Below are 61,713 nucleotides of genomic sequence, written 5' to 3' on the forward strand. Positions count from 1 at the left end.
GGGGGGGGGGGGGGGGGGGGGGGGGGTGACGCTGGGGCGGATTTAAATGGCGTTCAAATTTTGGCCATTATGAGCGAAGATCCCTGAGAGAATCCGAAAGTACGACCCTCTTTTCAAGTATAAAAAAATAGCTTGCTGTTTCTTTACTTGGACAAAATGCCACATTAAAAGTCTTCTTTTATTTTGAAGGTCCCCATCAGTTAAAGAGCCTGAGGACCTGAGGCCTGCAGAGAATGCTAATGGGTTCAAAGAGCAAACTCAAAGACCTGAAATCTTATTAGTATTATTTATTGTCTTAGACATTCTAGTGTCTTTAGTACTTTGTACTTTCTATAATATCTGTATTGCATTTCCTCCAATATCCTAATACTGTGTGTAAGTGCTATATTTGTGGTGTTACCGTCTGTATGAAAAGTAGCATACAAATAAAGTTTGACCAATTGATTGGCCTACGTTTTTGTAATGTCCTTAAGGTAAACCATTCCTGTACGCTAAAACTCAGTGATATGTGCCCTGTCAGAAACACAAATACTGTATATTGATTACATTATTTCTGATAATCATTCCATAGTGCAGTAAAGGTTGCTCCCTACTGCATTTGGGTTACAAGGATATGGATTTGAGAATGTCTGTTATAAAAACTACATTATGGTGAAATTCACATTTCAGCCCAAATTAAGCTGTAGACATTTTTCCTTGAGGAGAAAACAGGAAATCTCCATCGTGGAGGCACTTATTTATCTACGTAAGCTCAAGGGAGCAGGGCACGGTTCATTTCATTTTCCATTTACACAATAATAAATGCAAAACAAACCGAGGTTGACTCCAAGGAATCAACATGTATAGATGCACTTATGCCTGACCCCTAAAAGGATCGCCGCTCTTCACTCTGCAGCGAGCTCAAACTGCCTCACAGGTGTAAAGAACATGCAAAACACAAAATCACCCTGGAAACATAAGAGCATCAGGAAGAGAATTCTATGGAGCGTCTCCTGCCCTGCTCTTGCGAGTACTGTTGTACCATTTCCTAAGAGTTACCCCAACAGAGCTTGCCACGATGCACAATGCCCCGGCGAGGCTCAGGTAGGTCGGCGCGTGGTTGAAGAAAATGAATTGGAAAAGGAACGCCAGCACCACCTCGCCGGTCCTTATCAGGGACACGGGTCCAGCCTTCTCAAGCTGCAGAGCCTTTGTGATGAACAGCTGCCCAACAATGCCCAGGACAGCAATCAGCATGAGCATCCAGCGATCGCGGCCACAGAAGGGGATCGTCCACGCCCCGAGGGCGGATACAGTGACGATGCTCTCGATGAAGCCGATGACGGCGTAGTACCACACGGAGAGGTATAGATTGGCGCCTTTGCCAATCTTTCGAAGGGTGACATAAGTACAACCACTGAAAACAGCTCCTATAAGTTAATAAACAAAAGAGTGAATGAATACAGCAATAAAAAAAAGACTTCCGCAGAGCATAATTTAATTTACAAAGTTATAGTTTCCTCTGGTGACAAATGCAACACTTTATGCTTATATGATTAGAACGACTTTGTCCTATTTGTGCACAGAATAAGAACAAATGTATACATTTATTTGGAATGTGTTGTGGAAGACGGTGTATCTGAGCGTCTTTACCACGCCTAACCGAGGATAATGGCCCTACTCTGTGCACTCCTGCACTTGTGCATATGGCAAGTCTGCAGAGTTATTCACAATGTGGGTGGACAGATTGTGAGATTGATCACATGTGTGGTGTGCAAAGGTGACATATTGGAATGGAGAAGTGAAAAGAAAGCTCAGCCACAGACCAAAGCTCCTGATTATGTGCCAGGGACAAAGCTGTATCGCATTGAATTCTCCTGGTTTTAGTGTTAATCCTGCCCTCGTTAAAATAAACGGTCTGCAATACAAGGACTGGAAAAGATTTCTCCAAAAAAAATAATAAATAAACTAAAATCTCCTCCTGAATGACTTTATCACGTTGTAAAACTCTACTGCCATATACGTTAAAAAAAAAGGGCGTATGAAACCGAATATATGTATTGACCTGCAAAGACGGCGATGGTCCCTTTGATGTGGTTAGCGTAGTCGCCCTCGACACCGTACGCATGCTGGCCGAAGATGAACGGCGGCCGCGCGATGAGCACGACGCCGGTGAGGGTGGAAACAGTGAAGACGCAGTCGAGGATGGTACATTTCTCCTTCAGGAAGATCCAGGCCAGGAGGGAGGTGAATACGGGATTACTGAGGGGTAAGGCATTGGACAATAAAAGAATGATCTGGGGAAATCATAAGTATGGGTACATTTGAATACATGAAATATCAAAGTAAGCACTAAGGTATCCAGGCATGGGTTGACTATGTGAGACCCCTAGTGCTAATTAAATATCCGCTGATCAACCACAATTAAGTTCCTCCTCTCACCTGAACATGATGACGACGGCATCAGCGAGCGACATCTGCTGAACGGCATAGAATAACAGGATCATGGTCGTGGAGCCAAATAGACCCCGAAGCACCAGATATATACGTATATCTCTGGGACCGAGGAAGCCTGTCCTGGAGGAACAGAGACATGAGGATGATGGATGAATGAATGAATGACTGGATGGATGGATGAATGATTACACGGCTGGGCAGAAATATGAGGAATAAACGAATGGAGGTAAAGTGATGGGCAAAATGAGTAGACAGGTGACATATGGGTGGATTCAGATCAGGAGGAATGACAGCGACAGATGTGCAGGTGTGTGTGTGTGGGTCTGAGATGACAACAAGTTATGTGCAAAGAGGAAAGCAGAGGTCGCCTGGACGGATGGATGAACGGATGGATGCATGCACAGGTAAATGAATGACGTTCACGGGAATCAAGTTACAATGTGATTCCAAAGTGAAAATGTTTTTATCCATACATGCAAAGACTATAAACTCTGTTTCCCAAAGGGAATGAAATAAATACAACTCTAACCCTAACCCATTACAATTAATGATTGTCAGAAGCGGAATTGTATTTCCCTTCATTTAGTTTAACCTTACTTAAATGGGTTATTTGGGGTTTTGTTTTTTTATTGCCTCTGATGGAGGGAGTATAACAGTTTCACATTACTTGTTCAAAAAGTATTTAAAAAATAAAATCATTCGTTGAGAAAATACGGTCGTGGAAAAAACATCCATCAATTGTCTTCCGCTTTTCCGCTTTGGGAGTTCCTGGAGCCTTTCCCAGCGTGCTATGGGCGAGAGGCAAGGTTACACCCTGAATGCGTCGCCAGCGCATCATGGGGCCACACAGAGACAAACAACCTCGCACGCACACACTACAGACAATTTGACCTAAATCTCATGTTTTTGGAGGTGAGAGGAAACCGGAGAACCCGGAGAAAACCCAGGAGAACATACAAACTCTGAAGCCGATATCTTCTTGCTGCGAGGCGACAAACGCTCACCACAAATGTAATTATTTATTTGATTGCATTTAAAAAGTACTAATATGACATTAAGTTAATATCATACTAAAATATTAAAGGCTGAAACAAAACTTTATTACTGAGCAATTCACTTGAAAATGGGAAACTCAGAACTTTATAATAAAGGGTATGTTTCCCAGCACATTCTGACGACTTTAACAGCAATTGTGAGTTAATTACAGAATTTCTTGGAATGTTCGCCTCAAGGAAGTGAAAAAACTAGGAAATCTACAGGAAGAAACAACAGACAGACGTTTATAGTGTTGCTGAACATGTAATTTAGGGATATTAAAGGAATTAAGGCATTCAATCTTAAATCCATAATCTAAAAAAAGCGTAGCAGTCTAAATATTTGAGTTTCTCTATTATGCTTACTTGTAGTAGATGAGGAACGGCATAATAAAGAGCATCTGGAAGAAGCAACGCAGAGTGCTGATCTCCAAGGCATGGACTCCCTGGATGGATTTTACCAAAAGGGACATGATGGAAAACATGAATCCGGACAGGAACGCGTAGAACAAACCAAGGGCCGGACATCTCTTTGGTTTCTCTGGGTCTGTAAAAGAGAGAGGCGAGGAGGAGTGAGTGAGTCAGGACAAGAGAGCGGCCCCTCGAGGGATTCCTGTTGAACATTTCATTTTGAAACAGGTCGCTCCTTCTCGTGCCCTTATGTTGAAACAACAGGATGACAGACTGGGTCCATTTGGACTGCGCTGCCGAACTCCATGATGTCTTGTTAAAAAATCTTTAAAAAATATGCTTTACACAAACAAGTGGTGGAATGTTTGCATTTCGACCCCAGGCCGCTCAGGTGACTTTATTTTCTTTCTGTATTTTTCCACAATGTGTGGTCTTGCATTCCAATCCAGTAATCACATGGGATATTTTGTCTTACCCGTGCACCGCGTTGAAGATCTAGATTACCTTCCCCTTTTAAGATGTAAACTGTTGTATTGGAAGACAGTGTCCATGTTTGGATTTTTTACTAGTTTCCTATTATACCTAGAAGTTGCTACATGAACCAAAGACTTGAATCTTTACTTCATTGAAGGGGACCGAGCTCAAACACCTGCCAAGGCCTGACAAGTTCCTTTTCATTCAATCAAAACCTGATTTAAATTCATTAATCTTAAAACAAATAATCCTGGATCCATATCTTTCTCCTGATGTATGCAAAAGTTCAACTGTTTCATTTTTTTCAAGAACACACCCCCATTTCTTCCAGCAAGTTTCAGGAAAGGAAAAGAAAAAGTCTCATCTTGCTAAAAGTAAAGGAAGTGAAAGAAATGCAGCGATCAAGTATTTGGTTTGGCTCCGCTTCAAAATCTGCTCCTTTCTTCAGAGGCACACATTTACTGGAACAAGTACCGGTAGTTTAATTGGAATACCGGTAAGTAAAACAATTGTGATAAAAACCTGTTACTGCAAAAAAGATTATGTTGACTTCATAAATTCATAAAGTATGTAGACCTATGAATTATAAAGAGATTATGTTTCTAATCTGTTGCTACTTAGATTGCCACTTTTCTCTAAGCACACTTTGTGTATTTTTCACTTCCTTGTAAAAATACTAATAAAGTTCCTCATGAAGAATGACGCAAATGGACCCCCCCCCCTTCCCAAACAGACACACACATACTGCAAACATGATTAGTGTAAATTTGCAGCAGTCTATAGGAAATGTTGTGGCAGATGATTCAAATGCAATACTGTAACTCTATTTCTGACTATAACAAAGAATTATGTCAATTCTAAAATTCATCTAATTTTAAAAGACATTTTCTGTCAGTAAATGTTGGTGTGTTGACATCAGGTTAAATGTGTTAAAATCTGTGGTATGTATCCTCTAATTAAAAGATAATTATTGACATTTACACCCAGATATCATATCGTGCAAGACAAGGGTACCCACACTTCTTCCCACGGTGTTCTGTTGTTTACACAGATTTTTTTTTTTATTATTATTATTATTTCACGCTGTAAACTATAATCAAACTGTGTATCCTCCACCTGACCCAGATTTCACTGTAAAAGTGACAACAGTTTTACATTTTACTGAACTGGGTTGTCAAGAAAAATAAAACAATGTTATATTTTATCGGAACAGTTTGCTGCGAAAATGTTTTTCTTTTCTTTTAACCGAATGGATTCCAGACCTACAAACATGGAGCGCCGCCCTGTCCCTGTAAAAGCGCAGCGTCATCCATCCTCCTTTAAGATGATGTAAAATGCTAAAGCGGGTTTGCAAGCGAGTGCGTCGCTTCACTCTTTGCGACCCACTTGTTGATGTACTAATATCATGGGATCCCAGCGCACTAATAGGCTGCATCCTGCAACGCGTCGCTAGATCATTGGGAATAAAGCGTAAATTGGATGCGCAGACATTTTTATAGAAATAAAAAAGTAGATTTTTTTATTTTTGTATCTTGCCTGTTCCATCGGAGCCCGCATCATCAGATCTCTGGCCTCATTCTGGCCTCATTCTGCGACGTAAATCAGATTCTACCGTTTTAATTGCGCAACTTTACGCTTCCGCCTGCCTCCGGGACAAAAGAGAGGCCAACGGCGTCGGCGCGTAAACGTCCTTTCGGCTACCGCCATGTGATACCAGGGTGGTCGCTGACACCCCCGAACGACGTTACGCAGTCCAAAAAACGCAGATAAGTGCAGGTTGAGCGCGTAAATTCTACCTTCTACAGTCAAACATCCATCTATCCACCACATCCATAAAGTCATTCGCAGGCGACGTGTCCGCGGGGATACTAATAAACGTGTGCGCTCCTCTGTACCTTTGCTCCCGGTTTCTTCCGGGGATGCGGGCGCTCCCCTGACGCACAGCGTCGGCGGGCAGAGCCTCTCCTTCTCGCCGCCTTCCGGCGAGTTGTCGCTCCCTCCCGCTCCCTCCGTCTCCCGAGCATCCCCGTCGTCGTCGTCGCACGACGCGCCGCGACAGTTGCTTCGCAGCGGAATCGTCTCCGCCGTGGCTTCTCCGTGATCGCCGAACTCGTCGTGGTCGCCGCCGTCGTTCGCTCCGTGGCTGCCAACTTTGGTAAACGCCACTAAGACGTCCTTCGGGAGCGCGCTGAGGTTCCGGTCGCCCATGGTAAGATGTGCCGGCTGGGGGGCAGCATGCCTCGGGACAGCGCAGGCCTGACGTCCGTCTTTGTTGTTGCCCTGAGTGACAGAGAAGACGAGGTTAATGACTAACCTTTGCTGGAAGGATTCAGAGTCTCCTGCTGTTGTTATCTTTACCCACAGGAGGGCAGACGTGAACCCGAACTACACTCTGCTGGGAAAACGCAATTCATAACTCCATTACGCCCCATGTGGAGATTTTGAACCAACCAAAATCCAACAGTTTTTCTTTTACGCAGGACTCATGGATCACGAGATGCATCAGAATCAGACATGAAAGAAACCTTTCCTCATTAGTAACCTGACTGACTCGAGTTACTGGTTGAGTTGTAAATGTTAAGTCAAGATTTACTGTGTGAGAAATTAAAATGTGTGTGTGTGTGTGTGTGTGACTCTGAGAGGTGATGTAACATGAAAAGGACAGAGGCTGTTTCTTATGTTCATGTTTTAATCAGGTTTGGCTTGTATTTTATCAAAGTAACAGAATCTTTTGTGTTTTTCTTCTCTTTTTTTCCACCACCAAAAAAAGCAACATTTAATGTCTGTATTTCAGTAGTTAACTATTGTGTTTTCTTCTTGAAAGTACCACTTTGTGTTCTTACAAAAGACCCTGTCTGAATGTAAAAGCAGCCAGCTACGTTCAAGAGATAAAGTTTATAAATCCAGGAGAGCATTTTTGATGAAATGATATCTTACTGTGTGAGAAATAAACCACATTTTTGTCAGAGGATACACAACAGCAATACAAGAAACAAAGAATTTAGCATTTTAGTATTTTATTACTACTGTACATAAAATATAAGCAACAACATAACAAAAAAGTAGCCCATACATTTACAACCACATCAGACTGACATACTTTTTTGAAGTCACATGTTACAGAGGAGGCTGCTTGTACTAAATTAATATCTAAAAAAAAAATAAAACCCTAACTGTGGTCCCTTCAATGTACAAAGGCAATGACAGATAAATTACTTCACACACTGTTGTAAAAAAAAAAGAAGGAAAAAGTAAACATTACATTTGGCAAGTTGTGGTTGAAAGATACTTGTTATCAGATCTCTGTTTCCTTTGTGTCAGAATAAGAGGACCGTGTGAACGCACAGGTACCAGGTGCTGCACAGTGGTTGGCTTTTGAGCTGCAGAGTAAAGACAACAATGGTTTTGTCAATGTGGGAGAAAAGGGGCAAGAGTGCAGCGAAAGAGGTAGGGCAGGTGAAACAGTGGGACGCTTCTAGCGAGTCATTCATCGGGGATCAACGCTGTGAACGTCTGTATCGCGCTTGCGGTCGGCCACGTGGACAGAGAAATTTGTCTGTTTCTCACAGTGTTTAATTGATTCTTCGTCGTCGGTGAGTACTAGATGAGATGAAGCGACACAGAATAACCAGAAGACAAAAACCTAATATCTAATAGTCGATTACATATATATCTACTGTTACATGATGGCACTACCACTCTAAACCTAAATCACGGTCATCAGGTTCCTATAAGGACATCAACATACGGAGCTAGATTACATAATGCAAACCTGCACGCTTCATAAACATACAATAAACAGTGGCATCATAGTTTGATTTTTCCTGAAAGATAGCCATTTGGAGTGAAACTGTTGCTTTCAAATGGAGAATAAGGCATCCCTAAACAGCAAGGAGTCACGGAGGGCGTTTATCAAAGGAAGATCATTGAATCAGGTTGTGTTGGTGACCTCTCAATATAGCCTTAATCATTACAAAGTAAGGATTTCCACCACATAATCTGTAAAGAATTATCTCTCGAGTCGCCGCTTAAAACTTTCTTTTGGTCAGACTTGGGTGGTAAACGCTTTGCATTCTAACGGGGCTTCCAAGTTCAGCAGAATCACAAAGGAATGCATTTGAATGGTCTTGTAACCCCCCCCCCCCCAGTCTGACCATGGGTTTAATTACTCAAATCGATCATGAGGTGCTCATATATCTGAGTTTTTCCTTTGAAGCTGGATGCGAGCAGGAACACCCTGCCATCAATGGAAAGCTGAGAAAATGAACGAGGCGCCTGGATATTCAGCTCCTGAGATGGGATAAACCGGCTGCTCTTGGTGTCCCACTGGTAGACCTGCGTCAGTGAATAGTCGCTGCCCAAGATGGCATACTGCCAGTTGGCGATGGAGACAGGCTGGAACACCATAGATCCGCGGGAAGGAAATGTCTGGACCTCTTTGAACATGGCGCCGTCCCAACGCATCACCTTGGAGTCCCCGATGAATCTTGTCAAGCATAAAAACAGCTCACCTTTCAAAAAGGACAAAGTATTCAAACGGTTGCTTAGTTTACACATTCGGCATCTAAATCAGGACCTAAAGTGGAAAAGCTCACAATAAAGCTCACCGTAAAACAACGGTTATGCTAAAAGTAACGAATACTACAGGAAAAAAATCACTAATTGGATAGAATAGAAATAATACAGACGACATTATGCATTAATGATTTATAGGGAAATATGCTGAGCAATAAATAATCAAAGCGCAGCTATATGAAACAGTATAAGTCCCGTGAAAACAGTCATTTTGCAGAAAAGCAGTCCTTGCTTTATTGTGTCACTGCTGCATTGAATACGAGATCATTTCAGGTTTTATAGTGTAAAACCGCCCTCACCTTTGACTTGGAAGTCTTTGACGGAGAAGACGTCCTCCATTTCCGGTATGTCGGTCCGGCGGGCGAACTGCTTCTGGCCCCTGTTCCACTGGTAGACAACGGGCCGCTGGGAGCTGCTGGACAAGATCAGGTGGGGCTTGTTGGAGATCTCCAGATATTCTACATCCGTGTCCCGGTACCACGGATGGAGCGACTGGTGGGAGTAGAAGCCATTGCCGTTCCATTTGTACACGGTTGTGGATCCAGCCTGTGAGAGAAAAGAAAATGCGACAGCATCAGGGAAGTCTACAGACCTAAACGGACACCTGTGGGACGATCTGGCTGATGATGTGTGAAAACGAGAGGCGCATCGGGTAAGCAGCCGCGATCCATTCAAGTACTTTTGAGTTCTGGAAAAGCAACAGAAACAAACCTTTGAGCTGTCAGCGATGACAAAGAAAGACTCCCGGTCGATCGTGAATGTCTCGACGTCATTAGGTTTGCGAATCTTCAGAATGTCAATATCCTGGATCTTGATGAACTTGTTGGCGGAGGTGTCACGTTTATAAATGTGCGAACCCCCGAACAGCTGAGCCACGATGACAAAGAGGTGGTTTTCGATCACCAAGGGCTTGCAGATCACAGTGGATGTGCCTGGTGCAAAAGAAAACGAGCCTCATTCAGTCTACGCTAGATCATTTCTAATCATAAAATCAGATGCAGTTCCCCATAACAGCGCCGTTTGGAGTCACCTTCGATGGTGTCATAGGTTCTGAAGGTCATCTCAACATGATCCCATTCCAGGAAGGTGCAAGTCCCGGCAAACGGTTGGGCGAAAACAACATACTGATCTGTGCCAAAGGTGAAGGCCTCCACTGAAATGGACTCAAACTTGAGGGACTGATAAGAAGCGAACTCTGAAAAGAGTTGTTGTGAAAATCAACAAAAGGGAAGCCAATACAAAAGCAGGGGCAGGAACAAAGTGTGAGATGGTTACGTTTGGACATATGAAGTATAACGCACTTTTGCGACGGGGACACGTACCTGTTGTGATGCAGTCAAAAGAGTGTGGCAGAAGGTCGTTGAACTTCTTCCCCTGGTGGATGGGTGGCCCGCTGCAGTAAATCTCATCCAGGGTGGCGTTGCTGAGGTGCATCCACTCCACCAGCCACTTGAGCTTACAGTCGCATATTAGGTTGTTGCCACGTAGATCCCTACACGCATCGATGGTTGTGTAACATTTACTTTTGTAAACTACTTTTCAAGCACGGTCCTTTCAGTGGCAGCAATCCGACACTGTTTCCATGTCTGATTACTGTTCTGCTATCTCTATCCCCAGTGCTTGGCTGAACTTTGGTTTTGAGCCAACGCTACAATAACAAGTGCCCTATCTCCTGAGTTGTTTGGGGTTGCCACACACTTTCAATCTGACTGTCTGACCGTGTCCACATAGAATAACAAATAATTAAAAAAAAAAGAAAAATCAGAATACAAAGACTAATGATATGGTAAAAAGTACATTTTAAAGACCATGGCACAGTTCAGATGACAAAATAGAGGCACAGGAAGCTCAATATATAATGGTTACAATTAATAGAAGAGATATTATTGTATTTTACCACCCCTTTAACCCACTATCGGGCATACCAAGTCGTTAAAGCCCTTTTATGATCAGTTAATGTATGTTCTAGGCTCCTGAATATGAAAACAAGTCATCTGCACCAACTTAAAAAGGCTTCCTCTATGCTGGGGTCAAAAGTGCAGGGTCCACCTGAAACAAATGCTGGTTTAGACGTTGAATTTATTCTTACTACATCTGACTTATTGGAAGGAAGGATTGAAGAATTATCTGAGTAACTATTCCAGAGGCAGAACAGTGGATGCTTCACGTAGAAATGCGTGCACGGCACATTCTGGTCTCTTGTCAGCATAACAACCGTTTCAGGATGTGTGTCTTTGTTGTGGTGACCTCCTCTTGTGCCAGATGTGACGTGAAGAGCAGGAAACTGTAGCTTTTTCCATTACAGCAGGAAATAGCTTTTTCTTTTTTCCACAAAGTTTTATTGTACTTCTTTCATAGTTTCTTATTTACCTCAGTTTGAAATTGGAATTTCTCTCTTTTTGCTTTTAACACTATAACTAACTTATTAGCATGAAGGCATTTAAGTGAGGAAGACCATCCTCTGTAGCTACCATACATACTTTCCTGAATCTCTCTGTGGATGAGCACATTTTAGGTCTGAACATTATCTATCTATTTTACTGCATCAGAATAAATACCAATAAAGCAAACAGTAGTCCTCCCCATAGAACCAAATGATCAATTGGAAAACTGATTAATTAACTATTAGCCTTAATCGTGTGAACAGGCTGGACTTACAGTTTGGTCAAAGCATCCATGCCCTTGAAGACATCTTTGGGAAGTGTCTCAAGGTTGTTGTAAGCCAGACTCCTGGGCAACAAAGAGAAAACAATCATTGAAATAAAAACTAAACTGTCATTACACAATGTTTGTCCTGTTAGCAACGATCAATTAAAGGTAGAACAAACGCTAAGTGCTGAAATCATTAGTGATCAATTAAGGGTACTGATTACAGGGTATAATATCATTTGTTAGAGGAGGGTGACCCGTTGGACTTTATGCACCACGTTTCATCAGTTAAGGTGGTAGCATAATAATGCTTAAAAGCCCTAACAATATGTCTGCAACAGCAGCAGAGAAATATATCTTTGCAAGGAAATTAAAACCAACCATCCAAAGCTGGCCGTATTGAAGCGTTTCATTTGCGACCAAGGGGATGGACTTCAAACTCGAAAGACGGGCATAAAATGAGATGTCAGAATAATTCATGGAGGTTGCATTATTTATCCGAGGATCCTTCTTCCTGGGAGATAGGCGCCCTTTCGCTTTGAATTTGTGCAAGAAATCACTTTTCAAATAGACGGTGGGAGAGCAGCGGTGTGGGAAGCATCCTGAAAGCGGCCCAGCATGAGCCGTTTGAGAGTGTCTTGGCGTTATGTGACACCTTGAAAATGCCCCCCCCCCCAAAATATATATTTATTGATGATTTATTTTCTTCATGACTTGCAGATTACTTTCTAAATCATGTTAGACTAGATCTTTTAATCAAAAACCGAACTTCAACTCCTTCTAAACATTTTCATATTATACCCTCCTTGCTGATCCAGTGTGACATTTTCTAAATTTGCAGATGCGGGAGGATAAAAAAAAATCACAAATTCATTAGGTCATACATGATAAAAAATGAAAATTGAACACATGGCACTCAGGAAGAGATTATAGTTCACAGTTTAGGGTTACTGTACAGTCATATTTAGCCATGACCTCCAGGTCACTCATCTTCCAGCCTATGTTTAGTTTGGGCAACAACACTCAACAGCAACCTGATACCGCTGACGCCTTCGGAAAAGTAACCTTGGACATCGAAACTAGAACTGGAACTTCTGCTTACCTTTCCATTTCAGACACCGACAAAGAGAAACAAAGAGAGATAGCAGGAAACCGATGCATTTGTGTAAAATGTCACAGTCTTGTTATTCTAAAGAAACGAATTCATAAAGATTTGAAAGATTAGATGGAGATTGTTAATAATTAAGGGTAAAAGGTTAAGGAAGGAAGGAAGGAAGGAAGTATGTATGTGTAGAGCTTTATATACAGCCACCACAGAACCAGTTACTTACAGATGTATTAGTGCTTTCAGGCCCCGGAAGGCAAATGGGGATATCGATGCAATTTTGTTGTTTTCAATAAATCTGTGAATGAAAGATATTCCATTAGCATTTCCAAATATTAAGACAGATCAACACTGCTAAATTAATCCACCCACAAACACCATTGTTTTAGTATTCAATGTCTCGTGACAGTTAAAGACCGAGAGGCTTCAGCTGCCTGCACTTCCGTGCTTACAGCCGTTACAGAGGTTTGTCATCCAGTACACTGAATACAGGAAAGAAATGTCAAGAAGAAACCCACATGAAAGGCCCTGCAAAACCAAACCAGTGTTTTCCATTATTCAACTGAATTTTCATTCAGTCTCCGGATTCTTTTCTTGCGTTTGATCATTTACTTGGTTTTAGGACTCAACCTGTTTCGGCCACTTTCTGGACTCCATGATTATTCTAAGTGGAGCCAGGGAGTGCTCTACACTCCCTGGCTCTTGCCTGTCTGGGTATTTTATTCTGAACTGACAGTAATTTGATCTATACCACAAGCCTTGCCACCATGTAGCATTGTAATAGCATTATTATCATAATCTGGCCTTTTATGATTTCACATCAATCAACATTGACTAGAAATTACCCTTGTTCCATTGCAGGGGGCACCTGTCATTGAATTTCAATGAAATTCATGATTACATTTTGCAAATATTATTTTTGCTGCCAGCAGATAAATAACCATGGAAATATAACCTCTTTGGCAGAGGTGACAAAATATTCAAATGCAACAAGAACGCAGGTTTCCACCAGATCAGACACAATTTATGAGGTTTTGTTTGTTTTAAATAATGCACAAGTTACTCCAAGTATAGACAGCATTTGCTTTCAGAATATTTTGCTTCCTTTTCTTTCACATGCACAAATTAAAAAATAAATACTTACAGATATTCAAGATGAGGTAAACCCAAGAAAGCATCCTCATCAATAAGGTCGAATGAATTTGCTGTGAACAATCTGTCAAGAAATGCAGACATCGTCAGTCAGCTGCAAAAAGAAAAACATGTTATGATTGAGAGAAGCTCTTTGATTGCAGCGTCTCAAACTCATATTGGGATAAAAGTTGTGATTGATTATGACCTATTGCCAACATCAGTACGTACTGAACCGCAAGAGGGAGAGAGAGAATGATTCATTCTTTCTGCTGACAGCGTGCAGTTAAAGAATGAATTATCACAATAAAACAGAGGAATGGAGTGAATGAAAGAGAGAAAATGATGCCTCCTCTCAAATGTTTCTGAGTCACCCTTTGAGTAATCCAAGAATTGTGCCATTCACTGCATCTCTTGTAAGAATTTTATTTTTATGAAAGATTATGTTGCAACAACTTAAAAATAAACACTTTTTTGTTGATCAGTGTTTCAACTTTAATTTAAAAAACATAACAGATTGATTTACAGCCTTTGTTTTGTTAAATGTTTACAGGTCATGGAAAATGCATGTTCGGGTCTGTTTGGACCATCCATAACATTGCATGGCCTTAGAATAAGTTAAGACTCATGGCTAAATCAAAACAGCCATTGTCTCAAAAATCCCCTCAAAAGTAGAAAAACATCAAATTCAATCTGTCAAAGCGCTGAAATGTAGTTCAGCCATCTTGCTGCAAACCCACAATACAGCTCATAAAGGGAGCTCCCGGATGAAGCAGTGCTCCAGTTGAAGTGTCGATAAATAATGACAGAGCGGCGCTGCCACTCAATCACTTTACTCAGTCTAAATGTATCTTCCAGACTCCAGCCTTCATGCACTCTGGCTGACTTTAGTGCTAAATAAACTCTCTTGTGTTTTTGTAACTATGTATAATGTTTAAAAACAAACACGCATATTAATTATGGAATCATATTTGTCTGTAGCTTCACAGTAAATTATACTCCTTGCTTAATCCCTGCTGTTAATTCCTCTAGCACATGTGGTCTATTGCATAATGCTGACATCATTACAGAGAATCCCCATCTGACTATAAAGCTCTAGGGGCTTTCTGCCTCATTGTTTCGTGAACTAAGACAGCGTAAAACATATAGATAAATAGAAAAATAGAGAGAGAGATAGAGAGACGGACTCACAACAGTTGTAGGGCTGGCGTGTGAACGAAGCTTCCTCCTGTGATTTCAATAAATCCAGACTTGACAAAAGACCTGAATAGAGGGAGAGCAGACATGAAGAATACAAAAAAATAAAATAAAAGAGATTGAATATTCTTCCTTACAATATTAATGTCCAATCAGGTGACTTACAGAGAAACAACGTCAGATGGGAAAGTGTGAGGCACTGATCGGACATTGTCGCACAGGGCATTGTCTTTGGTGCAGGTGCAGCCGACGGGACATCTAGGCTGCCTGACTCTCCGTCCATCTGTTACAGCCAAGCTGACAGCGGCGACCCAAGCCAGGAGCGTCCATCCTGCCACTGCTCTTCCAGGGTATCCCATTCCGTCCGTCCCGGTCGAGCACTAACACTGCAGCATAGGCAACTTCTCGGTTAATGTCCGCACGATTTGCAACCCCCCCGTACTCTTGATTTCTCGGCACAGGATTACAAAACGCGGGACAGATGGGAACAGTCGCAGATTGTTGTCATGAAAAAAGAATTATATTAAGGTCCCCTAATAAAACAAAATACGTCGCTACAGTCTGCTCCTTGCAAATAAGTTCTTATTGTAGATTCAGCGGTGCGGACACAAAAGGGGTAAATAAAAGAGCAAATTCCCGTGTGAGAAGAAAGAGAGCGATGGAGGAGAGTGGGGGAGAGTCCCCAAGGTGCGCTTTTTCTTTTTTTTTTTCAGCAGGGCCAGCTATTATTTATGCGCGCATGGTTAATGAGAAGCGGCTTTTCACAGGGCTCTGTACAAATGCACCTGCCACACTTATTCAGTCTTTTCAGGCTTCAGCCTTAGAAAATGGGTTATATGGGGTAAAGATAAACACAATTGGCGTAATTTATGGCATACTGAATGGTTGGTAAAGAAGGTCTGGGCTAAGACCTGGAATATTATCATTAGAATACTGTATATCCTAAAAAATAAATATGTTTTATATATACTGTACAAGCATTATTTTGTGTTAATGTTATAAAGAAGACCTCAATCTATATTAAAAGCCTTTCATTATAAACATGCGTAACCGGCTCATTAATGTTAATATTATAATTACACAAAATTGTCTGTTTGTCATGATTCTAATAACATCGAGGAGAAGCGCATGAACCAGGAGAACGAGTTGCATGAATATTTGACCAAACTCATACTGGCTGAGAAGGAGAGACGAGGCGGTAATTTAATATTCCTCCACATGCTCATTTATGTGATGATGACTTCAGTGAGCGTGTCTGTGTCATATTGATAATTGTTTTGTTCTTGCTACCGTTATGATTTATAATAACTTTACATTCATGCGGCGAATTAGAAGAACACAAAGAGAAACAAGACGACGTTGATAATGGAGGCGACGTCGCAAAGATTTCCTCAAAACATGTATGTTTTGCATGCATAAAAAACTTTTTTATTCGTCTTGCACTGACCATCGGTGGGCATGTAGTGTCTTGCTCTGCTTGCGTTTCATTTTCTGTAGAAATGGAGAAAACTAAACTAAAGCAGAGTAACATGCTCCACTGCTTGAGTTTCTTCTTCCCCATTTCTATCTGACTCCATCTGTAGAAATGAGCGGACCAAAGAAAAGGAAAGTAGACGGCGAGGGTCGAGTGTTTGCAACTTTGCAAATGGAAACCTGTCAGTTTCTTTAAGTACAGTTTCTGTAAATCCGGTCAGTGACGTCTGGAACGACTTTCCTGACTGATCAATAATGGGTATTAATCACAGGTCGTCTGACCGTCTGTGTCTTCTGTTATAATGGAGTAAAGTTTTATTAAAGTATACAACAACTCTGCTGTTTGTACATTTGTAATAGTTTCCTGACAATAAAGTCTGCGTGGCGGCGGCGGCCGATGGAGGATAAAGCCGTTCAGATCAAACAGCAGCAGCGCGATGAGGTCTGCCTGCAATAACGACGACACCCGCTCCAGAAACAGAAGCCCAATTACAAGAATGCAAATAGCAAGAGAAGTCAACCGCACACTCCGTCTCACGCCAACTTAAGACGCACTCTACTTCCTGTATGACTACAGGAAGTCACAGCGGCTCTCACACGCCTCTCTGTAGGTGTCCAGGTATCGAAACGCTACGTTCAGGATGGCCTGCTTCCTCCCTCCGTCTGCTGGGAGAATCTGACGGCGTCGTGAAGGAATGAACACTTCTCCTTTTTTTTTTTTTTTTTTTTTTACACGCCTGTCGTTCATTTCCGCTGCAATTCAAAGGGAAACCATAGAATGATAGCAGCTAGTGGTAACGCAGCTAATGTGAGCAGGTGAGCTTGCACGTGAGCAGGTGAAGGACACTGCTGGAGGCCGAGGTTGGCCGAGGTTTCATGTCAACATGAAATCATGCAGCAGCGTTTCTGAAACAAGCAAAAGTTAAATTTACAGACTGAACACAAACAAACAAACAAACAAACAAACACACGTGTGTGACCAACATTAAATGTCTGAGTTTCTGTCTCATATTTTCAAATGTTGACAGCCCTGATCAATGACATCACAGAATAGTTAATGACATCACTTCCTGGAAAGACGCGGTTCTTTTAAACAAATCAAACAGATGAATCGGAATCTTTTTACGATCTGTTTTCACATGTCCTCAGCTTTTCTCTCAGAATAAATCGTGAATTCAAAACGTCACGAGCCGCGACGTTCTGTGACGTCATCATCGGGCGCCGCAGGTTTTATTTTGGTAAACATTCACCAGACGACAGTGAGGAAATAAATGGATAACCTGGTGAAGGTAGCGTATATCTTTTGAAGTTGACTATATTATAATGCCAGTTTAAAAGAATACTGTTTTTTGTTCGTAACATGTTACATGAAACATTAGCTGAAAGCTAAGTTAACCATTTGCTCGCATTAAGCCTCGTCGTTTCGCTCTTTAGCTCATGTTAAAAACCCTAAACGACGCCTTCCAGATGTTCTACCAATGCGGTGATTTTAGATTCAACTCGTGCGTGTGCGTGCGTGTGTGAGTGGGACATTGACGTATATAGTCTAGGAGTGAGCAGTAAAGAAAAATATGTAATAACATTTCAAACATAAGCTGCTGTTTGAAAAACAAATTCACAGCCATGTGTGTGTTTTTCTTCTCACGATACATCATTCTGCAAGCAAGGTGTGTTGTGTGATTACTTTATCCGTGATGTGTGTTGCTTCCCTTCCAGGTGCACGGAAGCGGAGGCTATGACTCCGACTTCAGTGAAGATGGCGCGCAAGCAGAGTCCTCGGAGAGAGGACTCAAAAGGTAAAATGAAGAGATTAGAATGCCAGAATTCAAATCTTCTTATCTAAGATCCTGTAGTTGTGTGTATTTACAGCCTAAAGTGTTTACCAGTGTCGGAAGACGTACTAAGGGTTTGATGAATGACAGCATTACTTTTGTAACCTTTGACCCCCGTCCACTAACACGGTGTATTTTTGTCCTTTTTATTAGGAAACGCGAGGAAGAAATCTTGCAGAAACCATTCGAGAGAGATCGGCATTCGAAGGTGCCTCACCGGAGTTTACACTGCAATGAAATCGACAGGTACTCTCAAGTCACATAGTTTTTTCAGTTATAACGGCAGAGCTTTCTGCTCACTTCTCATATGATTTTAATAGTTAATCCTGAAATAAATGAGTGATAATCTTTTAATACTTTCACATTTTGATTCATGTCGGTTCTGAAAATGTACCTCATTAGAATCCTATATGGAATTATTTTAATTACTTATTGAATCTGCGATTTTATTTGCAGTTTGGGCGCTAAGACGTCGGACACAATTAGAGAAATCCAGTTTGAACACATGTAATTGCAGCCAAAATTAAATGAATTTCTCAAAGATGTGTTTAATCTTGATTTAAGTTTCTAATAAAACCAAATGGGACTATCATTTCTGAGTGTTATAATAGTTTCCTTTCACGCCATCAATCTCAATTTTGATCCATCTTTTACAAATGTGATTTCTTTTCAGACCAAGGTACTCAAGACAAAATTTAAAAGGCTAATTTATACAAATTTAGCAGCAATTCACTGCTTTTTAGTCTCTAATTTATTGTGATTGCTTGTACCCTCTAAAGTTTTCATCCACTTATTTTCATTGTGTTTTTCAGAGAAGAAGCCAAGAGCAGGAGAGCCCACCTGATATCAATGAATGCTGTATCCTTTTTCTGTTTGTTTGTTTGTTTCTGTCTTTATTTCTTTATCGATTTAAATCTCAAATTATAAAACTCTCATCTCAGATTTAAATACTTGGTTGCTTTATCTCCAGCTATGGAGCCTGGAAAGTTTCCGCTATTATTGCAGTTCACAAGATGCCGCTTTTATCTGTTCCTGCCCTTAAGCAGATTTGGACAGTTTGAGCGTCATAAGAAGTTTGTTGGGGACTACATTCTTTATTATGGAGGAAAGATGGACGACCTCAAACGCTCAACGTAAGATTTGTGTCTCGCAGTCAAGCAAGTCATCTGCTGTCATTGTAGGCTAAAACTTAGAACAATGAAAAACGTAACACTCATCTGTGTTTTTGTGATTGAAAGACCTCTCGTTTGATCTTTTCTTTCCCTCAGAGCCAATGACCAAACAGATCATGATGTGTTGCGCGAGAATCATCGTTTTCTCTGGAGAGACGAGGATGAAGACGACATGACATGGTGCTCGTCCTCAGTCAGTTGTTTCACGCAGGCCGCTTCAGTGTGCTGTTCATTGTTGTTCTGTTGTCTATAGTAGTCTGAAATTATGAGATGATGACAAAAAAAACTGTTTAAAATAGGTTTTTAAAATGTTTCTACTTTCCTTTTATTCTGTTCCAGGGAAAAAGAGCTTGCCAGGAAGTATTATGACAAGCTGTTCAAAGAGTACTGCATCGCTGACCTGAGCAAATACAAGGAGAACAAGGTGGGATGGGCGCACACATTCATTTCGACAGAAATGCAACCGTAGGAGGTATTGAGTAGAATTTAATCAATATGATACCACAAACAGTGACAGGTGACTCAAGGTCCCATTAGATTTAGTATGCATGTTAATAATTGCAAATAAACTGATCAGTCATGCTGCAGCTAAAATAAGTATCGGGTAGGTCACCATTCTTTTCAGTAAATATATTATTTGCACAGCCAGGCGTGCAAATAAATCAAACCGTAGTAGCACCTTTAGAAATATATTTACTGAGAAAAATGGTGATGTGCTCAATACCTATTTCACCCACAGTATGTGGTAAATGTGGTGTGAGGGAATGCAGAGCAGTTCACTGTTGGAGAGGAATGTAACGGTGGCAAAATACTCAAGACCTGTCCACTGATGCTTTATTCTAAGTGTTGGATATACTGTGTACATATATCCCAAAGTGCATTCACAGTGAGAAAACTAATCCATTCACAAGAAAATATGACAGAACAGTTCAAGACAATATTGACCTGCATGTAGTTGCTTTTGTCTCATTTCATTTTTGGAGCTGCTTGGCAGCTTCAGTTCTTGTTACACTGACTTCTACTAAAACAAATGTTGCTTTATTCTAATGGCCATTCCAACCACTCTGCATACACTGATCTTTTTAAAATTCCTTTTATTTGTCTTCTAAAGCTTATTTTAATAATCACCAGATTCATGAAAGGGATTTTATATCGTCTGCCAGTTCAGTGATTTCACTAAATATGTGGATTCTTTAACAATTTGTGTCCAACAGTTTGGATTTCGTTGGCGGATCGAGAATGAAGTTATTTCTGGCAAAGGTAAGATATAGTAAAAAGGTTTTCTTCTTCTAGTGTTCATCAACACAAAGCTAGTTCGGATAAAGTCCAGGTTTACCCCTCAAATAGCAATATAAATGTATATATATATGTGTCTATATATATATATATGTGTGTGTACAGATAGATGTGGTTGTCTGTGTTTGTGTGCGGGCGTGCATTTTGCACAGTTTTGCCCACAACCCATAAAGGGTTCGTTTCTACATAAGTAGTTCAGAAGGCTCTCCACTAGATGGCGACAGCAGGTGACGCGTGTGGAAAGTCTCCAACACGACTCAGTCCACGTTTAGCACTTGTTTCACCTCATTTTGGTGAATTTGCCACAATTGTCATTAGAAACATTTAAAATATGTCACCTTTCCTTTTGTTTTTCTATTTTAATTATTGTAGCTCCAAATGCCTGGTAACAATTTGTACCATTCACTTATTTAATGAGCCGATTGATCTGTTGATTCACAGAAATGGCCTCTGTACCTAGCGTTCAGCTTCTCTTCTGTTTCGTACCGATAGAAATCCTCCATTCTACTCCTACACTAGTTCCTACCTGTACTTGATGATTGTCGTCGATTAATTGTTCAAGATTGGTACAACAGCTCCGTCCCATCTAGCGCTCCTTTGTGTGACAGCCAGGAATATTTGTAGATATTGAAGGACAATATCAGCAAATCTGCGGGGGGTGATTCTGTGTCGATGACTCACATTTATGCTTCACATAAATGCAGCGGTGGAACTTCGCTCACAACATTTGCTCAAGTACTGTAATTAAGTTTACTTTCCAGTTGTATTCCTCAAGATTTCAGAAGTATTATACAGTTTATTTCACTGCAGTTGCCTGACAGTGATATATGTAATAGTACAAGTCAGAGGGAAACATTTTACACAGAAAACGTATCTGAAGTTCTTTCCTAAACATTTTCAATACAGAACTTTTCATTTTAACACTGTAAAATGATAGTATTTTAATGGTCTGTATTTGTAAAAACATGCACGCACACACACACACACACAGTCTGAGAAAACTGACTAACCCAATATATTGTTCCAGATTAAGACTGTGTAATCCTAGTCTCTGACAGTTCACCTCCAGCAGTACTCTACAGGTACTTAGATTAGATCAGGTTACAAACACTTGACTAGAGCTGTCTCTGATTTGTTTACATGAACAATTCCCAGTGAAGCGATTGTTGCGTACTATTTAGCGCGTGGGACACTAAACCCAGTGAAAGGAATACTAATCTAATATGTCAGCAAATACAGCCACGCTTACACAATCTGCACTAAGTGTAGCCAAATCCGCATTTGTAGTTCTCTTCATCAACATTGAAGCCACGTTCTCTTGTTGTTTGAGAGTTAATAAATACACGTCTATATATATATAGAGGGAAAGAAGGCAGCATTTTATATCTCTGAGTTAAAGATATTGAAGCAGGACCGCTTCTTATCGACGTTCTCCTATCGGTCCGTTTTGTTTTTGTGTGTGAGCTGTACAGGATATTGTACAATAAAATTAGAACATATGAGTTTTTCCCTCAATACCCCTGAGAAGGGAGGCAGATACGGAATGCAGGCGCTTTAGACAATAGGAAACGGAATCGCACTGATAGCGGCTGCAATATGGAGCATTGAACTTCAGGTCAGCAGGCTGGACGGCTTTCCAATGCGAAAAGGAAAACCTAAAAAAGAAAACAAAGAAGCCGAATCTGCTTCAAAGCCAGAGGTAGCGAGAAAGCGTGTTTGGAGAGCCAATCTTTTAGAAGCTCCTTACATTCCCAATATTTGAAATATCTGCCCAAGGGCAGCGGGTGCTGAGCGCTTCCCGCAGACGGAGAATTTATTCAACGTGGTCGTCCACGTGCTTTTTGTTGTTAATCATGCCGCCACCTGTCCTGCGGTGTATCGGTCTTGATCTCAGACCGGCTGGCTGCTGGCGTTAACAGCCATTGACGTCGGTGGACAGGAGTTTCCTCTCTTAAAGAGTTTACGCCGCTGAGCTCGTGCCAGCTCTTCTCATTGAGCATGTGAGGTTCACCCAGTGTGTGAGGATACCCATACTAATCCACAAAGACCAGTAGAAATCCTTTGTTCCACTTTCAACAGAAACCCATAGAGGAACTGTTGCTTACAGCTTTGTTTTATGAAGCATGGACGCCATGTGTGCATCTTTAAAAAAAATTTATTTCTTCTGACTTTTCTCTTGCGGGGGAAAATGTGAGACCTGGGGCTGAAAATGATCAGAAATAAGCAAAGGACTCTTAACTGACCTTGGTAATATTTCGCTTTCAACGTATATGCCAGTAGAGTTTGCCCTGAAATGCATTTTTATCATCTCTGCTCTGGCAGTATTGTGGATTTTCAATAGCTGCAGGGTCAGACATGTACAACCTTCACGTGCATTGCACTCATTGACGTTTGTCACTGAGCTGTTTTTCTGTAGCGCTGATGGGATTCAGTTCCTTGTTTCACGTCATGGGAGAATTCCATTGCATTTGTAATTGACGTCACCGGCGATGGTGACGACAGGATTCTCTTAAGTCTCCGGTTCTCTTAAGGCCGCCGCCCAGTCACTACTTATGACGCCATGTTGGCAAAGAGTAGAGAAGGTGGCCCCGTCCCCAGTCGCACCCATACAGTGCCAGAAAAGTCCAGCCATTAAAGCTTTAAAAGAATACAATGGCAACTAAATGTTCATTTGACATTTTCAAGTTGCCTTTTGCCATTTTTTATTGTAAGGAATTTAATTATTGTATTTAGTTGCATTAGGAGTAATTAGTCAGCAGGTCCACTGCTTAGGTTCAAACTGGGGGGGATCCCAGGGTTGAAATTTTGGGAGGCTTTAAGTGAAATTAATCAGGACATTTCTTTTCCCCTCGGGAAGTATTCCAATAACTCGGATGATTCCCTGACTTTTCATTAAATTAATTTGGCCCACGATCACAGACATTCAGAGCTGATGGCATTCCCATTATTTAGTATTTAGCGCTAATGAGCACATGGCTGTGTTCTACATTTAGATGTGACGGTGTTTTATCTAAAATTAGTTTAATACGACTAGATTCATGTTTTTTAGTCAGAAAATTGTTCAATCTAAAAAACTATATTGTGGACATATTGGTATTTAGTTGAAATATTTGTGGGTTTGCTGTTGTTTACAGGACAAATAGTGAGAGCAAGATGCAGTAGAGTGTGAAGAAATACATTACAGTAAGGGATCATGAGGTCATAGACAAGTAATAAAAGTGTCTATGGCTGCAAAGTTGTTGGCTATATTGAAAAAAAAAAGAACTCAAATGAAAATTTAAGCAGTCTTTCAATTCCAAAAAAAAAAAAAAAAAACCCAGTGGGATTGTCTCTAATTAATATCAGCTATAAACATTTTCTTTGTTTGATCACAACTTAAGGCCTTCTAGAATAAACTGAGCCGCGTCATCAGAACCCAGTCCTGGAGCTAAGTATGTAGCGGGCGTCATCGGCCTTTAATGTGATACAGCACATGAAGGGAAAGCCTTCCGAAGTGGCATGAATCAATGATGACGAGCCTCACTTGTCCTCAGTGTTTACACAGTCTCGATCTTAAGCCGGTGAGTGGCGAGCATCACTTTCTTGTCGCGGAGTAAGAAGCATTTCACACCCTTGTGCCAAGAATGGACTGCTCTGACGCACTTTGCTCCCTCTGTCACAATCTGGAGGGAGCCCGGAGACCAGATCACTGCCACTTTAAGCTCCTCTAGGGATAATGGGCAGGCTGTGCGGCAGCTGGAAGGAGGCCTGGGGGGGATGAGGTGTTGTGAAGACACAAGGGGATAAGGAGGATGGGATGTGTAGACATGAATGGAGGAGGGCATGGGGGCATTTTGATGCTGAAGTGTTTGCTGATTTATAGTCCGTATTCCTTACTCAAAGACCAAAAAAAGCACAACACACACACACACACACACACACATCACTGTGCAGGAGTCGTAGGCAGATGTGAAGTCAGAAAGGTCAGAAAGGAGAGTTGAGTTGTTTGGATCTATTGATTTACAAAATGCAAGATTAGCCAACAAGGAAAATCGAAATCAAATCGGCATTTGTTGCGATTAATATTTGTACGAGAATATTATTTTTGCGTTCACTGTCACTAATTGATCTTTCAGAAAAGCGATGGACTTATTTACATAAATGTGGATGAACCCTGTCTTTGCATGTGTACAGTAGGTGTGCTCTGTGCGGTTCCAGGTCAGTTCCAGTGCGGGAACAAGCGTTGCGACCGGCAGGAAGGCTTGAAAAGCTGGGAGGTGAATTTTGCCTATGTGGAACAAGGCGAGAAGAGAAATGCATTGGTCAAACTCAGTAAATATTCATTCTTTTCTATGGTATTTTTCTTTGCATGTAGTGAGTCTTTACGGCCTGGGTGTGTATGTGTGTGTGTGTGTGGGGGGGGGGTCTTCACTTTCTGACTAATGATAATCCTTTGGTTGTCCTACTGGATAAAGTCTTGCTAGGGCATTAAGTATAATTGGTGGACCCACCAGTGGCGGTAAACTCACTGAAGCAAGACATTGGAGACTAATTTAATCAGCAAATAAGTAACAGGTCACATCCATGTTGCTTCTCCTCACAAACTGAGAGCGTTAATCCAACTTGCAGTAATTCTAAATTCATTGTTTTGACACTAATGAAACATGCTCTTTTGATCCTGGAGTGTGTTCTTAGGTTGGCTAATTAAAAAAAACAAAAATCATGGTTATGTAAGACTTTCCTCTTAGTTAATAAAAAAACAAAAAATCTTTCTTTGGACCTAATTTTCTTTTTCTCTAGGACTATGCCCTGAATGCTCCTTCAAACTCAACTATCACCACAAGTAAGCAAAATATTTTTTTATTTTTATCTTTGAGACATCTTTACATTAAAAATGTAGATCTTTTTTACCCGCAATGAGTGATGTTTAGTCTGCTAGAAGTAGGACAGGCCACGAAGGACAGTCAGCACACACTCAGAAGGTTATAGATGGAAATCTGAATAAGTCTGCTGTTAGATATGGGATGCATTGACTCACTCCTGACCCCCCCCCCCCCCCCCTTTTTTTTTGTTTTTTGAAAGTACCGTGATGGATTTCTGGTCATCTCCTGAACGGCGCCCATAATGGCTGCTTCATAGTGTTAGTACGGCTTGGTCAAAGTGAGATTCTGCTTTCAGGAGGAAGGAGGTGAAGGCAAAGGCCAAAACGAAAAGGTCCGCAGAGGAGGCCCGGGAGCCACCACAGAAGAAGAGGAAGAGGCCATCTTCGCACTCCAAGAAACAAAAACGCAAGAGGCACAGAGGTTAGTCTCGCTTCCCGGCAGATGAACTGCCGCTTTAATTAGGGCAGTAATTTAATCAGATGGGAACCACCTGAGGGAGTCGTCTTTCTTTAAGAGGCAGTGTATTTCTAGTTTCTCTCTCGTGTTCCTTTATTTCTCATCCACCCTTTTTTTTTTTGTTTAAAACCCGTCTTATTTTATCTCTCCGTTTTTCTCTGCAGAACGCTCCACCTCTTCCAGTAGCTCAGAGGCGTCACAGGACTCGGGCAAAGGTAGCGGTCGTAACTCTGTCTCGTTCTCACTCCCTCACTCCCTCACACACGCACGCACACACACTGGATACATTATGTTCTACTCACCCCCCAGGCTTCCAGATCATGACACTCTCCCAACTTTGGAGTGAAAACACCCATTAGCTGTGCAGGGAATGATAACAGACTGACAGCTGGTCTGTTTTTCTCAACTGTCTCCCCCTCCCTTTACCAAAAGTCTGTATTTTTTCCCCCACTTCTGTTAGTTCCGGGGTCTCTCCAGACTCCTTACTGTCATCTCAGGGTGTACATATCTCAAGCAGTTCTTGAAGGCGTAACCTTTATTAAATAGCAACGAGCGATCCAATCAGGGCAGGTTTGAACTAAAGGTTGAGATTTCAGCCGATCAGGCCGACCTGGAATTGATCGTGGACGCGTGACTGACCACTCTATAAAATCCTCTCTTTACACCCTGAAGCTGGCGATGGGCCGGAAGACCTATCGGAAACCGACCACTGGCGTGGACCCGCCCCCGCCGTGGAGGAGAAGTCAAGGTGAGGTTAACGGCTAAGGCTAATTAAACCGCGCCCAGTAAGTAGCTGTAAACCACCAGGGACAATCTTTACCGCGTCGCCTGCATAACGTACAGATCTCTTTTAAGACCACTTGGATCGCGTTCACTGTCAAGAAAGCCTCTAAACTTTCAACTGTCACGCTTCTCTGAAGATTTGGTACGATATTGCTTTTGAGAAGGTCAGTAGTAAGAGGCAGAGTTTATTGAGTCACACATCTGGAAGGAAAACTGACTCCCAGATGCTCGATAATACGTAGCAGTGCTTCTGATCCACTGCACTGACGGCACATTATTCAAGCGCTATTAGCTCGATTCTATGTAATTATGTTGGTAATTATGGGATGAAAATCAGGTTCACTACTAGTACCTGTACTGTACATGACCTTTAAATTGTCTGTTCTTGCTGCCAGTCACTATTCGTTCGTGTTCTTTTTGGAACTGGGCCTCCTTTAATCTAAATAAAATGTAAATGTAAAAAAAAAAAAAAAGCAAAGCACATCTAGTTTTGGGCCAACCTCTCAAAGCATTTAAATGTCTGTGTCAGCATTGCTCACGACAGGAACCGACACCCCTGCGATTGTGTTTTTCCGTCTAGGGACGAGGAGTTTGACGATTACTTTGAAGACATGTTCCTTTGACTGCTGGTATCGGCGGCAACCCTGCTGTGACAACACTTCCTTCTGCGTGCAGCTGATCATCTTCTGTTTGAGTCTCGTCTGTATATGTACAGTAACACTCGCCAAACTGCATGTGTTTCGCAGTGCTACGGAAATAAATAAAATGCTTCTCCTGTATTGTTGGTTTCTGATTTACGTGTCTGCCAACACACTGTTCAAATCCCGTCCTCTGACGGTGCGGAATAATTGGAAATGAATTCAGCCATTGGAGGCAACGAGGCTCTGTCTTCAAATTTCGCATCAACAAAAATTAACCTATCAATCTGTCCAAATAGGGGGGGGCAACATTTTGCTAACATGCACTGTTAAAAGCCTAATGGCATTGTTGTAGAGAATAACGTGCTCTTTAAAATGTTAATATTGTAGGAGGCTGAACGTATTTCCTATTAACTGGATCTGTGCTACACATTCAGCACACTTTCCTGTGCTTTCTTTGAAATACTAGTTTACAGATGATGAGTCAAAAGACCAAGGCCGGATTGAAGCGAGGCGTTCCCTTCAATTTCCAGGGAAAGAAACTGCATGCGGTTGCTGGGCGATTATAGACCTTGTAAAAAATCTAACTTTTAAGTTTCTTCCACTTCACAGAGGATTCCGTTTCGTAACACGCCTGATTTTCAAACTGGTTCTGATGTCGCAATAGGGCTCTTGTGAAATCTGATGAATGTAAAAACAGTCAAGCTCAAACACAAATAGGGAGTAGCTCTGCACCCACTGAACCCGCATTCTATGAAATAAACAGTCCTGATGACGCAAGTATTGGCGAACTTAAATAAAGAAGATTGTTGTTTGTTCAAATATTTTATCTCATTTCATATGTGACATTAAAATGATGGTAAAACACTGCAGAATCTCTAGTTTCCTCTGCAATCAGGTGAGGTGCACGTGCTGAACAATATGGCCAGACAACACTGCATTGGACTGAATCAATCCACTGATCCTCTTTCTCCAGAGGCTCATCCAGCTTTGGAGCCTCTAAGATCCCTCCCAGCACGATATATGCGTGTAAGAACAACCACCGAGAGTCCATTCTCTGTATCTGCCCGAACCTCCATACGGTTGAATCGAGTGAATAAGAGATGGAAAAAAAACAACTTGATGTGCTTTGTCTTTTCTTATGCATCCATATATTCCTTTATTTGCTCATTAAATCTCAAGACACGTACACACAGCTCTTTTCATACATCAAATGATAGATTTCTAATGTTGGAATGACAGGCGATGAGATACATTTTGAGTCTCAAAAATCCAAATCCGTCGAAGGACAAGCAAGGGGTTCATTTAGCTGGAGCCAGAACTTGTGGCGTAAACATCCATATATAATGTCTGCAGCAGGGACATTGCGGTAACTCATTATGGATGGAGGTGCATGGAACGTTTGTTTTTTTGCCCAGTTTTGCCTGCAGTTGTCAGAACAGCCCCTTACTTCACCGTAAGCAGTAAGAAATGGAGTTTCCAGGCAGTCCCAAGGCCATTCTGATTGGATCAAGTTCCTTTAATTGATGCCCGGTTGATCAGAATGGATACCGTTGAGCGCATGCCATTTCACCTGTGAGGGTCATCGGTAAAAGTTCAAGGGGGTTGACGGTAGGTCTCTTTCATTTCAGGCTCATTTGGAGAGGAGTTGTGGGGAAATTCCCACCATCTAGACAGTTATTGCCTGATTTAGTGAAAAAATTAAAATAAAATCCTCTACGGTCTTACAATCAGTGAGGCTACAGCTGCATCTACAACATTTTAAACAAGCAATACATATCAGGCGTTGGTAGCCTGTTTGCCTCTGGTAAGACGGGTATTTAAAGTCTAAAGCTGTGTCAATCTCAAACACTGGCTATCAATCAGTTCTAATCCTATCAACTCTTCTTACAGGAGAGGTAGATGCACGGCGCCCTGTTCGCGTTCACGTTACACCCTTCATGCCAGCCGTTTGCCGCACACATGCTGAACATTACACAATTTACATTTGACAATTTCTATGTAATATACTATATACATGTGGAATCATGCATGTTTTAAAAAAAAAAATCTTCTTGAATTTAGATTTCCCCCACAACTTAAGGTAACTTAATAGTTAATTGTCCGTGCTTAATAGATTCACAATGCCTCAAACTCGCCAATCCATGTCAGTGCAAGTACAAAAATTCTCAGACACAGAATCAAAAAAATATATATGTATGTCGATAGATTGCATATTAAAATAAATATCGCTTTTCACAGCTCACCTGCGCCCTTGTTTGGTGGAGCATGATCGCTTGCTGTGTACCTCAGTTTCAACGTTGCTTTTGCAGCAGAACATTTGGACTGCAGCTTCCTGTTCAAGAAGTTAATTCCAGAACTCCTGCTACTTTTACATTCCCCCCCAAAAAGTTTTTGTACCCAGATCCCAGCACATATAAAGTTCCTATTGGTATCATGCCTGCCTGCTCTTCCTGCTCTCCATCCATTGTCAGCCAAATCAGCCGCATGCAAAGTGCAAAGTGCTGTATTATAATACTGTTTGAAAACCATTAACTTTGGCTTGTACCCAGCACACACGCAGCGTCCTTTTTGAGCTACTGTAATAAAGACTACTGCATTTGTACTTTTTACAATGTAGTTGTACATTTTGCGGACACCTTAAGAAAGTATTCAAGCACCGTTTCAAACCATACATGCCAGAAATGTTTCAGTTGTTGCTGTGCTACATGGAAATATTTTGTACATTGTCCAAGCGGCTGCTGATTTTCAAACTGGGAACAGGAAGTTTCAAACACATCATACCTTCTGAGTCAAATGGCTCCCCTTGCAATCAGTTTCTGACGCCTACTCCACTGAAGAATAGTGAGACAGGGCCGCAGGGCAGACCTGACCATGTCGAGGCTGCACCAGAGAGGATGGCATCTAACCAGAAGGAACTAATCTGGAGTAAATCAGATTAATCTAGCTATAGCCTAGTCTTGGTTGAATCAGATCAGCTGTCAAACCAATCCGCATTTGTCCATATCCACAATCACAGTAGGAACTTAGCAGATGCTGCAGGTCTTCGACTTCCCTCCGTCTCCAGCTGGAATGAAAGAGACAAGAGAAACGATGTAGTCAGGCCAAATGTTTCTCATCTCTGAACTCTTACCATAGGCAATAATCTGAACTGATATCTATATATATATTTACATTTCTTGGCTTCTTCTTCCAGTTTCTTCTTGTCCTCAATGGCCTTCATCTTTGCGTTGTATACTTCGGCTTGCTCGTTCCAGTGCGCCCTGTTGTTGTTCAGACCGTCAAACATGGGCTTGATCTCCTTGTGGAACCTGGAGAACTCCTGATTAATGAAAGGAAATGCATTGGATGTAGATATACACCATAGTCACGTAGTGGGATCTGGGATGCATGCTGCAGGGGACTCCCGTTGTTTCGGATTATGCACTTCCACAGAGACAACAGATGTGTGCTGTCTTGTCATCCACTGACAATCCCCCCAGGACCGTCTGGGTTCAACAGGTTCAGTTCTGTACATTCTGCCATCCAAGCAAAAGTGGCTGAAGCTAGAACAACACATCTATAAATCTAGCAATCATATTGTAGAAGATATGGACACACAATCTGTGTTTCGTTTCCTTCCTTTTCGGAAACTGAAATGTAAATTTGTCTACATCACAGATCAGGCGTGCCTGCTGGCTTGTGTACCTGTAGTATTGGTAGTATATCTCTAAGATAAACAGTACCTTCCTGACTTAGTCAAATCAGAATTAAATTCACATTTGGAAAAGCATTTTTTTTGTCTTGAAATCAGAAGTCACACTTGAAACTATGGAAAGTTAATGATTCATGATATGAAAGTAAAAAATAAATAAATCCAGAAACCTCCCTCGCCCTCCTAAATCCATGCCTGTCCTTTTTTCATTACTTGAAATTCATCTTCGAACCGTCACCTCCCGCTCACTGTTTCATTATAAGTCTATAGTGCCAGCTGTGTTCTGCAAAAGCCTTACCTTGTACACAAATGAGCACACAAAGTCAATGAAACCACACTGCATCTTGGGTAGCTGATCGGAACAGTTTCTGTCCATCATGGGCTGAGGGAGGAAGAGGAGGGGAGTTTCAGATGAAAAGCAATGCAAAATGTTGAAGAAGTCATGGGACATGGAGAAAAGACGAGGCATTAGAGAGGCGCGACCCTTACAATTGGTTGTTGGTCCAAGACATTTTTCTCTAAATCTCCCTGCTCCCAGAATTCAGCAGCAACCATCAGAGCCACCTGGAGAGGAGCAGCGGGGGCGGTGGTGGAGGGAAATCAAAGAAAAGAGATACGGAGGAAAGGACAGTGAATGAGTGGCATTCTTAAAAATTGAGAAAAATTGCACAATAAAAAAACTTGATGCTTAACGCTTTGCAGCAAAAGCAACATTTTTGTACGATTTGCTTCTGTGTGTGTTTATTCACACTATTTATTTGCCCACGTGAAGGCAACCCACCTTGCTTTGTACCTCCCAAGGTTTGGTGATGGCTGACAAGTCACAGCCTGTCATCATCATGGCCCTAGAGTTGACAGACAGATATTTGAAGTAGCAAAAAAAACAAAACAAACTACACAGTGCTTTTGATGTTGAAGATTTGCAAAGGTCTGCAGAAATCTTTCTAACAATTCTAGTTTCCTGTCCAGCTGAATTATCCTCTGCTTGAATCGTTTACATACATGACGATTTCCTTCCTGGTGGGGTTGTTGGAGATGAAGCCAATGGATTCCTTTTCATCTGCCATTGGCTCTGTAGCGTTCACGATGTTTTGGAACATGGTTCTTTTTCTGCACGAGCAGAAGCACAACAGTTGGCCACCGCTAACTAGCTGTGGCTATACTGCGGTGTGCTAGCAGTGTGTGTGTGTGTGACCTACTTGAAATAAAGGGCCAGATCGGTGGCAATGATGCAAACATCAAACAGGTGTTGCACGTGCTCAAACTGGCGCTTCTGCAGGTTGCAAAATATATTAAGGCTCTGCAAGAGAAAGTGATGAGGGGTCAAAATGTCTCTCATCATTTACAGTAAATGCGTTTATGAATTCATCATCCTGCGACGGTGCCAAACCTCTTCAGCCATGAGCGTCTTGCTGTACTCCAAGTGGTGTCTCTCCATGATGGAGGAGCCGTGAAGCTTAGCCAGTGGATGTGTACTCCTACAAAAGAGAGGAGACAAATTGACAACACAGGTGACCCACATCCACACAGCACCCACCCGTAGACAAATTATACTATGCTGGCCTACTTTGTCTGGTAGAGGTTGTTGGTGCCTCTGTGGTCAATATCATGGCAGAAAGCAGCAGCCACCATGGCAAAGGCATCTAGATCAGAGTAGTACTTCCTCAGCCTCCCTGTCTGTAGTAGGAAGACAGAAATTCTAGATTATTGCGTGCAGGCATTTACGTGTGCACGTATAGATTGTGAAGGCAGGTAACGATGAACATTGTCATTAAAACAGACCTCACATTTTATTTTTCTAAAACGCGTCACGATCAATACTTAATGTGGGCTGAATTTACCTCCATGGAAATTCTCGACTAGCTATATGAAGAAATGTGAGGCGCATATAAACAGAGCGGTCTGCTTGACACCTGAAGGCGCATTGCGTGGATGCAGAAGAGAGATGCGAATGAAAGAGTGGAAGGCCAACACAATCTGCGAGCTCTACCGCCGAGGTCTACCGTAGATGCAGCAGATGCTGTGCGGGCGTTACCTGCAGCAGACAGAACATGGTGTGGCCTACATTGAAGCCGTGCCTCCAGTTATGGTAGGTGATGGAGCGGTAGCCCTTCCTCACTGTGTACATCCATCTGGTTAGCGTCTGGAGTGGGAAGGTGGGATCGGACGACAAGGTGAGAGAAAAGAAAACGTGAATTCAGTTGAGGCGTCGCGATGACAGATTTACCCTCGATCATCTCTCCCTCGTTTGCATTCAAAGAGACAACTCTATACGAAATGTTAACTAAATGAATGTTTGAACTGGGCCCTTTTCTGAGGTATTTCACGCATTATGCCGAAGCATACAGTCAACTATTCGCTACATCTGCAGAAACAAACTGGGGTATCCTCCAGGTAATCAGGACGGTTTGCAGCGTCGGCACCGCTGAGGGCGTCGTGACACATTCCGACGGCTCACCTCTGCAGGAACTTTAAACTTCTCAACAACACCAAGCTCAAAGAACATGCGAATTCCGGCTTTGATGAGGTCAAACTCTGAGACGGGGAAGTCGCTGAAGGAGAACAAGTACAAATTCTCCCCATTGATATTGTCCGCTGGTGGGCAGGTTCCTTTCTGAAGACCAAACACAAAATGCAGACAAATGATGCAAATCATTTCAATATCCCAATTTCTATTTGTCGGCTAAAGTGTGATATCTTTGATATCGATGTGTTTCATTTTGAACGATGACAGATCATACCAATAGCTTGTACATCTCTTTCTGGTCACAGTCTTCAGGGTCTGCATCAAACTTTTCTTTGGTGTTCTGGTTAAAAAAAAGCAGAGAGCAATCATTTGTAGAGGATTCTACAAATCAAACCCCTCAGACGAGTGCTGAAAGCTGCAACGCTCTAAGCTGTTATGCTCCCTTCTCAAATGTTAGTCACTGACAAGCGATGCACCAGATCGCTCATTAGTCCTGCAATGGCTGTTACAGGAGAGGTCCTACACTCAAAAAGCTATTTGAGGTGCATTGACCTTTAACTGCTCTTAATTCCTGCGTGAGTAGATCAAATGCTCAGCGAGGTCAAAGGGGAGGGAACATGTGGCGCGGGGTCAGGCCGATACAGACCAGAATGGACTGCATCTCGTTGTTGGTGCATTTGCTCTGATACATCAGCATCTCCTGGGCGATGTCTTTCCTGTATTCCATGCGATTCAACCTGTCGTAGGTGTCGCAGTTCAGCACTGACCAACCCAGGAACTGTGTCAGAGCCTGGTGCAAAAGAGGCAGGCCAGGAAGTAAAGAAGAAACACAGCTGAGTAAGAAGCCATTACTCATAAATGCACTGTGTGGCAAATGCAAAATCATTTCCAAGCATTTAGCTCAACATTATCTAAATCTTTTGTTCTGTCGAGGTAGATAGGGGACAGAAAATCATAAAAGCGTGCATGCTGCTGACCTCTGTGATCTGCTCGTCGTGTTCGTCAAACGGCTTGCCGTCTTTCCTGTTGAAAAACGTGGCGATGCCGACAATTTCTTCCTTCTTGTTGACAATGGGCAGCGACAGGACGTTCTTGATGACAAAACCCGTATCGTCCACAGCCTCTTTCTGAAGGACGGTGAAATCAAAGAGTCGTGCTTGTCCATCAGTTTCAAAACAGCCCTTTCTGAATGTGAGCATATTTTACTGTGCTTATGAATCAGCAGGACGGAAAGCTCACCTGGAAAGTGAAGAAATCATCTGCAGCCACATTCATCATGTTGCAAATCTGCAAGGAAGTCACATTAAGAACGTTGAAGTCTCGCATTTCGACGTGCATGCTGCTCATTTTCATTATTACATTGTAATGAATGCATCCCTTGTTTTCACTACATTCTTATGCAGCTGCTTTAGATGACGGTACGTCTGTCTAGTTCTGCTAATGAACTGCCCTCTTTTGCAGCTGCGAGCGACTTACAAAGCCGTTCTCTGCAACATAGGTCGGTAGTCCACTAACAAGAGCCCAGTGATCTACAGGCGGACCGCTGAAAAAGAGAAACAGAACACGGGCAAATTATTCCCAAGAAGCAAGTGAACTTGTGCTGACTTGCATGCATTATGATGACTCTGCAGATAAAGATGCCCACACAAACAAGGCACAAGCAAAGCCCAGGATTGTCTAAAGTAGCCTGATGCTTCAAGTGTCTTAAAGTACCGTACGTATTGAGGACCCCTCCCTTTCTGTCAATTTAAATGTGTGGCCTCAGATTCTCACAGAAATAATAAAATAATTCTTATTTTTAACATCAATGTAATTCTTAACATCAATCTGCATTTTGAAATGTAATGTTATCATGGATTTAGAGCCAATGCTGCTCACGGTATGACTTTGATTTCTTCTTTGCCTTCCAGGAGGTAGTCGATGATCTTGTAAAAGTGGATTTCCTGTACATAAAGACAGAAAATAGTTTTCGAAAAGGTGATCACACACCAACTTAAAAAAAAATTAAAAATAAAGAAGAAAAACAGAATAAATGAGGAAATTGGGATTTGAAGTACTACAAATCTAAATGATTGCGGAGAAGTTACCCTGCCGTCTGGTGTTTTTGCGCCTTTATAGGGTTCCACATCGCCCAGTTTCACCGGCCATTCATCATAAAATTCCTTGAAGGGAAAAACGCTATTACAGGGATATGCTATTTATCCCTGTAGTCATGAAGACTGTATATTCAATCACTTCTGCAAAACCCCACCTTCTCTTTGGTCATGTCCAGCAGACCCACTGAGTATCGCTCGCATTGTAAATAGGTCCTAACGGTGTAGAGCGCTTTGTGAAACTGCCTCTCGATGTCCGTCAGCTCCTCAAACACTTTACTGGCCGACCAGAGGAGCACCTGAGGGCAGCGGCAATGAGTGGCAGGCAGCTAAATGCTAACTTGTGGAGTATCAATTGCATTCTGTTTAGTGCAAGTAATGGCAGCGATTACCTGACTCCTCCTGGACTCCACGTTGAACATGTAGGCTGTGTAATGCTGCAGAGCGATCACTTGAGCAAAGTTCATGTACTTGTGGAAGAGCTGCAGATCAAATCAGATGAAAGGTTTCTTTCAGGAATACACAGGAACAGAGTAAACGCCATCTATTTCTTTCAGTCGATCTACAGGAAACCATAAGTGCGGTTTATTCAAATACCCAAGTCTCACTATATATATACATATCTAACACAAAGGACACGCACATAACAGATGAGCGGCTGCAGTTAAGAGTTTCCATCATTCCTCTCCTTAAAACTTTTTTTTAAGGAGAGGACCAAGACCAAGTTGGGTCCTTACATAGCTGAGCCTCAGCGTGAGTATATTGCTTCTGAATATTGATGGTCAGTAGTGATTGTCCTCTGATATAGACCACAGGGATAGGACATATCCTGTTAAATCATTCAGCATTTTTTATTGGTTTTGCGTTATTCAAATGCCCACGCGCGCCCTCCAAGCCAGTGGAGTCTGATTGGCTCCCACTAACATAATAGGAGTGTTTTACACCCTGCTGAATGCAGCAAGACTTTATTTTGAAGCAAATTTAAAATAGCAGGCCAGAGGATTTGGTATACAACCATCAGATTTCTTGTAATTTATGGTGGGTTTAAGATACTTAAGAAAAAGAAGACTTAATAATAACGATTCTATTTTGGTTGATAAAAAAGAAGCTTTATTTATGAACCAGTCTATATCAGACATCCCTGTCCCTTCAGCTTCTTCTGTGAGTGACAGTGGATAAAGTTTTTCCTACCTTTTCATCCTCTGCAGAGAATGCATCCGCTCCTATTTTGTTTAGGACCATGACAACTCCAAGGCACTCTTTCTCAGCCATCAGGGGATACGTGAGCATGCATTTCGTCTTGTATCCAGTCTGTTTGTCCACAAAGTCACTGAATCTTTTATTCTGTATCGAGACGAGAAAGAAAATGTCAGATTTGGCTGAATCCAAAGGCAGACAAAACAAACAAACAAACAATGGCCTATCACCGATACACCAATACATGCACTTCATACAGGTCGAAGATTGGTATTCACAATAACTTATTCATTCTGGGATTTGTGTTCTTTTATTGGCTGCATGTGCAGACATGTGATTGCGTTCTTTTGCTACCTATTAAACAAGACAGCTGATGCAATATAATAATATTAGAATAGAAAGAAAACTATGTGAAATGATACAAGTGTCCTATGACTAATTCTTCATGGGCCATGTTCCAATACCAATATTTAAGGCCATATTATGACATTGTGTATGTTAGAGCATGAATAAATCAATTAAGGTAATGAGATATTCTCCTGAAACAATGATGCAGGTAAAAAAAAAAAAAAAAAAAGACATAAATGATATGTTTTAAGAGATAGATTGAACAATGACATTCACGAAACCCATGACAGCGTCTCTTATTTTTCAGACTCACACACGCACAACTTTGTAGCAGAGCGCGCGCGCGCCGCTATTCTCCTCACCGCAGAGACGTCTGGAACATTCTGAGGCTTTTTGGACTGAGCGGTGAAACCGACAATACCAATGTCGAGAGGGAAGACAATTTCAGCCTGCGGGTTGACCAGGGAAGCCTCGTATTTGGATGCGGGCGTGACGTCGAAGAGGCAAGTGGCGAGCTCGAGTATTCCGTTCCTGCCCCGGCACATGTAATAACTGACCCTGTCGGCCTGCACGATCAGAGCCACCCTTTGCAACACTTTATGAAGGGAGCCCTCCATGTTTCCCTGTTTCTGCAGCTCCTGGACCAGCTCGAAGATGATGGCAGCTTCTTGAACAGAGTTCACATCCTTGAAGGACGCGGTGTCCGTGACGTCCAGAGGCGCGCTGAAGGCGGCCGACAGGGCGTCGGCGCGCAGCTTCTTGTCGAAGTATTCTTTGGCAAATTGCGGGTTGTTCTCCAGGTATTTCTCCACGCTGTCCTTGTCTGCCATTTTTTAAAACGAACTTTTTTTCAGTTTTGTATGCCTCTTCTTTCCCGCAAAAGCATCACCTGCACAGGTGCACCGAAACGAAGAGGGGTCGGCTGAGTGGATCAGTAGAGCATCCACGCGTGCTGCTGAGGCGCATCTGAGTCCCTGTCCCCGAGGGAGTCATCCCGTGTCCGCTGACGGACAGAATAAGTCAGAGCGCGGCTTAGTGGCTGAAAGGATCAAATGGTGGCTAATTAAAGTGACGTCATGACTTTAAAAGCCCCGCTCTAAGCGTCCTTAACCTGCAAATCCCAGCACTATTTTATCTTGTGTAACGCTCCCCTCAGTGGCGGCTCGCTAGAATTTCTTACAATCAAGGGCTGCTTTTCACACAGAAGGTCCGGTCCCCGGCATGTTTCCTTTATCAACAAGATTTATACACATTTTATGCACCCCTTGTTTTTCCACTGGAATAGACATGCATAACGAGTTTTCCAAAATGGCACTCCTTACTACTGTATTTTTGGCTTGTCCCGTGAGGGGTCGCCACAGCGAATCAATGTTCTCCACTTCGCCCTGTCCTTTGCATTGTCCTCCCCAACACATCATTCTTCCGATATAGTCCCCGTCTCTCCTCTGGACATGTCCAAACCATCAAAGTCTGGTCTCTCTGACCTTTTCTCCAAAACGTCTAACCTTCACTGTCCCTCTTATTGCCTCATTTCTAATCCCATCCAACCTGGTCACTCCCAGGGAGAACCTCAGCATGTTCATCTCCGTCACTTCTAGCTCCGCCTCCTGTCTTTTCCTCAATCGGTCACTTCTAGCTCCGCCTCCTGTCTTGTAGACCTTTCCCTTCATCCTCGCTCCTCCCACATTCTCCGTCACTCTGCAATGTTGACCCGACGTACTTGAAATCCTCCACCTTCTTCACGTCCATTCCTTAATTTTCATGTTGACCAAATTCTAAAGAGGGAGCACAGAAAAAAAAAAAATGCATAAGGCGCCTCTTCTCCAAATAAAGTAATGCACAAACAACAGATGTAGATTTTTGAAAACAAATGCAGGAGAGAAGCTGCACAGACTAGAATGTCAGTGTCTGTAGATCTACCATGGTCATAGTCCGGTGGAGTCCCTAATAGTCTTGGATTGCCTCTCCTAAGGCGCACGTTCGCCTTTGGGTTTAGAGCCATAATGTGAGCCGATCTGTTGCTGCGAAAGTGCGGGCCTACCTGTGTGTTCTAATTAAATCGCCATCATCACAGAGGCATCAGCCCTCGAATTGGAGATCTGCCAATTGGGGAGACGTCTGGGAACGAGGCCCTAAACAAAGATGGCTGGCTATTATTAACTGAGTGTACTGTCTGGTTAGCTGCTGGCAGGCTGGCAAGACAAAGAGTTCCTCACTATTTTTTATTATTTTTTTTACCTTGGGGATTAAGGCAAGCTCATCAAGAGAGAACTACAAAAGCTGTGTGGGCGTGTGGATGCGAGGAGTCGAGGAAACAAATTAGAGCAGCCCATTTCACAGTGGGGTGAAGTGGCTGGCGGTTACTGTGCTGGAGAGGGAAGACCGACAGGGGACACTAAAATGCAACTGTGAACATAAATAATAAAACACAGCTGAAATTCTGGCATTTCTCTTTTCAGGATGAATGGAATCATTTGTGTCTTTTGTAGTAACTTTCTTTATTGTGTGTATTTTCTTCTTCTCCATACGTATTTACAAAACTACAATCTTTATTTTCGGCTCTCTGGGATCAAACTGTGTCTGATCCACCGTGGCCACAGGAGCAAGATCCAAGATGACGGCCCATTGGATTTCCCCAAATGCACTGAAGACACCTGCCATTAGGTGACAAACAGAGCTGGCTGTTTTCTGCAGTGAAGCTCTTTGTTAGCTTTGGCTTGAGGCAGCAGTGAATATCTGAGTGGAATGAGTGGACAATGCCCACATTGCCCTATTTGAAGTTCAGAAAGAAGCCGTATTTAGCCATTAGGGCCTTTCACACCCCACAAATTAATTTTAAATGTATAGACAAACCCAGCAGTGTAATACATTCTGTGTCTCGGCTCACACCCAAGATTCTGAAATGTTATTCCGCCTCTGACCAAAATCCAGATGCTATTATTTCTGCTGAAAGTGAGTGATTGAACTGTTTTTGACTAGCTGGGGCCCGTGGTTATGCAAGCTGCAGATGTTTGGCAGCGCTGCGCTCCGTCAACCAGACAGAGGGCCCACAGAGGGTGTGATTTCAGAGCATAACAGATTAAACTGCCACCGTAGACTTAGTCCGACCTGCGAGACAGCGTTATTCTGTGTTATTCTTGTCATGATTATACTTTGAATGATATAATTTATGTACATTTTAAGCATGCAATCCAGGAGAGTTCTTGAGTGTGGTTTCACAAAAAAAAACCCAGTATTTCTCTGTCTGTCGGGCAATTTAACAAACATTACAGTTAATCTTTGATCAAATGACAACAGTGCACTGCACACAGAAGCCAGAAACACATAGATGGGTTTAGTTACTGTAATTACATCATTTCATTGTCACCTACTGTGGGCGTAAATGCCAGACTTTGTGCTCAGACGAAATGCAGGATACGATTATCTCTCTTTCATATTGATTGTTTTCTGCTGTGAGTGGACTTGCATACTCTGTCCACCATTAATACAAACACAGTTCTGGGAGCTCCCAGAAACACACACACACACACTCCTCTCAGATTTATAGTGTAGTTTCATGCATGTGCATGCGCAACACTCAAGCTGTATCTTGATGTAAAATCCAACTCACTACCTTGTTTTCTCAGAATGTGCACCCTGGAGTGTGACAGATGTTTGTCTGTATCTAAATTTGCTTTCCATCGCTTATTCAAGAGGTTCCTCTTTTGCCGTTTTGATTTTATGCTTGTTGCTTTTACAATACCAAGAGGTTCCTCAGCAGATCGGACGGGAAACCATTTTTGGAATGTTCTGCAGGCAAAAAAAAAAAAAAGAAAATCTGAAAAGCACACAAATCAATAGGGGCCTAAAATTATGTAAACGTCCAATGGCAACGAGGAGTGCAAGGGGAGGGTCGGGTCTCCAGAAGTCATTATGCAATAGTAGCCCCTGCTTTATAAAGGCAAATCCTGACAGAAAAGCACAGGATCTCCGCGAGCCGGCCAAATTTTCATAATCAGGTATGCGCTTAACTATGTAGTTGTGTTTTTACTGAGACTGGTTTCTAACTCGTTTAATTTGAATGTTTTTGATTCCTTAGCTCAAATTGTTCATGGTTTTCTTTGCAGCACATTGATTTACTTCACTTTCTTTGACTTGAGAACTTAAATGCTGTCAAAGTGGCTGTTCCCAACTGTGCCTCCTCCTCTCCACCAAATACTTTCATCCTGAGTTTATTTCTGTTTGTTGTTTTTGTTTTTATCTCTACCGTCTCATGAAGAACAATGCTGCAGTACGCTGTGGCCCTCTGCCTCCTGGCGTTGTCCTGGGGACAGGACTGCCAGGTGGCCAACATCCAAGTCATGCAGAACTTTGACAAGACCAGAGTGAGTTGGACATATCGTCAGATTTACAAACGTCTGCGATCATGTTTGCGTCTTCCTTTGAGCATTCAGAGTTTAGCAGTTGAACCTACACGTGGATTTATTTCTCATAGTATGCAGGGACGTGGTACGCTGTTGGAAAGAAGGACCCAGAGGGCTTGTTTTTAATCGACAACATCGTGGCCAATTTTATTATAGAAGAGGATGGCAAAATGACGGCCACTGCTATAGGAAGAGTCATCATCCTGAAGTAAGATTCCATTTTTTTTAGTGTGAGCACCCACCTTTCCTTCATTCTATCCATTGCTGCTTGTTTTAAGCATATTGCACCCCCCCCCCCCCCCCCCCACACACACGCATACTTATAATGCTTGCCTCTCTCCTTGAACGCCAGCAACTGGGAAATGTGTGCAAACATGATGGCCACTTTTGAGGAAAGCCTTGACCCTGCCAAGTTCAAGATGACGTACTCGGGAGTTGCATCATACCTGCAGAGTGGAAGTGAGTTGTGGAACATTCGCAGCTGAACAGTAATTGGATCCAACACGAATTTCCGACTTGAATTTTGTTGGCTCTCCTGCTCGACAAGATACTCAAGGCTAATGCACGATGGAATAAGCTGCTTCATCAGCTGGGAGGCATTGATTTGCTGCTGAGCGGCAGACCTTGTATTATTGCAATCGTGCTTTAAAAACAATCATTTGAATTAGAGATGATCACACATTTAAGTCTCAGCAGTTGATGTGGCTGGGATGCCAGGTTTATTATAATGTTTACCGATATTTCATACACAATATAACAAATGTTTGATAAAAAACTGGCTCTTCCTTCTCCCTTGCCTTTCATAGACGATGAACACTGGGTGATCGACACCGACTACGACAATTACGCCGTCCATTACTCCTGCAGAGAAGTATTTTCTAACGGAACCTGCAAGGACAGCTATTCTTTCATATTCTCTCGTCAGCCGACCGGCCTGAGGACGGAGGATAAGCCTGTCGTCCTACAGAAGAAGGGGGAGATCTGCCTGGTGGGCAACTACAGACCCGTTGCACACACTGGTGAGTCGAGATCCACAAGTGCACCTTTGATTACACGGTCATTGATCATTCCATGCTTTTAGTGAACTAGTGATATTCTCTAAGGTGAGACACCACATGACTGAATTCATTTGAAGAGGTCCTTGTGATCAATACCTGACTTTATCAATTGGATTAATGGGCATTATTCAGAAAGCTTTCTGCCACAAAGCTGTAATATCACCAGTGTTATTACCACCGTTTTTCCATACACGAGTTCATCATATTATGTTGTGCTTTGTAAAGCTAAATCCTTTGTCTTCTTTCAACCGTAGACTTCTGCAACAGCAGTTAAGAAGAAGAGCGCCCCCCCCCCCCTCAGGGACTGAATCTCATCATCGTCCCATCTCCACCACTATGACTTTCTTATTCTTTTTAAAGATAAAGCAGGAGAACTGTTAAGCATTCATGTTGCTGTAAATAGTAGTAGGAAAGTGATTGTTGATGCTGGTTTGATAACCACATTTAAAATAAATAAAAATGGATGAACACCAAACTATCCAAGCATTCATAGTAACTTATACAGGAATGCTATTTGTGTCGTTTCTTGCTTGTATAAAACAAACCTCTTGATGTTTTTTAAATTAAACATTCCTGTTGTATTGGCTCGGTTCAGTTTTTGATTGACATTTATCTTTATTTGTACTATATCGCAAATATTAAGCTCATGCCAACCGGCGTTGGATTCAGTCAAAACGTAAGAGATTTGGAGTTATATATTTGTCCTTTATCATTGTACAAATAAACCTCATGTGAAATGTGAGAAAACGAGCACAAAGGACTTTCACAAGGGAATTCAATTTCTATCTTTATTGCACATTTCACACAATACAGTGTACGGCAAAACATCATTGGACAATAAAAATAACAAACCAGATAAAGGCTGGTTAAAACAATGTACTTCACTCAAATTTTAAAAATACATTATATGAAAAAACAAAACAACAATCTCTAAAATATGACAGCATGAAAGTGTCTGTCTAAAGTCTATCTAGTTACATTTCCAGGGCTGGAGCAATGAAGGCACCTTAACACCTTTCCCCTACAAAGAGACCCTTTGCTAATCCCCTTCCTTAAATAGTTTAGTTCAAGGAATTAAATCATGCAATCTCATTCCAGCTCCACGGAGGAGCAGGCTTGTAAAGTCAAGGTGGAGATGGACGTGAGCGCAATCACCCAGTAGGGGAAGATCAAGCTGGCACCATGTGACCTATTAAGTTGTAGAAGGACGTATGTTTAAGTGCCGGAGGAGTTCAAGCAAATGTGGCTGAGATTATAACATGATTTGCAATACTACATTTCCCAAAGCTCCACAGAGAAATATTTGTATTATTTTGTCTATCCTCACTGCTGTCAAAATAAAAAATGAGTAATACAACAATGGAAATATCCCCTCATGTTTTATACATGCCAAGAAAAGAAAGCTACATCAAAGCAGCAGTTATTTTACAAACCTGTAAACGTATGTTTGACTTTAATAAAGATACCTCCTGCGATCTAGAAAAGGCTGCCCTACATACAGCACAGAATGTACGCTACTAAACAAGTGTTTTTGCTATATTTACTGAGAAATTAAAAGCATTCATTCAAGATAGCTTGATTTAAAAAAAACAACCCAAGAATAAATAATTTCATTAAAGAGCCGAGAACTTCAAGTGATTAAAAACTGAACAGCACAAATATATTTAAAAAACTTAAGTATGAAGAATCAATAAGAATATGGAGGGAAGGTTGTCATTATTTTTGAATAAATTACTGGATCAATCTTTGGCCTGACGGTACTCTAGGACCTGCCGTAAACCTGTCACTCATTCAATGTGTAGCAAACCTAGAAACACTGTATTTAAGATTCTTCAAAGATAAAAAATACAGCATTTCAACATTATCCCTCATTAAAATGAACTTATTTAGCTGCCAAAAACTAGCATTTCAGCAGTTGGGAACTTGTTCCACTGTGAGAATGCAACGTCTTTTCACCATATAAGTGTCTGGTATAAAGATTTAAGATTTAGACACTACAGTTCAATTTGAATTTGGAGATTAACACAAATAAGTTTTATGACTCATTGAAACCATGTTTTACTTGGAGTGCTTGTTTTTCTGAACCGGAGATAATGAATAGTCTAAATATGGCCCTTTAAAATCTTGTGATCTAGTCCAGTTCCCAGCAGTGCCACACACCATATGTCAGTACAACCAGGTTAACCAAACAGAGAGAAGCTGGACGACACGTTGGGAACCTTTTTTTTTTTTCGAGATCAAGCAAAGCAGTAGTCAATGTGTGCCAGCAGTTCCCTGTGGCGGCTGGCGGGATAGGGGGTCCGACACTTTGGGCACTCTAGGAAACTCTCGTCCAGGAGGCTGGGGACTTTAGGGGGAGATGTGGGATCACGAGGATCGCTGATCACAAGACGATCAAAGTCCAGGCTGTTGTAGGTGCTGGGCTCTGAGAAACGGGTGTTTGGCTGTTTCTGAAACATAAAATTAAGACCTTAACCATTGCAAATGAAGTACTTTTGAAAGTCCATCTGTCTAAATTCAGGATTTACTACTAGATATATGAGCAGCCCAGACAGAGCCATTCTTTCTTTCTGACTCAACAGTGAACATACAGTCTTCTGATGGGCAGTGACACTCACAGCAGACTCCAGTTTAGATATCTGATCTCGCGCCTTGCGGAGCTCCTTCAGCACCTTATGCAACTGGTGCTGCATGGTCTGGCGATCAATCTTTTCATTCTCAAAGTCCTTGGCAGAGAGCTGGATCTTAGGCAGGGGAGACACGCAAACTCAGTATGCTTCAAATGCAATGGTAGGGTCAGCATGGATTTCACTACTTCTAAGAAATAGCAGCCACTCAGAATATTCTATCTGTATGTGCTGCAGAGCCAGGCTGAGACGAAGGGGTTTCTGCCCCCCCCCCCCCCCACACACACACACACAAATAACCGAGGTAAACCGAAATGGTGTTATGTCATTATAGGATGCTTGCTTTAACTTCTTATGTCATACTATCCAAAAATTATGCCTTGTTTTGAAACCAGGTGCGTGAATTCGGCGTTCACTATTTTGCACCATTTAATACAGGTCTTTCCAAACGCCGGGCTATTTTTTCTGCGAAACGTGCCTAGCGTCTGGTTACCTGTTGCTCCAGCGCCGCAATTCTCCTCTGTTCTTCATTCTGGCTCAGAAGAGATTTCTGCAGCATATTTACCTGTAATGGCCGACGCATCAGTAAAAACGCGATGCTGAATTCCAGAGACATTGAGTCACTATCTTTAATAATTGAAAGAAAAAAAAGCATCAGCGAGTGATGGGGAGTGTCACCTGCAGTAGGAGGTCGGCAGATCTCTTCCTCTCGTCCTCCAGTCGGATGGTCACGCTCTCCAGTTCCGCTCTCATCTTGTCCGCTCGCTCGGACGACACCTCCCTCTCCTCAGACGCTTCCTGTCTAAATGCGTTGTTGATGCAATCCACATAAATATGTTACTTAACCACTAAAGACAAATGTCTTGTTTGCGCATTCTGAAATTGTCGTCAGTCAAGGTCGATGAATCATCCAATCCGTAGTTCGCCCTTTGTCCGTACGGCTGCATAGTTATTCCACATTAAAAGATGAACAGAGATTATCCGTCTGTATTTTTTCTATTACAAGAGCCTGCTTGCTTTACCTGTTGCGGAGTCGCTGCGCCTGCAGCTGCAGCTTGACTTCATCCAGCTCATCGATCTTCTCTTTGTACTTCCCCAGAAAGGACGAGAGCTCGCCGCACTTTTCGTCATATCTTTTCTGCAGCGCAGACATCTCTTCCTGGAGCCGCGCGACGCGTTCCTTTTGACACCGCATCTCTGCCTGGGCGTTCGAGCTCTGCAGGGGCCACAAATTGAAACACATTAAAATGCATGTCGTTTAGAAAATGCATCGTATAGCGGTCTAAATGATAAAATAATTAGAAATGAATTAATGGAATAAATGCTCAAGTCAGCGGAATGCAGAAATCTTGTCATGTCATTAAATCCTATTGGATTGACCTGTTCTTTCTGGACAACGAGTGCCTGCTGCGTTCTGGTGACCAGCTCTTTCTGGGTCTCCAGGTCTTTCTGGACCCCCAACAGCAGCTGATCATAGTGGCTCATCAGCTGAGTATCTTTATCTGGAACTACAATGTTAGCAGGAGGCATAAGGTGATACTCATCAAATAAAGAAGCAGCATTTGTTTGTGAAAACCAAAAGTTCTGAATGCTGCTTAGAACATCGCTGGTACTCACCATCTGCAGTGGCCTCTGCTTTAGTTTGCTGCTGCGTCGCCTGGCCCGGCTGCTGCTCCAGCTCCGCTGAGCGAGCGAGGACAGACTGGACGTAGGCCTCTCTCTGCTGGTCGTACGCCAGCCACTGCTGGTTCTTCTCCAGAGCCTGATGGTGAGCAGCACAAACCCTACACTGAAATGCTGTACTTGGACATCGGAGATCTTCAAGCACACTCAAGGGGGAAGTCTGACTGGACTCACATCTCTCAGTTGATCTTGTACTAAAGCCAAGTCTCCAGGTGGAACCTGTCCATTCTGTCGGGAGAAAAACAAAGTGTTGATAAAAACGGGAAACACTATCCAGTCTTCATATCAATGCGTTCATGAGCTGGCTGTCTGTAAAGAAAAATAGCATTTTTATTTACACCGTTAATCCAAGACAATGATTGATTCTTCCTTGTCTTCCTTGTCTTAATTTTTAAATGGTGCAAGAAAAAAACATTCGTTTAGGATTCACACTCAATCATGCACAACTTTTTCAGAGACTTTTACATCGACTGGCCTTTTGAATAGTTCCTGACCTCCGGTATAAACAGGAATTCAGAGACAACATCTACAGATTAGTAGTGACATTCATGCAGAAGAAAAATAATCAGCATCTGTATGTATATTGTAAACATTTGCATTTCATATACTTCAAAGTCTCCTGTTGTTTTGGTGTTAATATTAATAGCTCATTAAAAGAAAGAAAGGAAACGATCATTTCCGGAGCTCAGTTTGTGTGGGCTTCAAAACATGCCACGTCAAACTCGTCCCCATAAATCACGTCTTCATTATGGAAAAAGAGACACGCTTTATCTCTGTGAAGGCTGATGCCGTGATCCTTTTTTTTTTTTTTTTAAAGCTTGATTAAGATCCAAGTATTTAAGAGGCATACTGCAGAAAAGACGCTGGAGAGCTGAGTGATGATCTAAAGAGGAACCGTGTCAAAGTCCACACGACTGGAAAAGCTCCATTTTGGCTGATGCAGGAAGACCACAACCTCCATCAAGAGTGAATGTTCAAACACGCCTAAAAAGGTAAAAATAATCACTTTGATCTGAGACGCACACCTTTGAGGCCCCGATCACAAACACAAGACTTAATGAGTTCTATCCAGCGGTTTGAGGAGAAAGGGATCGGCTATAGTCCTATAAACCTGCGACGCACCGACAAAGAGCAACCCCCATTCGCCCTATCAGCGGGGACATAATCGGTGAAATTAGGTGGATTCGCAGAATCTTCAATGAAATGCTTTACTTGAGATTTCACCACCTGAGGCTGCCCAGAAGCCAAAGAGAATCCTAATGACCACCATCTCAGGTTGAAGTGGGAGCCTGCTGTGCTCAAAGCATCCTAGATCTGCCCGGGCATCACTGCTGCCTTTGGATTCCGAACGAGAGACGCCAGACCGTGAGGGAGCCGGGTGACGGCTACGGCTCGTGTGCTGATGATTTGATTATATCAATTATACAAAACGCAATTTGGACATATTTATTTAATCAGGACTATTGTGTCAAAGCGATGGGAGTATTTATATTTACATTGTTTCGATTTGACACTTCTATCAAACGCAGCAAACCAATTAGTGTGGCTGATCCAAGCAGCTGATGAGAAACACCCAGGCCACATCATGCCACCTAGTGGACAGCGCAATAGCTGCAGCTGCAATTCCAAATAAGGTTTGTTTTTGCGGCAGTTGAGTTTGAAGGAAAATAAATTACACAAAGATAAAAATCTTAGGTCCGTCAGCTCCAGGAGCAACAATGACTCAGAGCTGACCAACGGTAAAATATCTACCTAACTTTTAGTTAGGCTGGGGCTGAAGTCCGGTCATCACTAAAATGTTACTTGATGTATCACAACCTAAGTTTGACATTTTCTGCAGTATTAATGAGAAAGAAAGGCAAAAATGAAATCTATGAGCTGATGGATTATTAGTATGGAAGCCAGAGGACACAAGGCTGCTGCAAGATTTAATCCTTGGGCAGGGGGAGAAAAATACTCCACCGGAGAAAAGAATAAAAACCATGCAGTGAACTTGGCTCATCAGTAATTTCTGGACAACAGAATTGTAACTTTGTCCTCAGGAACACCGATAAACACACACATAATGTTTTCCTCCATTTCTTCACAGATTTGCAAAAAAAAAAAAAACAGCTAAAAAAACCAACAACATGCTGCCATCAACTTAAATTAGGTTACGGAAAAATAATTTTTAATTAACATCATCAACCATTTTAAAAAAGGTTTTCATGGCGGGCACTAACAAAACCAGAAAGATGCATTTAAAAAAAATAACGACATTAATTTCAATGGCAGCGTGAACTTTTCCAACTAATGAAAGGAGCAAGGTGGCCATAAATCATCCTACCACCACTTGTGTTTCTAAGGACTGACACCGTTTTTTCAGGCTCTCCGTCTCCTGAGACAATTTCTGGAGCGTCGCATCCCTCTCCTCAGCCTCCTTCCTCCGCTGCTCCAGTTGGAGCTGCAGTGACGATACCACCTGAAAAACACCACAACGTGAAACTGTGTCAACTTGATTGCTTTAACCAGACACAGAATGTTTACTTGTCCATAACAAGATTCAGGCTTAATGCAAACGACAGTGCAGGCTGAACGAGGAAAAGTGTAATTAGATCTGCCGACGCATCCGCGATGTCAAAGTGCATGCAGTTACCAAGCTTTAGCTGCCTTTCTGTTTAATGACAAGTACAACAATAGAAAAAGATTTCACAGAGATAGCAGAGACATGAAAGCTGATGCACGCTACAGTTCCAGTCAAACACTCGCTGGATGTTTAAATGTCAGTCAAGTGAGCTACTGTCAAAATGGAATCGAAGCAATTCCCTCCAACTTTTTCATTTTCTTTTCTCGTGACAGCTGCGGGTGAATTCTAGTTTGGCTTAACCCCCCCCCCCCCCGTCTGGCGGATGTCATCTCCTGGGAATATATACACGTCACAAACACAATGCCGAAGCGCCACCGGCGCTCACGAGTCGAGGACTAGTCTCCGAGAGACGCAGCTGCAGAGGTGTGTCCACACTCTGGACAGACAGCTACAGCATCCATGTTTTCAGAGATGGAGATCAAGGGCTACGGATATATAAATATGCATCAACTGGAAATGCGAGGTTTGCCCATTAATTCCTTCTCAGAGGAATCGTGTACATACCTCGCCTCCTTTAGCCGTCAGCTGCCGTCTTAGGATTTCTACTTCCTGCTCTTTAACAAGCAACTGCTGATTGTTTCTCTCTCGCAACGTCTCAAGGGAAAGAATCCTCTGAAACGATCAACACGAGATAAAAATAAACAAAAGCCGAAAACAGACAGGCACGCAGGAAAATCAGACGGTAACCTCAAAAACGCATGAATATTACTGGTGAAAGAGCCTCTTTTACCTCCAGCAGCTTGGTTTTGTCGGAGTCAGGCGGTTTCACGTGCCTTTTGGACAGATCGTCGATCTTCCTCCGGAGGTGAGCGTTCTCCTTCCTGACCCTGTCCAGCTCCGCCTCGGCCTTGGAGGCAGAGCTGTTGGATTTGAAACCCAACCTATTGACGATGCTCTCTTTAGCACCTTTAGAGGCCATGCTTGCTGCGTTGGCGTCGAGGCAGTTACCTGGACATAAAAGACAAAGAGACCGTTTTATTTCATATAAAAATATACAGTCATCCAGTTTCAATTTGTCTGATATATGGAACTACAAAAAAAAAAATCTACCTGAAGGTGAAACCCATAAAGCTTAAAGCAGTCATAATGACATGACATAGCGGAATACAGAAAGTGTTGTATGCCTAGGTCCTTGAATATTAATGTTAATGCTATCTGAAATTATGAAAATACTATTAGTAAATACAATTTCACCGTCAGCTCTGTGCTAATTAATCTTAACTAAACTATTAACCAATAAATAGATAGGTCAGAAACAACACGGACTTACACTGCGTTAATTCGCGCGTTAATTGTTTACACTATGGAACAATGATTAATAATAAATAATGGCAAAACATGTTGCACTTACGGATAAAGGAGACGGCGGCTACTCCCTGAGACTATCCTGTGTGACAAGTCCGTTTTCAAACAAGACGCTTTCGTTTCCTGAAATTTGAATTACAGCGCGTATACGTCATATCCGGTTGAGTCGCTGTAGCGTGTGCGTGCGTTTCTATCTGTCCGGAAAGATTATTTCGAGACGGTGTGTCGATGGAAAACTAGCAATTTTAAAGTTTTTTTTTCCAGAAATAATGTCATTGTATACTTTCCCATTAGCTTTAAATATATCTTTTGTAGCCAAATCTTGTAGCCAATGTTATTCCCTCCTCTCGGTCTACCTTATAATAATAACAATAATAATAATATTTATTTTATTCGGCTTTTAAAAATAAACACACAACATAAATAAACACACAACATAAATAAACACACAAAAAATATGTTAACTCATAACCAAATAAGTGAATCAATCTACTACAATTCCAACTCAAAAAACTGAATAGAATTTAAATTAATCTGCCCAAAAAGGAGAGGGGAGAAGTAAACACTTTTTTATTCCCATAAAAATATGTTAAATATGTGGAATGTGAAGCTTTTTAAACTGTTGTTTGATCAAAATATTTTTTTAAACTAATTCAAAATGTGGCTGAATTGTTTTGCTCCCAATAGACCAATTTCAATGACTACAAATGGAAATAGGCCACCCAGGACCTATTTATACAATCAATGTCTAAAAATAAAACACGTATTTATTCACAATATGTATTTCTGGGACAGAAAATCACTTTTAAAGTAACTATTTGTCGCTGTACGCTCTATTTCTGTTAAAATAATGTCTCATAATATAAAAGTGTACAGAATGCATGAACAGTAAATTTCCTGTGGGTGTTGTAATGTGTTTTAGAAATTGGTTGGATGTGTGTGCAGCCTACATAAATCACAAGTTGTCTTCCAGACATGTTTGGCCCAAAAACAGAGATAAAGAGACTCAGCAGGTGTGGGAGGAAAAAACATTGAGACTGCATGCTTTTTCCTATTGTATGGAATGTTAGCAGTAGAATAATGCAGGCTAATTGTGATGAAGCCTTTCGGTTTTAGATATTTTGTACAATGTACACTTGGCTTACATTAATAAAATACTGAATACAGAACCGGAATTCAGGCATTCCTACTTCTTACAGCCATTCCTGAATGAAAAAAATCGAGTAAGACCAGACCTTGGTATTCTCAGAGTTTTACCCGACATGTGTGTGTACCATTGGTATATTTATCCTATCAAAGTATGGTCTTTTAATATAAGAACAGTAGGGATGCAACCTCTTTTATGTTTTTTTATGGTTGACAAATTAAATAAAGTCCACATTCACAATGCTTTTATATAGTGATATTTTTCACTCCGTCTCATCACTTACAAGATGTTTTTTTCGTTTGTCCTGCAGGAAAGATCCGTGTCCACACCTCATTTTGTGCTTATTTCCAGCCTTCCTGGTCTGGTGGTTAAATTATCATACCCTGCACAAACCAGCGATGGTGATGCACGTTATGACCCACAGTGCACACAAGCAATCCAGAGTGGAATAGAGCAGAGTGAGATGTGACTCAGAACGCGAGTCTGCAATCTATTAATGGCCTAATAGATGTTCCCCGGGTGTCTATGAGAAGGAAAATGTATTTTTTAAATCCTGAAAGCTTCATTAAACGTTCCAACCAAATGGCATCTGGAACGCATCGGGATAGATACTTTTGCGTTGCCATAAAAGCCATTTCCCCACAAGTGTAATAATCATGTTCTCACTGCAAATGATAATTATAGAAGCAACCAAAGCCTGCCAAGCCCAGTTCAGAAAAATAATCTCCATTGAATTGTGATATCGAGTGAGCCTTTGCTTCCATATGAAAGGAAATTGTGATGGTCTTGTAGACAAGATGACCTCAATTGTCTCTGGAGCATATGCCAGTAACTACAGGAGAGAGGCGGGGTACAGCCCAGACGCGTTTCCCTCCATTCACAACCATTCACGCACACACTCATGCACTACGGACAATTTGGAGTGACCAATTCTCCTAAAATCCTTGTGTTTTGGAGGTGGGAGGAAACCGGAGAAACCCACACAGACACGGGGAGAACATACGAACTCCGCACAGATTGTAATCAAACCAATCTCCCCGGGTTCGCCGGCATCCTCCCACCACCAAATACATGTAAATGAGCTAAATTGCCCATAGGCTTGAGTGTGTGTGTGAGTGTGTGAATGATTGCCTGCCTTTATGTGGCCCTGCAATGAACTAAAATTTGAGTTAGTGCTAGAGTGGATGAGATGTTTTTTCATAACCCGGTGGATTATGCTACTTACAAAACTCCCCCCTATTCTTTTATTCATTGACGCTCACAGCGGATGCTGGCCCAGCCCTGCTGGCGATGATCAAAGATGTAAGCACAGAGAGCTCACTTCAGAATTCAGCTGCGTTTTCTTGCTTAAACTCCGTTAGCTTCATCTTTAATTGAATTGACACTGTGCCGCCCCTCAGGAACTCATCTCAAATCCTGTCATGTCTTTTTCGCTTTAATTTCCTCTTGCTGACCAATTTTTCACAGAGAATGTTTCAAGAGAAATGTTGGCAGGAAGACTGACAAGATGAGAGAGAGGCTGTTGGGGAGAATCCCTAACACAGCAGACCTGAAAGGCTCCGCCTCTTTTCAGAGTTCTCTTCAGGTGAGCATGTCGTACCAGTGGTGGTACCACTTGTGGGTTATGCTAATGATTCAATACTTCTCAGAGTATTCAAGATCCTGAACATTACCTTAAAAACCAAAATATAAAACTGTCTTAAAAAAAATCTTCTTTATTAATCTTCTGCACTTTCTTTGTCTTTCTTCTTCTCTGCACTATTGAATAATTCCTGTTATGTGGAAATTGAATGGCCTCCAGAGCAGTCATACAACAGGGGATCTTTTTAATGAGTATGAAAACATCAGTCATTACTAGCAGTTTTTAGAATTGAAGGGAAACGATATGATTCCTGTGATCCTTTGTTGCTTTAATTCATCTATTATGATGGCGGCCACCTCCTCTTCCCTGCTACATAAAGATATTAAAGTTGCTTCATGAAATCAAGTCCGTCAGACTCTGTGAACATAATATTTTTGTATCTATGGCAAAATTGATCTGAGAAACTGAGTAGACTTAATCTGTTATTATGTTTTCCACCCTGACAAGGTTCTGCATTGGCAAATTGGAAATTAAAATTGATGCTGAAGGAGTGGAAATGGCAATCAAGTCTTCCAGGCAAGGATTCCTGAACCAGTATGTGCACTTCTTAATATATTGCAGTTGTCTATCAAATGTGTCTTGGATTTCTTACAAAAACAGGCTCACATTGTATTTTCAAAAGCTTCCAGAGTCCTTTTCCATATAACCTGATTAGAGGAACTCAGGAGGAGGATTGCGCTGCTTAAATCAAAGACATAGAGGAAGGAGATAAAAAGACATCAGGAGAATAGATATGAATGTTCCATTTCAATTTCCAGGAAATATCTTTCTATAAAGAACCAATTTGAGACAACAAATCTTTTTATATGGGGATCTTAAAAGGCCAATTATGTTAAAATCAGCGTAGAGCACGTCAAGTAACACTTTCACTGGCACCATATCCCATTTGTTCACTTATGAAAAAGCCTCATTTCTCTAAACATGTTTTTTGCCGATAATTCCATCCCAACCCATTTGGTCTCTTTTTCCGTACAATCATTGATTTAAACTGGGCTTGTTATTATAAATTGCCAATTCATGCTACCCAATGCTTTCTGTGCTTCAAAATACATTTTTGTACAATTTTCCCATATTTTCCTTGGTAGGTGTTTTGGTGTTTAATATTATATTATTAATTCCTCATCCAATGAGTCCCTTCACAATGTTCTGGCTCTTCACTCTCTTTATTGATCACCAATACAACGGCCTCTGACCATGCCGCTGGCGGGCCGTTTTCTGGATGCAGCAAAACTGAAAGTTCATTTTGGAAGATCAATGAAGCAGCCTCTATTACGCTTCACCTTCTGATACTGAAGGTGAATACAGGCCAGATCACAAAATAAATGATTTGACGTGCTGGTGGTTACAGCCTTACTGAATAAATACAGTCTCAGCCTGGTTCTGTGTGATGATGCTTGGTCATGTCCTCTGAATGGATGGAGCCGAGGCAGCGAGTGGGCAACGTGCATTTACAGGCTGATTGTAAAAATCTTAGTTGAACAGTATTTAATATGGTCATGGTTGCTTGGGAATACGGCGCATACGATGGTGGCAGCTTGATATGAAGATCAATATTCTTGACGTACGTGTCTCTCACGTACTTCACAGCAGTTTTGCGATGTTTCAATTCCTAAAATGTAAGCATACCATTTCATTAACTCCCTTTCTGTTCTCAACCCACCCCTTCCCCAACCTAGCTGGCTGTTTGAATTAAACCCAAGTCCTTCCTTCACGTTGTCACCTGCTCTGTTCGGCGCTGCGCTGGGTCTAAATAGCAAACATTTACTAATTGACCAAATGACTGGCAGGTGCATCTCCAGGTGTTCAGCCAACTCTCCCGCGGCCACGCCCACACTGCAAGATGAGACCATGACAATTAACATGCAACAAACACCAAACACATAAACGTCAATCTCAGTCAATTTCAGACACTGAGGGTAAAAAAAATGTAAATAAAGCACACTGTGCTAAACCTTTATGGTCTGTCCTAGAGCAGCACATTGTGCATAATCTGTAATTCAGACAGTGTAAGATTCACACTAAAGTGTCACCCCAGTGGAGTCTCACTGCTGTCCTTTAAGGCATTTCCTTTCTACCACCACTTCCACAGGTGACTTTCTTCCTATCGCCCCCCAGCTGATGTGACAGGGAGAAGACAATGTCATTAAAACTGCTGCAGCTGCTGAAAGGGTGGGCAGGAATGCAAATTAAGTGCAAAGAGATTTGCCACTTAATGTGACAAGGACATTTCAACACCTGACATAGAAAAGGGGACTTCAGCCTAAACAACAATGGTGGCCTGTGGGCCATGCTGTGAGCTTTACCTCTAAATGATCTTCATTTGTCTTTTCCGTTTTTATTCGACCTTATATTCGTCACTCGCGGTCAAAGCAGCTGTCTATGGCATCAGATTTTTGTCAACATGCCAGAAATATGCTTCAAGTTAATTACATTATCAGCAACTTATTTTTATTTATGGTAGTAAAAATAAATACTTCACTGACATTCTTCAGATACAGCAACATATAATAACTGCTTCTCTCTAAAATGTATACGTTCGTCAAAAAGCAAACGCACAAGTGTTGGAACGGCTTGAGGTCTCAGTAAGCAAGTTTAAAACGGAAACTTTAGTTGAATGAAAGATGAATCATTATTTACTCACCTCAAATGTCAACGGAAGGTTGGGTGAATTTTCAACAAAACATTTGAGGAGATTCACATTAAAAAAAACAATGGCAGGAGTCACTGAAACAAGAGAAGAAGATCTCAATTATTCTGAGTCATTAAAAACCCACACACATGAAAGTCAATATAAAATGATTAGATGGGCTGCAGCTTAATTCTCCAGGATCCATGACAACACAAAGTGATTTTAAGATTCGTTATTAATATCAGTTTATAAGATGAAATCTCAGCCTAAGACATTCTGATCCACTCTGTGAAGCTAACATCAACCCGGATGGTGTGCTGCCTTTTGTTTTTTGACTAACTCTGACTCTTTCTCTTTGTTTCCATGGCAACACTTGCATTTCACTTGGCCTTTACCAGCCTAATGTGTTTCCAGATTACAGAGCAGATCTTAAATTGCATATTCTTCCTATACTATTTTTTCCACTCCTGGATGACGTGATTATATTTTCAACTGAAAGAGCTAACCTCAAAGCAAACAGACTGAGAGCGTCCGCGCTCCACAGGAGTTCACCTGCCAGAAAAGTAAAGATCAGCTCTCAAAGAGCCAGCATGAAGACTTTCTAATTAATCAGAATCGATGCAGAGAGATGAGAGGGGTGTATTATGATAGCGTACTGTTGTCTGACACAGCGCCGCATGACTTAGTGCTGTTCAACTCACTCAGTGTCTCTTCGACTCTCATGGATTAACGCACTACCCAAGCGAAATAGTCATTTTGCATGCCACGCATGCTTTGATGGCCCTCATCTTAAGCTCTGCAGGACAGGAATTGAGTTTCCTCTGCAAAATAAACCCATGCTGTTTGTTTTCATGTTTGCCAACAACCCCTACGGATATTGTAATGGCAGAATACTTGGGAAAATAAAAGGATTCTCACCTGAATGTTAAAGACTTCATCCTAAATGTGTAAAGACCCACAGATGTCGCATTTTCAGAGTACATTAGGATGACTCAATGTGGAAGGAATGATGCAGAAATGAGTATTTAGTGAGATAAAATACAAGAAATACACTGAAATGAAAATATTATATGAATAAAGTCCACATTTTGACGGTAGGTGACAACCACTGAGATATTGGTCTACATGGATGCGCCTATGCAAAACAATCAAGTTTGTTGGTAGCCCTTTCCCCAAATACATGACACAAGTCTCTGAAAAGGGCAACGTGGGTGCTGCTGCTTGCTGGGGAGACAGGACTGAGTTGGGCTGCTGTAAGAAATCTGTGTAGAAAGCACTTCTACACCATCATTTGCAAAACTACTCTCCATGCTGATGCTAAAAGAAATACTGTCCTGGGAGACAGTTTCAAGAGACTCAAAGGGATCCACACCGTGGAGAGTCAAAGACTATCTCCCAAGGGGTTTCAGGCAGGGACTCTAATATGAGCACAGAGTCTCTGTATCTCCAAAATAGTCTATTGAGGATTCAATAGTCCCTGGAAGGCCGAACATTAACGTCATCTTACCTCTGCGGCTTGACAAAATGTTCTGCAATCCCAGCAATTATATATTCAACAGATACACGCTGCTTGGTTGGGGTCATGAGTTGTGCATGTCATATTATCGAATGTACAAAGCCGTGTGATTTCTGCTGCGGCGGTGCTGGGAGTGTGACTCATTCATTAGTACAAGAGGGCACTTTATGGGAGAAGGCAGCATGTATTTCACTGTGCCGTCTGGGGCTCTCTCTGTCCATGCATGGCGTCACTCCCTGTTGCCTCTCTAGGACTGATTTACTTTGATAGAAAGGAAGAGAGAGAAGAGCTCAGGTCGTTCACACTCGCAGACTCTTAGTATTTTCAGGGTTTTGCATGATTTATTCATTTAGCATATCTAGCTGCTACATGGCCACACGCTATTTGTGTGCCACTTCTGTCCTACTACTCTAGCTATTAGTTAATAAAATAAGTACATTTAAGAATGCAGAGACATGTGACACAACATCCTTTGCCGTTCTATGTCCTATGCACTGCCCCGTTAATGCCAAATATATAGAACACTGTGAGATTGTTCACATAACCTCACATTACACAAAAATGACACGGTCTGGATTCCCTGGAACACAGCAAGGTTTTTACATCCATCAGTATGACCGGTATTTAAAAATGTCTTTCCTCTCCATCTTTCCCACTGTGCTTCTTCTTTCCGCTGGAGGTGATCCCACCATTCATCGTCACTAATGCTGCCTGCTCTAGAGGAGCAAAGCCATCAGTCATGTGATCTCTCATGAATTAGAAGCTCATCTTATGAGATTCTTTGACACATACTCTGTGAAAGAAGGCAAGGGCTGCTGGCGTTCACTAAAAGAACTCAAAAGTCACCATCATGCTGCAGAAGTAGGAAGTCAGCTTACTTCTTCCTTTCTTACGAACTGATCCTGCATGAGCTTCGCGTTCAGCTCTCTTGGACTTGACCCAGGACACTCACAAGCTAAAAGGTGTCAGAGCCATATTCATACAGTTACTTTCTATTTTTCAAGTTCCACATAGTGGAAATGAGATTCCTCTTTAGACCTTACTAGACCTTTGTCTGACCTACATTACACGAGTGTAATCGACCACTGGGCCAGCATAAAACCAATTTTCAAGTCAAGTCCTTATATATATACAAAGAAAAAGTGCTTCAAAATCTGGTCATCGTTGCTAAAGAATTATTTTTTATATTTTCCAGCAAAGCAAAAGCAACATTCAAAATTGCACTTGATGTGATAATGGCCTGATGCAATAATACGGCAACACTGTGATTTATTTCTTCTTAATGATCACTTCTACCATCATTACTGCATTTTTGCTGCAAACATTAATCACATCTGCAGTAGATACATCTTTTTATCTGTATGAGTATATATTGTTAACTCAAAATCATATCTCACATCTGTTTTCTATAAAGTAACGTATTTGTTCCATTAAAAACCAAAAAGTTCTGCTATGTATGATGATTCTTGATTCATTTTTAATTTTTAATCATGTATTAGAGAAAGTAGAATTTGAAAAAAAAATATTTTGAACTTTTTGCCCTTTGCGCTCAGCAGAATACTAAAGTGACAGCCTGTGCAAAGGATGTCAAGATGCGGATGCGGAAAAAAAGGTTAGAGGTCAGGACTGCAATCTGTCTTGCAGGCTGACTTTGGAGTCGCAGAGGAACATCAGGCCTTGGCTTGTGAATATCCGAGTAATCATAAGCTTCCCTCTGGGTTTACAGTATCAACTGCGTGTGCTGGGGGGACTCCACATAAAAACATGAAGCATGGTTTCTCGTCAGCAGTTTAGTGCCATACAGGCTCCAAATATTGCACACACAAAAAATATCCAAACTTTTTCTTCACTGTACATAAACAATGACAATGTAAGTTTTTGAAAAGGTCCAGATCCAGGGGCGAGACCAGAGGGACTCCTGGCCTCAGCTGAAATATATTTGGCCATGAAGTGCCCCTATGCTTTCACTTTTTTATTATTATTATTAAAGCAATTTGAGACAATTATATCCTGTGACATTCCAGCCTACATTGCCATGGCCCAATTTTATCAAGGTGAAAAAGATTCATCCCTGTTGTGAGCTTCCATTGATAAACTACCAACATGTTTCCTTGTCCTACTAAACTCGCTGAGTCTAAATCTCATGCTACACGAGCTGATATATTGTAAGTGTTCCATAGTGGGAACAATTACATTTGTGCCTGCATAAACAGTTAACAGCGGTCCGATCTCAGGAGATATTTCCAAGGCATTCAGGTATACAGAGTTTAATGGGGAAAGAGTGAGCAATCCTGATTATCATTGTCCAGCAGCCACACAGAGAGAAACCTCTTATTTTAAATGCAGTGGCACCGCCGACACCAAAATTGGTTTTGACCTATTTCGAATGGTGTAATAGGAATTTCTACTCTTTATAGTTGATACATTTTCCCCGTCTTCAACAATCACACTAATGAGAGAAAAACAAGGCACAGAGTATAGAGCTTGGAGCAACTGTTGAAGGTGAGAAGGACAAAGGCAAGGAAAAAGCAAACCGGCTTTAAACTTTCATCAGTGCAGGAAAGAAGCTACATCGATGCATCATGCAGACAGAATACCTTGGCTACTTATTGCTGCATTTGGGTCGTTTAAGAGGAGATCGTGCTTGAACTAATAGATCAGCTCACACATGGCTGCAGATAAAAAAAAAAAAAAAAAAAAAGCAGCACGCAAATCATATTTCATTTCAGAAAAGGAATGTCTCCATGTATTAACACCGCCATGGGACATGTTAAATATCACCTGATGTCCCATTTCATGGGGAGCTGGTGAGAAATGTAATCAGACATCAACATTGGCTGTGCTGCATTACACCTGCTGGCCTCAAATCTCCATGGCATCTGGTAGGGACTCGCATTGTCCCTCTGCACCTCTGGCATACGAGCATCCCTTTCTCGCTTAAAGAAGAGCACCAGCGTGTGCAGCAGTCCGTAGGCACATAAAAGAGTCAACACTACTGAGGATTAATCGAGTGGCTGTGGACCCCACGCCCCTGCAAACCTGCATCATTTCAGATAATGAGAACACCTACTTTTCATTCTTCTTCTTTGTTGGGTGCATTGCAAAATCATTACAAAGCCACTTTTCTCCATATTTGTGAAGTCGTTGTTGCAGCTGGTTTTCGGTCTGTTTTTGGTTTCCAATATCTCGTCACACTTTTCAGCTGCTGAATTCTCCAGAAAGTAGAAAGTTTGGGTTTTCACTTTTTCTGTGCCAGTTTTTTTGTGGAATTTTGTATTTCTCATTCAGGCCTTTGCACTTTGTTTGTTTCCTTGTGATTTCTAGAAAATTATTTTGGATTAGGTGTTTTAGATTACAAAGAAGTACAGTATTTGTATTTATGTAAACCCTTTGAACAAGACTATCTTTGTGCCTCTCATGACATACATTTTGGTTCAATTCATTGGCAGCATAATACCATGTCTCTCTGATCCTTGAAATGAGGTTTGTCTGTATTACATAGGATTTTTCTGTTTCCCATCAGTTCTTTGTGTTTAATCTCAGTCAATGATAATGTTGCATGCAACAAACATTATCTAGTCTTCGTGCTTCTTGGAATAGACCCAACATCCAGTACTCTTCTGCTGGGATAAACACTAGAATTCCTTTAGCCATTTCCTAAATCACTGTTTTGATGAAGAAGCTGGTGAACACCATCTACTATTTCCCATATGGAGTTGCGTTGAGAACAGATCAACAAGCATTTGATGGCCTC

General features: G+C 41.8%; 6 protein-coding genes across 6 annotated transcripts; 2 read left to right on the plus strand and 4 right to left on the minus strand.

The window, feature by feature from the left end:
* Window positions 1-978: 978 nt before the first annotated feature.
* Window positions 979-6,563, minus strand: slc35g1 (solute carrier family 35 member G1). The gene is made up of 5 exons (XM_068759299.1): window positions 6,251-6,563; window positions 3,837-4,017; window positions 2,422-2,556; window positions 2,045-2,241; window positions 979-1,409 (listed from the first exon to the last, which is right to left on the minus strand). The coding sequence occupies exons 1-5, from the start codon at window positions 6,561-6,563 to the stop codon at window positions 979-981; spliced, it is 1,257 nt and encodes a 418-aa protein (XP_068615400.1).
* A 1,953-nt stretch (window positions 6,564-8,516) lies between these two features.
* LOC137916215 (leucine-rich glioma-inactivated protein 1-like) lies at window positions 8,517-15,371 on the minus strand. Its single transcript, XM_068759296.1, has 10 exons — window positions 15,178-15,371; window positions 15,007-15,078; window positions 13,829-13,900; window positions 12,911-12,982; window positions 11,589-11,660; window positions 10,253-10,422; window positions 9,961-10,125; window positions 9,642-9,862; window positions 9,230-9,476; window positions 8,517-8,866 (listed from the first exon to the last, which is right to left on the minus strand). Exons 1-10 carry the CDS (start codon window positions 15,369-15,371, stop codon window positions 8,517-8,519), a joined length of 1,635 nt encoding a protein of 544 aa, XP_068615397.1.
* Window positions 15,372-17,727: 2,356 nt separating this feature from the next.
* Window positions 17,728-27,657, plus strand: LOC137916219 (protein FRA10AC1-like). The gene is made up of 14 exons (XM_068759300.1): window positions 17,728-17,774; window positions 18,202-18,281; window positions 18,471-18,563; window positions 19,130-19,175; window positions 19,374-19,450; window positions 19,586-19,669; window positions 19,829-19,913; window positions 20,704-20,749; window positions 24,983-25,096; window positions 25,565-25,607; window positions 25,943-26,067; window positions 26,268-26,318; window positions 26,776-26,851; window positions 27,467-27,657. The coding sequence occupies exons 1-14, from the start codon at window positions 17,757-17,759 to the stop codon at window positions 27,507-27,509; spliced, it is 981 nt and encodes a 326-aa protein (XP_068615401.1). The 5' UTR covers window positions 17,728-17,756; the 3' UTR covers window positions 27,510-27,657.
* Window positions 27,658-30,550: 2,893 nt separating this feature from the next.
* On the minus strand, window positions 30,551-38,153 carry LOC137916216 (cone cGMP-specific 3',5'-cyclic phosphodiesterase subunit alpha'-like). Its single transcript, XM_068759297.1, has 22 exons — window positions 37,686-38,153; window positions 36,970-37,122; window positions 36,171-36,260; window positions 35,937-36,077; window positions 35,773-35,847; window positions 35,564-35,628; window positions 35,162-35,228; window positions 34,925-34,972; window positions 34,663-34,812; window positions 34,332-34,475; window positions 33,960-34,025; window positions 33,677-33,832; window positions 33,254-33,361; window positions 32,786-32,895; window positions 32,609-32,696; window positions 32,418-32,518; window positions 32,221-32,328; window positions 32,000-32,063; window positions 31,708-31,782; window positions 31,517-31,600; window positions 30,699-30,846; window positions 30,551-30,591 (listed from the first exon to the last, which is right to left on the minus strand). The coding sequence occupies exons 1-22, from the start codon at window positions 38,151-38,153 to the stop codon at window positions 30,551-30,553; spliced, it is 2,550 nt and encodes an 849-aa protein (XP_068615398.1).
* A 3,151-nt stretch (window positions 38,154-41,304) lies between these two features.
* Window positions 41,305-43,259, plus strand: LOC137916217 (retinol-binding protein 4-A-like). Its single transcript, XM_068759298.1, has 6 exons — window positions 41,305-41,321; window positions 41,582-41,687; window positions 41,798-41,934; window positions 42,079-42,185; window positions 42,533-42,745; window positions 43,039-43,259. Exons 2-6 carry the CDS (start codon window positions 41,586-41,588, stop codon window positions 43,056-43,058), a joined length of 579 nt encoding a protein of 192 aa, XP_068615399.1. The 5' UTR covers window positions 41,305-41,321; window positions 41,582-41,585; the 3' UTR covers window positions 43,059-43,259.
* A 1,762-nt stretch (window positions 43,260-45,021) lies between these two features.
* On the minus strand, window positions 45,022-50,639 carry LOC137916220 (centrosomal protein of 55 kDa-like). Its single transcript, XM_068759301.1, has 11 exons — window positions 50,451-50,639; window positions 50,225-50,332; window positions 49,421-49,555; window positions 47,269-47,322; window positions 47,029-47,173; window positions 46,792-46,919; window positions 46,434-46,627; window positions 46,090-46,213; window positions 45,905-45,976; window positions 45,403-45,522; window positions 45,022-45,234 (listed from the first exon to the last, which is right to left on the minus strand). The coding sequence occupies exons 1-11, from the start codon at window positions 50,637-50,639 to the stop codon at window positions 45,022-45,024; spliced, it is 1,482 nt and encodes a 493-aa protein (XP_068615402.1).
* Between the last annotated feature and the right edge of the window lie 11,074 nt (window positions 50,640-61,713).

This window comes from Brachionichthys hirsutus, unplaced genomic scaffold (assembly GCF_040956055.1).
Source record: "Brachionichthys hirsutus isolate HB-005 unplaced genomic scaffold, CSIRO-AGI_Bhir_v1 contig_1141, whole genome shotgun sequence".
In the NCBI taxonomy this organism is placed as follows: domain Eukaryota; kingdom Metazoa; phylum Chordata; class Actinopteri; order Lophiiformes; family Brachionichthyidae; genus Brachionichthys; species Brachionichthys hirsutus.

Coding starts and splice junctions, on each gene's coding strand:
- LOC137916220 (XM_068759301.1), bottom strand. CDS start 50,639: ATGGCCTCTAAAGGTGCTAAAGAGAGCATCGTCAATAGGTTGGGTTTC. Junction 50,333..50,450: donor ACAAAACCAAGCTGCTGGAG/GTAAAAGAGGCT, acceptor TGATCGTTTCAG/AGGATTCTTTCCCTTGAGAC. Junction 47,174..47,268: donor TACAAGATCAACTGAGAGAT/GTGAGTCCAGTC, acceptor GCTCACCATCAG/GCTCTGGAGAAGAACCAGCA.
- LOC137916219 (XM_068759300.1), top strand. Junction 25,608..25,942: donor AAACTCAACTATCACCACAA/GTAAGCAAAATA, acceptor TTCTGCTTTCAG/GAGGAAGGAGGTGAAGGCAA. Junction 26,852..27,466: donor GCCGTGGAGGAGAAGTCAAG/GTGAGGTTAACG, acceptor TTTTCCGTCTAG/GGACGAGGAGTTTGACGATT.
- slc35g1 (XM_068759299.1), bottom strand. CDS start 6,563: ATGGGCGACCGGAACCTCAGCGCGCTCCCGAAGGACGTCTTAGTGGCG. Junction 2,557..3,836: donor CCGTTCCTCATCTACTACAA/GTAAGCATAATA, acceptor CTGTTCCTCCAG/GACAGGCTTCCTCGGTCCCA. Junction 2,242..2,421: donor GCCGTCGTCATCATGTTCAG/GTGAGAGGAGGA, acceptor CTTACCCCTCAG/TAATCCCGTATTCACCTCCC.
- LOC137916217 (XM_068759298.1), top strand. CDS start 41,586: ATGCTGCAGTACGCTGTGGCCCTCTGCCTCCTGGCGTTGTCCTGGGGA. Junction 41,688..41,797: donor AGAACTTTGACAAGACCAGA/GTGAGTTGGACA, acceptor TATTTCTCATAG/TATGCAGGGACGTGGTACGC. Junction 42,186..42,532: donor ATCATACCTGCAGAGTGGAA/GTGAGTTGTGGA, acceptor TGCCTTTCATAG/ACGATGAACACTGGGTGATC.
- LOC137916216 (XM_068759297.1), bottom strand. CDS start 38,153: ATGGCAGACAAGGACAGCGTGGAGAAATACCTGGAGAACAACCCGCAA. Junction 34,476..34,662: donor ACGACGAGCAGATCACAGAG/GTCAGCAGCATG, acceptor CTTTTGCACCAG/GCTCTGACACAGTTCCTGGG. Junction 30,592..30,698: donor GGAAGAAGAAGCCAAGAAAT/GTAAATATATAT, acceptor CTTTCATTCCAG/CTGGAGACGGAGGGAAGTCG.
- LOC137916215 (XM_068759296.1), bottom strand. CDS start 15,371: ATGGGATACCCTGGAAGAGCAGTGGCAGGATGGACGCTCCTGGCTTGG. Junction 10,423..11,588: donor ATGGATGCTTTGACCAAACT/GTAAGTCCAGCC, acceptor CGATGCGTGTAG/GGATCTACGTGGCAACAACC. Junction 9,863..9,960: donor AACCTATGACACCATCGAAG/GTGACTCCAAAC, acceptor CTTTTGCACCAG/GCACATCCACTGTGATCTGC.